Source organism: Pogona vitticeps, chromosome 4 (assembly GCF_051106095.1).
Source record: "Pogona vitticeps strain Pit_001003342236 chromosome 4, PviZW2.1, whole genome shotgun sequence".
In the NCBI taxonomy this organism is placed as follows: domain Eukaryota; kingdom Metazoa; phylum Chordata; class Lepidosauria; order Squamata; family Agamidae; genus Pogona; species Pogona vitticeps.
This window is the reverse complement of record NC_135786.1, coordinates 187,285,346-187,357,434: the sequence shown is the minus strand read 5'-3', so window position 1 is coordinate 187,357,434 and position 72,089 is coordinate 187,285,346. Positions and strand designations below refer to the sequence as shown.

At 39.7% G+C, this 72,089-nt stretch overlaps 2 long non-coding RNA genes across 2 annotated transcripts in view; one reads left to right on the top strand and one right to left on the bottom strand.

Annotated features, from left to right (window-relative positions):
• Nucleotides 1-41,408: 41,408 nt before the first annotated feature.
• Nucleotides 41,409-64,471, bottom strand: LOC144588975 (uncharacterized). The gene is made up of 2 exons (XR_013544771.1): nucleotides 49,954-64,471; nucleotides 41,409-49,727 (listed from the first exon to the last, which is right to left on the bottom strand). It is a non-coding gene; the product is annotated as an uncharacterized LOC144588975 (long non-coding RNA).
• Nucleotides 64,472-69,985: 5,514 nt separating this feature from the next.
• Nucleotides 69,986-72,089, top strand: part of LOC110074917 (uncharacterized) — a 2,895-nt gene continuing 791 nt past the window's right edge. The window contains exons 1-2 of the long non-coding RNA XR_002299870.3: nucleotides 69,986-70,130; nucleotides 71,404-71,562. This is a non-coding gene — a long non-coding RNA (uncharacterized LOC110074917). The remainder of the gene's footprint in view (nucleotides 70,131-71,403; nucleotides 71,563-72,089) is intronic.

Below are 72,089 nucleotides of genomic sequence, written 5' to 3'. Positions count from 1 at the left end.
ATTACTGGGCCAAATGTTATTTGATGAGAACACACCCTTCTGCAATATTAGCACTTAGGTAAGAATGTGCTTTTTATACCATACTTATTATCCACAAGATTGTTATGGTATTATGAATGTAATGTCAGATTGATTTTTATGGCTCCATTACAATATCATTGTCCAAGAGGTTTTTCTCCCTCACATTCCCTCACCCCAATGCTGGTGGATTGAGAAGATTTTCGGGTTGCTTGCAAGAAGACTTCATCTGTGCTCAGCAAGGAAACATCACTGTAGTCTACCAATGATATCATCAGGGGGGAAAGAAACTCCCACCTATGTGGAGTGGTCTAGGGCCAACCAAGCCATTTCGCTGCCTAGAGTGAAGAACACAATTCACCAGACAGATGGTGAACAAGGCCGGCAGCTGAATTCTACTGCATAACCAGTGATGAGAGAGCATTGTCCCCCATGCCTCAGGTAAAGAGGCGAGCTTGAAGTCCCAGGCAAGTCATGGTACTCACAGATTTATTTATATTTTTTTTGGATTACATCCCAGCCAGCATTGCCAATGGCCATTTGGTATTGTTTGTTGATCAATCTTCTATCAACTAGCCATTTGAAATAATTAGTGTCAAAAAACAGTATTTATTACAAGGTACTACATTTCTACCATACATACTGCGCTTATAGTACATACAAAATGAAAATACTGGCCATAGTTACTGTAATTCCATAGTTATTATAATTATAATCTTGACCAAAGTTAGTGGAATTATGAAATAGTTATTATAGTTGTAATTTTTTGTTCTTTAGTCGTTAAGGTTTTAAAAACCTTTTTACAGCCATACAGAACATAATCACTGTAGGTTTTAAGAGCTCCTTTTCATGTGAGGGCCATGATGCATCCCTGGTTGCTTTACATGTACAAAATATACATGTTTCCAAGGGATGGCAATGTTGGCCTCTAGCAGGAAAAACAACACAACTTTTGGGCACCATAAAGAGCTTCTCATTTCTCATTATTTTTTCAATAAAGGTAAGTATCTAGTTTTTAGCTACAAGGTTTCTGGTCTCCCTTTTGCTGCAACAGACTGATACAGCTACTTGCTGTTTATCAATAATTTTTCAGCCCCCATGACAAGCAACAACAAAAAGTAAAATCATTCCTTATAAACATATTTAAAACAATTTAAAACCAATGTTAAAACTGTTGATGCCTTAAAAATAGTTCAGCCACTCTAAAACTACTTTTACAATCAAATTCTGCACAAAATTCTGCACTATATTATCTTGGCTTCCCATAAGAAACTCATCAGGGGTGAACTGCTAGATAGCTCAGTGATTTAGGAATCTGGTTTTTCACTGTGCCCCCTTGACAAGGGTTGGACTTGATGATCCATAGTGTCCCTTCCATCTCTGAAGTTCTAAGATTCTTCTTCTTATTATTATTTAGTAGTAGTAGTAGTAGTAGTAGCAGCAGCAGCAGCAGCAGCAGCAGCAGCAATACAGAACCAGCATGACCTGTCCATAATCATGGGACTGCTACAAACAAAACTTTATCTCACATCCTCAGCAATCTAGCTTCATGTGGCAGCAGGACACACAATAGGCACAGAAGGATTTTGTGCAGGCACATGTGAGAGAAGGCAGGTGTTCAAATATCAGAGCCTCAAGTTATTTAGGGTTACATCACTCAAACCCAGCCCCTTGAAATGAGTGTGAAATTAAACAGAATGAAACTGAACTGGTTCAGGTGACGCACAGTTTCTAAAGCACACACCAGATAGAACTGCAGTTGCATTTTGCACTAGGTGTAATCTGCGAATAATTTTCAAGGACAGTTCCACATACAACACAGTTGTAGTTGTTGTTTAGTCGTTTAGTCGTGTCTGACTCTTTGTGACACCATGGACCAGAGCATGTCAGGCCGTCCTGTCTTCCACTGCCTCCCGGAGTTGGGTTAAATTCATGTTGGTAGCTTCGGTGACACTGTCCAACCATCTCATCCTCTGTTGTCCCCTTCTCCTCTTGCCTTCACACTTTCCTAACATCAGGGTCTTTTCCAGGGAGTCTTCTTTTCTCGAGATGGCCAAAGTACTGGAGCCTCAGCTTCAGGATCTGTCCTTCCAGTGAGCACTCAGGATTGATTTCCTTCAGAATTGATAGGTTTGTTCTCCTTGCAGTCCAGGGGACTCTCAAGAGTCTCCTCCAGCACCACAATTCAAAGGCATCAATTCTTCAGCAGTCAGCCTTCTTAATGGTCCAGCTCTCACTTCTGTACATCACAACAGGAAAAACCATAGCTTTGACTATGCAGACTTTTGTTGGCAAGGTGATGTCTCTGCTTTTTAAGATGCTGTCAAGGATTGTCATCGCTTTCCTCCCAAGAAGCAGGCGTCTTTTAATTTCGTGACTGCTGTCTCCATCTGCAGTGATCACGGAGCCCAAGAAAGTAAAATCTGTCACTGCCCCCATATTGGATAATTAAAGTATGAATTACTGGTCAAAATCTTGTAAAATAATGGTGCAGTTATTATAATTTGCCGGCTACCAGTTGTACGCCCAATTGCATGATGCACCCCACTGCACAATTAAGGATTATGGAGCATGTGACAGACAGCTGGGAAACAGATGCCCATTCCTTGCATGATTGCTGCTATGTGAGCATTTAATGCTATAGGATTTTGGCTGCTGTGGACAAATCCACCTTCCCTTGAGAGGTGCAGTTTGTGTGCCAGAAGGGGCTGGGCAAAGGCACTCCTTCCCATTACACTCACATCATCTCCCAGTAGCAGTGGTGGGTCCCAGATATTTCTTAGTTGTAAATCTGGCCCTTCACAGGAGTGCAATCTTATCCTGAATGGATTGTAATCCCAATCTCACTCTATTTTGTCTGTTGACGAACAGGACTGCCCTCTTATCTATATTAAGGCTCAATTTCGTTTCCTACGTCCAGTCTTTTACTGCACTCAACCACTGATCCAAAACCCAGTTTATCTCCCCCAGTGGCTGCATGTAAATATCAAAAAGCACAGGGGACAGCACTAAGAGTCACACCAGTTAGGCTGCAACTACATGATGAAATACAGCAGGATTTGCTCTGTTTATAAAACAGGCGAATTTGTCGTATTTGTTACTGGTCATATGACACAAAGGCTGATTCAAATCAGTACAGCCGTTTTGTTCCCAAAGTGGCTTCCCCGCCCCCCCCCCCCCCACACACACACTGCAGGGTTTCTAGTTTTTCAAGCTGGAATGATTTGAACAGGCTTTTCCCCATGTGGTTAGTTGTGATACATCCTTGTTAAAATAAGTGGAGCATGGCTGTAGGTGGCATTTTGGTGACATACTGTAAGCAGTTGGGACATGATGCTCATAATGTTCATGTACATATCCCACATTTTGCTCTTTTCCAACTGATCTACAAATTTATTATTATTACTATTATTTAATTTCTTAATTTCTAGATTAGTGTTAGGTCATCCTGGCACCTTTTTGCAGGGTCCTCATTATTGCTATGTCCCATATTTATGCCCCATGAAAAGATTGGCAGAGGCAAGACCAGAGGAAGGAAAGAAAAAAGCATATGTGTGTGGGCCAGAATATGAATTGAATCCAGTGTGAACGGTTAACTCCTGAATAAATCTACAGACACTGTTTGAGCACTGACTGCAATTTCAAATGTAATACAGTCTGTGAATCAAATCATAACAAAGCCAAATTGGAGCAAGTGCAGTTGCGGCATCATTGTTAAGTCAAGCAGTGGGAGGTGAGGTGATCCTAGGTCAGCAAGGAGTTTATGGTTCAGTGGGGACTTCAGCTTGGATCTTCCAAAGCCCTGTCCAATACAAACCATTACACAAGACTTCTTATGGCCATATGTATGCAGTGCACAATGCTAATGAGACCCAGAAGTGAGATGCTTATGGCATAATAATTCCTGGTCATGTAATATTTGTTGCATATTTCATGGAATGTAAAGGCTTGATGAAATTATGTAGTGTGGAGCACTACATCAGTTGAAGAAGCAGCTTTTTCTGTGCCTGTGTTGCTCAAAAGAAAGTTTACCCTCATAATACAAAAGCTCAGACTGTCAAGATCAGAGCCAAATTGTAGCAGAAAATCCTAAAATTGCAAATGCTGTGGATTTAGATTGACCCTAATAATGGCTTTCATTATTTGAATGTAATAAAAATTCAAATGAATGTGGTAATTAGTAAAATCTCTAGTTTAGTGGGAGATTGAAGGGTTTTAGGCTATGTTGTGTGAATGCCAATTGAGACAATAGTGTTTTGATAAATGTGCACTTTAGCATTTGCCAAAAGGCATTAACAGTAGGTATATCACCCTCTGCTGCCAGCTGTGGCTACATAAGATCATTCACAAATTACGGATTTAAGTTTGGAGGATTTGAGATATCTTTTGTAACACCACTTACAAGATGACTTATGAAAACTTACCCTGGAACACTTCCACAAACTATGACCTATTAATGCTAGCAAAGTCTACTACAAGAATGGGCAAAGGGTGGCCTTCCAAATACTGTCATGCTCCACGCTGCTGTCTATGCTGTCTAGGCCTGAGGGGAGAAACAGTCCAATCATATCTGGAGAAAGAAGCATTCCCCACTTCAGCCATCTAAGGCTTTGATAAACATCTTTATTCTGCCTGCCTAAAACTGGAGAAATAAAGTTTGTTAGATGTCTTACAGGACAAAGCTTGTAATTGGTGAGCTTTGGTGAGCTATTGAGTGAAATCCAGTATTGTAAGTTATACCACAGAAGTCCGATATTATGAGACGCAGCAATTTTACAGAAATTTAACTTTTCTGATTACCCCCCCCCCCTTTGACATCCTGAGTATCCTTTGGGGAAGTCGTTGGGGGCTCTTTGATCGAACAAAGGCTTCGGTCTGTGGAAAGTGGAGGAAGTTTTTGACAATTTTCTCACCTCCATGGGCTGGATTGGGCCTCTGGATTCTAGGCTCCATTCCTGTCACACATTTTCTCACTTCACCATAGAGCTGCCCCGTGTTATGCCTAATAATTTATATTACCATATGTAGTAAAGGCTATTTTGCCATATCCAAATATCTTCCCCAATTATCAATTAGAAATGCGTAGGAAATTCTCCTCATTGTGGAGACAAACATTCCAAATGCTCCCTGAATTGTTGTTATGATCCTGAACGTTAACACTTGATAATAAAAAAGTAGACAGAAGCCATTTTTCAGGAACTTCAGTAAAAGAGTGAGCTCTGTGACCACCATCTCACCTATCACATATGGAGAATTAAAACAAAAGGGAAGCAGTATCCATCTGTGGAGATTATTTACACATTCAGAAAACCTAAAAATCTGAGCTCCTGATAATTTGGAGACATTCTACTTGTAGAGACAGCTCTCACTTTTAGACTTGGCCTTCCACATACGTATGACAACTAGGTTGGGACACTGCTAGCTGCTTTCCTCTGCTTACAGGTTAACATGAAGTGTCTTATGGAATGTCGGAACAGGGCTCCTCCCTGTCTTCTCATCTCTTATATTTCACAAAATATAAACTGGAAACTGCAAAAGAATTTGTTCAGGAACACCATAATTAATACCATAACTTTTCCTGGTTTAGAAAGGCTCATACAAAAAAATTATGATAATGCTTGCTTTGGGATTTATTTTTTAAAACTACCTAAATCTGACTGACCGTCTATTGTAGTTGAAAAGAGTATCTCCATTACTTCATGGGCTTCAGGCAAAGTATTAAGGAACATTTTCAAAACCTGAATGTTTCACAAAATTAAACCTTAGTAAATAGTTGTAATTTTTTGTTGTTCTGTTTCTCAGGCTATCATTTTTCTGAAGTACTATTGACCATTATTTGACACAATATTTATAGGAATGACATTTCAGATATTAAGATATTAATCAGAAGCGTGAAAATGTCATTTTCAACTACCTGCCATTAGACCCACATCCAGTAAAAATATCAGAAGATATGAATCTGTTTGAGGCAGAAATCTGATTTATTTGAAATCACAAGCGGTATGATAGGATATGCCTACCTAAGAAGGAAATATAAGTTCATATTTTCCCCATAGTTACTAAAATCATGACGTGTGAAATATTTTCATTCACCAGTTCTATACAGGGGACAATCTCAGTCAAAATGGGGCAGAGAGAGATGGACTTTTATTGTCATGTAGTATGAATTTCCTTAATTTCTTATGACAGGTTACACACCATGATGTATCATCACAGAAAAAGGCATGAGAATGAAAAAGATGTGGTGGAAAAAAATTGTATATCAATAAGCAAATTTTTTATAGATGAGAAATGGGAAATTTAGGAGTCATTCTGCATTAATGTTAAATATCTATTATTAAAACAAAATTCATAAGTATACACTATAGATGAAGGTACCAGAATTTGAATAATCCTAAGTGTGTCCAGGAAACAATTGTGTTTTTATAGAACACTCCTCACATATCTACGATACGGAGAAATAGCACCATAACAAATTCTTGTGGTAAGTAACTTTAAGACTAAAATAACAATAGTAAGATATTATTTATGTCAGAAATATTACTGGAAGACTTACTTGGGTAGAAGAGCAAAGCTGCTATAACTATAGCACAACAGCATAGCAAAGCACAGCATGAAAGGCTGAAGACTAGCCACAGGAGCTTAAAAAGAGACCTATCTATAGTAGAGACTGAACACAATCCAACCTTCCCCAGCATGGCAGCCTCCAGAAGTTTTTGATTACAGCTCCTATCAACTCTAATGATGAATGGTTGAGGAGGATGGTAATTGCAGTGGCATCTGGAGGGCATCATGTTGGGGAAAACTGATAAATCTTAGCACTTCTTACATCTTCAGGAGCTTCTGAATGACTTTTCTGGCCTTCATCTTGGCACAGACTTCCTCTTTGTTTCAAATAGCATATCTTTCTTGTCCCACAATACTTACCCTGTTTCCACAAAAATAAGACCTGACCTGAAAATAAGCCCTAGTATGATTTTTCAGGATGCTCATAATATAAGCCCTACCCCAAAAATAAGCCCCAGAAGTGAAACCCACCCTCCACCATTGTGCAGCAACCAGAAGAAGATGACATGACTGTACGGTATTTGAATAAATGTAGATTGTTGTACATGAAAGAAATAAAACATCATCTGAAAGTAAGTCCTAATGCATTTTGGAGAAAATTTAATATAAGACCCTGTCTTATTTTCGGGGAAACACATTAGGAACACTATTCTGATGACACAAGAAGCACTAACAAGGAACATCAGTAGGGGAAATTCCATCTTGGAAGAAGAGGCAAGTCATGGAATCAGAGAGATGACACCTCACAACAACATTTCCTTGGCAGGCAGCCTTCTGTTGCAATCATGAATTGCCCTTGCTTGAAAGTAAACTCCATGTTCCTAACATCCCTCTGTGTGAACAATGAGGGATCCATGTTTTTTAGGAGAATATTTCGATCTAAGCTGGTTCAACACCATCCTTTTCAATATTTAGCCTGTCTTAAATCCAAATGTTCTACTTCAGTTGGCATGTCATAACAACCCAGGTTATTCACTGGAATTGATTTGTGCCCAATTCAATTTTTCCCTTTCTTCTGAGTATTTCCTATATTAAATACAGTACATTGATTAGCTTGAAAATGTGATTTTGAAGATATGATTGACTCTCTTCCAATCTCATTTGGAAAATGCTATCAACTTATTTTGATTCAGGTAAACCTATGAGACTCTGAGCACCTGCTAAGTGATACCTCTCACAGGGATGAGTTGGTGGGGCCCTAGGCTGAAATCACAGGACATGCTGCAGGTGCAACTGTACAGCTACCTGGGGAGAAACAGCACCTGCTTAAAACATACTTGATTCAAAGCAATATATGTAATTAGGCCCTCATTTGAATGAGCTCAAGTATCAAATCATTGTTTAAAAATAGCACCTCCTTTTGGAGCCATCTTTTTGTGGTGCTGAGCACCCTACTATCTAGATTTAATAATAGAAAAGAGAGGGTTCACAACATCTAAGACAAATATATAATATTTCTTAAAGATTTTCTAGCTCTTTGAATGGTCTTTAACATGTGTTTTCAATAGTTCATCCAATGGACTATAAATGATCTTATTACTGTAGGAGAATATTTAGATGGCACACACAGTATGGCACTTCCAGATCTTTCTTTTTGCATATTTTCTATTTCCCCTTATTCTTTAATGTTATACACATGTACATGTATTTATGTAAATTGTTGATAGCTCTTTTGGCAGGTGTCTAACTAGTTGGGTGCTAGCAATGTCCCATAAATTGCGCATATAACTGTGCTTTAAAAAAATCTTGTTTTGATGTTATGTTATCAATCAAAACTTGTCTTTAATTTGCATTTTCTATTGCTTGCTGCCCTGGATGCCTTTATGGTGGAAAGCTGGGGTAGAAAAAAAATGAATAAATATGGTTAAATCTCCCCAATATTCAGTGGTTACTTACCACATTAACAAATCTTTAGTTCCCATCTCTGTATTCTATCTTATTGTTCTTACTACCTTTCTTCATCAGGTTTACCTTTTAGATGAAGAACGAGATTCTTTAGATGAAGATGAGATTTATATATTTTTCCTGTTAAGTGTCAAAAATTCCCACTTTTAAATATATTTTTAATGAAATTAAAACATAGTCATATTTTCATAAATACGCTTTTCCTTAAAAAGAGGATGAAGTTCCTTTTCTCTGTTTCTGTTCTTTTCTGCTAGAACCCACTGTCTGAAATACTCTTGTGCTGCTACACAATGGGTATGTTGGTATAATTTAGAGGAAGTGAGATCAGCAGCTCAGCTGGGATGGAGGAGTCAATGACAAGGAAATTGTGCTGCAACTCCAGCAGCTGCCTAACCATATCACCAGGGCAGTATCCAGCATAAATATGTAAAACTAGATGGTGGTTTGTTTGAGAAAACCAGTGCAGTGCAGTGCATGTACCAGGACTTCGGATACGTGGGTTCAAATCCCTGCTGAACAATGGAGGGTAACACTGCTTATATATAAAAATCTTCCATTCTTCTACAGATGAATCACAAGAAGGGCTTTTAGTACAGAGGACATCACAAGAATAAACATTTATCTGATGTGCTACAAAGAAATACTGCAAATTAAGCTTTGTCAGCTTTATGTCTAATAATATTTTGCAAAGCTTTTCAGGGTGCATCCTGTGGTCAGATGATTCCATATTTGGTTAGAACCAAAAGTGATTACATAAAATAGAAATGAGTTCTTGCCCACTTTTTAATTGTCAGATCTTTATTAAACAACACTCCCCATTAGCATTGCAAGACCATCAGAATTTTAGAAGTTTGTCTTCTATTCGTCTTTTCTTATGCAATATAGACTACTTGCTTTTTGATCCCCTTTCCATATTTTATTTCCTTGTTTTCAGTAAATATAAAATTACTTGACACTGAATTTGATGTAAAACTCATTCAAATGACATTTCAAAGCATTCTAATCACACATCCATATATTTTATTGCACCTTGACCCTTTTCAACCAATTCAACATCTGCCCAAGGAAAACTTGAATCCTTCTCACAAGTGTCCCTCAGATAATGTCAGCACATGCATAATTTCATGGTCAGAAAGACAGAGATTTTTTTACAACACTGGTGTAATTGCTTTTGTTCTTTTAAAAAGAAGTGAGCATCAGTTCAGTATATTCTGGAGGGGAGATCGGAAAGGAAGAACCAAACAAAAACTGGGCATGTGCTAAAATGGTACCAAAGAGAAGGTTGGGTTTCCTGTTTGTTGATAAACAATAGCAGAAAATACATGCATTTTCATATGCAGTTCACCAAAACTGTACATAAGAGGGCTCCTACTGAAATATGCAAATCTGAAACGTGTGATTAGCAAGGGTGAGACTGTTGAAAACGGCTAAGGCTACCATGTGCAGTATAGGTTGTTTGGGCACTTGCACATTGGAGTCATAGCTAAATGTCATTTGGTCCCAGCTTGCCCAAATTTATCAGAATTGCTCTCATCGCACAGCTGCAACTGTAGAAATTATATGGTACTGGATTCTTTCTTTAATATTTCCATCATTAGCCATAACAATGATCTTATCATCAAGAAGATTGGCAGGATATTAGTACATGTATGGAAAAAGTAAGAAGATGAATGCTTAAGAATATTTAGGAAGGAAGATTTATGTCATGTTATGAAATGAAATTACCGAACAAAAGAAAGAAATAAAGAATTGGGTAAAGCACTTATATTTCATAATTCTTCATTGTGACTTAAAATCCAGATACTGTCAAAGATGACCTGGTTAGCCTGTATTGTACCTAATGTTTGGTATAACAGTAATAAGGTCTTCAGTGAAGAGAAGGTTTGTTGGGGTTAATACTGTATTTATAATTATTGCACCTCATTTACTTTTCATCCAGTTTTGCCACCAACTCTCATAGTCAGGCCACCCAAATTCAATTTTTTAGCTATGCCTAGTCCCCTGATACCAGAGTATATATCGAACACCAAGTTGCCCTTTGCATCCCACCTAATACTATTCAGAAAGGGGATTCGTGGTAAAGAAATTGTCAGTGGCTGGCTTATATATAGGCCAGAAACCAGTTGAGAAAAGCTGTGTGCAGTGGGGCAATCACTGTTCGGCTGTCCCTTGCAAACTGGTCAATCTTATTTCTCAGCCAGGCACAAAGGGAAGCCTGCCAGAAGTGTGGAGGGGAATGTGGGTTTCCCTGGTCACATAAATGAACAGAATTTCTGGCAATTAAATTTTTTTTAAAAAATCTGAATGTTAATTTAAAAAAACTAACCCATTGGATCAATTGCTGAATGGTAGGTTAGTACTTATGTAAATGCCACTGAGTCAACGGGTCTATTCTAGTTGGAGCTAGCAATACAATATTGGCCTATATATAAAGTAGGTATAGTTGAGAAATGCATTGATGTCTTTAAATAACTAACTTATCATCACTATGGCTAGTGCATTTATATACAACTATTTCATATCAATGGTATTTATTTATTTATTTATTTATTTATTTATTTATTTATTTATTTATTTATTTATTTATTTATTTATTTATTTATTGGACTTATATACTTGGAGCTACACTATAACACTATATAATGTGTACATATAGACATACCACATTTCATTGCCATTAAATTCTTTTACTTTCCCCCCACTGACCACATGACATGTATTCATTTATATTGTCAAAAATAAAGGGGTGCTTCAAGAGATACCAAATTCGTTTGAAGGAAGTGGGGAATTGATTGCCACATCTTGGGTGTATCCCAGGTTACTCCCACTTATCTCTCATCACAGGGAAACTGTTTGGTTTCAGAGCTCCAGCCATGAAATTATAATTGTGTAGAGCAGGAAGATGAGGCCACGTTGAGGGATGACCTCCTGTAATATCGAAGTGGCAGGACCAACAAGACCCTGCTGTTCTATTCCACACATTTGCAGCATGTGGACTTCATGTCCTACCAGGACAACAAAAGTCAAATGATAAGTAGATTGGCTTCATTAGCATAGCCTCAGCCCTTACTCTTCAAATTCTCCAACATGGGTCACATTTCTTAGTGTGATACTACAGTGTCACAGAATCCTATAGTGTGGGGCTTTTTAAATACAGAATTTGCTATATGGATACGATCCAAATCTGAAGTTGATACTCCAGATGTTCTCACATCCAGGTTTTACTTAAGCGTAATCCTCCTTCCCTCTGATTCACTTCAGAAAAAGTGAATGAGGTGACCCTTAGTTTGTTCATGGTTGATAACAACTCTCTGTCAGAGAGTCTGTGCAGGCAACCTCTGCAACTAGACAGCTTACTCAGCAGGCACCTCTTCAGCAGGCAGTTAATAGCAGGGGGCTCTCAGCAGCACATTCTCTGCAAGCAGCTTCATAGAAAGCACCTCAAAGTACTATGTTGACATTTCAACTGTTTGCTGGGAAACCATTTCTGGGGCTCCATTATCTGTGCAGCTTTTTATTGCAGCTGTAATGTTTTGGAGAATTTTGCAACTCGAATAACATATTCTGTACTCCCCCCCCCTTCCTAACTGTAGGGTGTCTTTATAACTGTTGATGAAAAGTAAAACAAATGGTCCATAAGCCCATTTGTGGAGGATAATTTGATGTTAGATAAAAAAAAAATTCATTTGAAGGCAAGAACCAGCAGGTGTTGTCTCCTCTCATGCAACTATGCTCCCTGCCTTTGCAGTTGCCGTCGATTGTGGATGACTGTGGAGCCCTCACAGCTGCCACTGCCACCACTATCTGGGGAAAGTTGCAGCAGATTCTGCTGAGTTGTGTGAGAGGTGGTAGTAGATATGGAATCATACCCAGCAGTAGTTGGCCACCATGTTGAATGATAATAATAACTGTGTGCCATCAAGTCAATTCTGATTTATGGTGAACTTTTCCAGGTTTGTGTAGGTAGAAAGTACTCAGAAGTGGTTTTCAGTTCCTTCCTTCTGGGGGCATCCTGGGACTGTGCTGGTTGCCCAAGGCTACAGAGGCTGGCTCTTCACCCTGGAGGCACAGTGCATAATCAAACTCCTTGTCTCTGATTTCACAGTCCGATATTAACTCACTGAGTTATCCACCCAGCAGATATTTAAAAGGCATGTCATACATACAGAATATCAGTTAATTTTTTTTCACAAGTAACTGTATTGGGCTATTCTCAGTAAAAAGGCATCACTAGACTTATAAATACTAGTTAGTACAAGTCTATTGAACTGTCATTTTAAAGAATGTTGCCTATTTTACATTAAATTTCATAAAACAGAGTTGTTGCAGCCTTTCAGAAAACTTCAAGATACTTTCAAAAACATTTCAATGAATACTCAGCATTGTCTTTGGAAATGGAACCATTCATAGTGATCCACTGTTGAACCTGTTTTCATGGATAGATCACCATATGGTTCAAATGTTGTGGTGCATCTTGAGCTTAGGACAAAACCCACATAAAGCTAGTTCTGGATCCTAAAGCTTGTGGAAGTACCGTATTTTTCGCACCAAAAGACGCACTTTCCCCCCACAAAACAGGGGGGTGGAAAGTCTGTGCGTCTTATGGAGCAAAGAAAACAGATTATATTTTCCTGTTTTCTTCTCCTAAAAATTGGTGCGTCTTATGGAAAGGTGCGTCTTATGGAGCGAAAAATACAGTGCATGACTTTGTAGACAACAAATAGACTGGAGGAAATCCCACTTGACTCCTGGAATAAGAATGCCTTGGACAATTGACATAGTGACTCTTAGGAATTCTCTTCACATGCTCAAATTCACCCGTGATCATATTTTAGCAATGAGTGGGGTTACAGAGATGATGATGTGAGGAGCAGTGTGAATAAATATATAGTAAATGACATTATGCTAATCTTATGTAGAAAGCTGTGCTCCCTCAGATTCTGGAATATCTAACTGTAAAAACAATTTCATAATTCTTCTCATTGCAGATCTCACATTTTACCAGCTTCGTTTTAGCTGTACAATCCCAACAATCCTATATAGAGCTAAATCATGGAGTGTGTAGCTCCCTTTCCCTCCAGGCTTTCTTGTTTTTCACCACTAGGGTGTGTTGTAACTATGTTTTTGCTGAATACATTAAGCTAGAGTGCTTCTTCTAGCATCTAGGGCGCTAACATTTCTATTAGGTGGGTGAGGAGCAGCACTGAACCTTCTTCCTACTGATGGTCCTGCCCTTCCCATAGTACCATAATGTATTTAAAAATTAAGATATCCCAGCAAAAGTTGTGTGCAGTACAGATACAAAATCCAACTATGCATTGCATCCTTATATCATTCACTGTTGTGTTTTCCAAAGAAAAGTTTCTCTTTTGAATGCTACAATACACATGCTGAAAAAAAAACACAAAATAAAATGTAGGTGAATCCAGATTTCCCCCTCACATTTGTACACATTCTTGGACAGACTGCTCCATTATAATGCTAGGCATCTTCTCTCTCTCCTTCCTTCCTTGCACAATCACATCTCCCCATCTTCTACCTTCTCACATTATTGTGCCTTATTGAATAAAACTTTGAAAGGGGTGAAAAAAATCCTAAGAATATCAGGCTTAATAATATACATTTAAACAACTATTTGTTACATTTTAATTATTTGTTAGTGTAACATTTTCCAGGGGCTTCAAAGTGTACGGTACAAAGTGCAGGGTTTTTTTTTTTTAGCTTTAAACATTGTGTTTTTAATGATGTAAGCTGTTTTGCATTCCTTTTCAGGAGAAAGGTGGAGCATCAATCAATCAATCAATCAATCAATAAATACATTGTGGGAATGATAGAAAATGTTACAAAATATACATAGAATCCACAGTCTAATACCAGTTCTGGACAAAATCCATGTCCAGGAAAAGGGGCCAGAATGGCAACTGCTCATGAGATTTTCAGATTTAGTTTTCACTATAACTGCGACAATTCTCCAGAAATTCCTCCAGCCAGACTTCTGACACTTTTAGCCAAAAACCCCAAGTCCTCAGAGGACTTCTAACACCTGTACACCTGAGGCCCAGCAAGTTCTTCACTGTAGCCATTGCAGAGAGAAAACATGTGTGGTGCCTGCAAAGCTCCATGGCACCTGCTAGGGGTTGTGAGATTGGTAATGTCTCTGTTCATTAGACTCTGTACATGGGGCTCTCAAATAACTTTCAATCCCACAACAATCACATCTTGGTCCTCTGAGACCTTGTTTCTCCTCCCCCCGGTTTGTTTCTACTGAATGAAAGTTTACAAAGAAAAAAAGCCTAAGAATATATAGTGCTCAAGAATGCATTATGTTAACTACATGAGGATTCATTTCATGAAAAATAGATGTGGTCACACCAACCATCTCTTTCAATGCATCCTGCTTTCTGATCTTACATGTATTCCAACACATGTCTACTTAAAAGTAAGTGCCATTAGATGGGGGCCACTAACAATGCTTCTTGTTTCTTATTTCCAGCTTATAAAGGCATTGTTTTAAAACATATCTTCAAGCCACCTCAAGTCCTACAAGTAAGAAAAGTGGGATATACATGTAGCATATAAATAATAGATGATAAAATGCTTGATATATTGTTATTTACATATTGTTTCAATACCTGTAGGGTTAGTGGTCCCATCAAATTCAATTGCACTAACATCTGAGTAGAGACCACAGCTTAAAAGTGGAGAAAAAAGCATTCTGATGTGTTTAGGTAAAGGTAAAGGTTCCCCTTGACATTTAGTCCAGTCGTGTCTGACTCTAGAGCGTGGTGCTCATCCCTGTTTCCAAGTTGTAGAGCCAGCGTTTTGTCCATAGACAGTTTCCGTGGTCATGTGGCCAGCACAACTAGACATGGAATGCCGTTACCTTCCCACCATGGTGGTACCTATTTATCTACTTGTATTTGCATGCTTTCAAACTGCTAGGTTGGCAGGAGCTGGGACAAGCGACAGGAGTTCACTCCGTCACGTGAATTCGATCTTACAACTGCTGGTCTTCTGACCTTGCAGCACAGAGCCTTCTGCGTTTTAACCCACAGCGCCACCACGTCCCTACTCTGATGTGTTTAGTCTGCATTTAATATATAGGCAGAAGAGCATAGCCAAGTTGCATTGCATGTTTTCAATAAAACTAGCAATGATGAATTTTTTTTATTTTTAAAATAAAAAGTAAAATATGTTACAGTGTAGTGTAATGGATAGAGTGACTGACTAGGACTCTGAAGAACAGGGTTTGAATCCCTAGCTTGGCCATGGAAACTCACTGGGTAGTGGTGGTGGAACTGGTTAAACCTCTCCTTAAATAACTGAGAAAACCCCATTAAGATCACTATAAATCAGTTCTAATTTGAAAGCACAGAAAACACACACAGAGAGAGAAGAGCAGCCAACTGATGGGAAGATTATTGCAATGTAAGGTTTCTATGTTATTAATAGAGAGCAAGACAGATAAAGGGACAAGAAGAATTTAATCATGGGACAGTATATGACTTCACTGCACATAATTGCTCATTGGAATGTAAACACAAGCCTCCTTTGTAGATCTAATAATGGCACTGGAGCTGAAACACTGTAAAAGCAGATAATACAAAGTTTCTTCGAACATCTGTTTTGGGCCTTGGAGCAGACAAGACAGATTAGGTTTTACTAACAGTGTATTGGAAAGGGTTTCTGCTTCTCAGTCCCAAAATGAGCTGGCAATGACTGGTCTTAGAGTACTTCACTATTAAAATATGCAAATGTATTGGTTGCCTTTGAGCAGACATTTTTGTGCAGCTCTGGTAGCTAGTTTTAGAGTTTTGTGTTAAAACTGTGTCAGACAGATGTTGACAAGAAGGGGCTAATCATGTTCAATGATACTAAAGCTCAAGACGTGGGAGAATGATTTATTTTGGAGGGGGTTCACCTGAAAGATAAAGGTTACAACTTTGCTGGATCTGAGTCTCCTTCTGGATTCTCAGCTGGAACCTACAACTAGAAACATCAATTGATATGGCAAGGAAATCCCTTTCTAGAAATAAGAGACCTTGCTCCTACTATGTTTTCTCTAGAAATTCCTTCATTGTCTATTATGTATTGGGCCTGATATGTTGGGTTGTCTGTAACAGAATTTCACAAATGTGGCAAGGGAATAGCAGGGTCCTTAATTCCCTGTGGAGCAAGTATTAGAGGCTGGGCACAAAGCAACTGCAAGTAGCAAGTGAAGGATGTTGCTCAAGCAAATGACTGAAGCCAGTCATGAGGCATAATAGTTCTGCAGTCAAGGAATAGTCTCCAGTTCCACCAGCTCTAAAACGAGGCTGATGCAATGTAAAGAAACATGGTCCTACTGCTGAAGCTTTAGTTGCAATGGAGCTGAGGAGCATCCTGCTGTCCCTTGCTATCTGCTGGTAGCTGCAGGGTGTCCTCTCACACCATAGATTTGGTTCACAAACCTCTTCTTAGTGCCTTGATAAAATGGCTGATTGACCAATGTTTGTTTAACATCACAATGTACCTTTATCACATCTTGAACTATAGGTGAGCAGTGATGTATCTGAAATAACTACAAGAGAACATGAAAACTTTTGCTTTCCTCAGACTCAGATGGCTGAGACATTTTCCTGGAAGTAGGTCCAAATCAATACTACTGTCAAGAGCATTAATGTAGGAGACATGCTGAGAATGACTCCACATATTGACTCAACCAATGTATGGTTCTGAATCCATATTTGCCAGGACAGCATGTTTTAGAGGCCGAGAGGTATAGATACAGAGGGACTGGCATACAGGAAAGGATCTCAGCTTTCTCAGACTTATTGAATCCCTGTAGCAATGCTTTCTTTGAGCTTCTAGCTGGGTGGGCAGAAAAGAAAAGTTGAAAACAGCCAGAGAGGCACTTTTGAGGAAATTTGGATGCAAGGACAATAAAAGGTCCTCCTGCCATACATTTTTCTCTTCACAATTTTTTTCAAGATCCTGCATTTCCACTGCAAGACAGATACAGAGCTGAGAACCCTCAGGTTGTTGTTGTCGTTTTGTCCTGCAACATCATTCTACCCTTACAAATCTCAGGTTAAGTTGTGCAGCACCAGACATGTTACTTTTGATGGATCAAATAAAAAACTCCATATTGTACTGACATTTTAATATGACTTTTACACCTACATTGAAAGGATCATTATGTTAGGAAACAGACAAATGAATCCTTGCAGCAGGCCCTGAAAATTTAATGTAATTACAAATAAAAGGGTGACCTGATTCCATTCCAGAAGATTCTTTGATTCCACATCAGCAGCTACAAAGTGGGAATAAACGTAAACAGTGTATGCCTATTATTTATAGTACTGTAAAACCCTCAGCAGTTGACTAGCATGAACAACTTCACTTATTTTTGTTTGTGCTTTCAGGAGTGTTAGGCAATGCTTATTACTGTCAGTGGTGTTTTTTGCCCTTGTGGTTTAGCCATTAGCAACTTGAACTTAGAAGCTGAGGGCCCTGGTTTCCCATTTCTTTAACACTGATATAGGAGTTATTAAGAAAAGGACAGAGAGGAGAGCAAGGGATGCAGGCAGTTTCAAGTTTCATTTGTATTCCATGTGTTCCCAACCTAGAGGGAGCTTGCTAGATCTCTCAAGCAAACCATTCTGGAGGCCATCCTCCAGGCTATTCAGAATTATGTCCTGCCTTTCCCCACCCTGGAGAATCTCAGCCGAAATGTGGCATCATTCCAACCACATATTCTTCAGATCCTTCTGTGATATTCCCATCCCACCTTGTTGCATATGGCAGGAAGGGAACTGGAAAGAATTGTATGCCAGCTGACAATATATGGCTTATGTCTATCCGAGGTTGCTTCTTGTACCTGACATATTAATTCTCTGGACTATACTGATGGGATAAAATTGCCAACGAGTGAGCACCGGAGTCTGAAAAAAATAGGTATTCTTGTTTTTAAAGACATTACTCATATCATCATCAACTACAACAACAACAACATCATCATCATCATCATCATCATCACCATCTCCAAGAAAAGGATTTGGACATCAAAGTTACACCTGCATGCATATGTTGCAATTAATGGAAGTTCCATCAGAACTGGTGTAAAACAGATTGACATAAGTACACAAATATTACGAGGCCTCCAGATATACCTACTGATGTCAGCAATGCAGTGGGGAACTGTCTATAGCTATGGCAGCTGCTTTTCCTCCAACTATCTGATGTTTATTCAGTACCTAGAAGACTAGAGCATCATTTTGCCACTGCTCAAATATGGATGGGCTCCAGTATGTCATCAAGTTCATTCTTCCTAAAAAATAACTTCCCAAGTTCTGAAATGTATACAAAATACTACTCAAGATCCTAGCTAAGAGTTTTAGAAGACTCTTCTTCAGCTCTTTATCAGGAGGATCAAATGCCGTCTGAATTGCTATTGTTGTTATTTCAGTTTACACATTTTAAAACATTCAGTATTTTATATTGATATACTGATATATTTTATGTTGTAAGCCGCCCCGAGTAGACATGGTCTAGAGGGGCGGGGTATAAATAAATAAATAAATAAATAAATAAATAAATAAATAAATAAATACATACATACATACATACATACATACATACATACATACATACATACATACATACATACATACATACATACATACATACATAAAACTTCAGTGACTGTCGTCATGAATTTGAAGCTTCTGTAATTCAAATGCTCATTGCAAACTATTGGTGTAGATTACTGATAAACTGCTTTTATTTTTTGACTAATGTGCACAATTATTTGTTTCCTGGAAAGCATATGAAGCTCTCACATCCTTCACTTCTTTCTGTAATCAAATGATAATTTACATAAATAAGAGTGTGCCTGGTTTGAAAACATACAGGAGCCCAGTCATGGGTTTCTTTATTTGGTCCTTCACACTGATATGCCTTGTCAGCACTGACTTCCCAAGGAAGACGGCAACTGGAGCAGCTGTCAGACTCTGTAGTGTTAAGGTTAGGAGATTATCTCCTGTTTCTCACCTTGCACTGGTCTACAAAATCTTGCACAGCGTTTTGTTGTTCCAGGAACTGCTCAAGCATGTAATAAGTTGAGTTCCAATGAATTGGAACCTCCTGTTTTAGGTGATGTTTCGGCATGCTGTTTTGTTTTTGATTTTTTGTTTCTTCCTTCTCCAGCAATAGCTAGGTCAGGAGGGGTTTTTTTTGTCTTCCTTTCCTTTCCTTTTCTGTTTTCTTTTTTTAAAAGCACTTGACAGAACAGCTGAATTGTTCAGCTCTTGTGTGTCATTCCCCATGATATTTGTAGGTGTTGTATTATGAGGCAGAAAGTCAGTGATGAACAAGTTTAAGTCGTACATGAACCATAGTACAAAGATAATCATCTGGTACAGCAGATACAAAATGATGCAGGGGAGGAAAATTGGGGGGGGGGGAGAGCAGAATCCTGGAAGGAAATAGCATTTTCACCAGTTTTAACCAATGGAAGAAGTAAAATGCCTTTCAAATGAATGAAGAGGTCTCTGTTCCTAACAACTGCTGTACATTATAAAGCCCTGTTTGCCAGCTAACAAAGAGTATGACACTTAACCCTGATCTCACTAAAACAAGCAGTTAAATTCCCTGTGTAAAGGAACGCAGTAAGGTTGGAGATGGTTAGAAGATACATTGCCACTAGCTCAGCAAGTTGGTGTGTGAGATAGTTAGGGGACCTTGATTCCCCACTGTGCTTCTTGGGAGAAGAACCAGCCTGTGTAACCTTGGGCAAGCTGCACAGTCCAATGGTAAATCAACTCTGAGTCCTCTAGATCTAGGAAGCATAGGTGACTTGATGACACAACATAATTGAGTGGCAAATAACTTGATTGTTCTTTTATTCTTAAAAATATTTTTTAACCACATGAGCCCTTCTTTCTTCATGCTGTGCTTGTGTAACTGTACAATGCTCCTCTCCCCCACCCCAGTTCAAAGGATTTTGCATGCTATCCCTTGCTGCCTCTAATGATAGAAATATGCCCTCTGAACCTGCAGTACTACTATCTCTTTTCCCTCAAATCCCTCCTTAAACCCATAGTTTGCTCTGATTCTTTAACCACTGTCTTCTTCCCTAGTCAGTAGCATACAAGCTATTAAACTGCCGGCTTGACTTCAGTCTCTCATGGCCTACATTTTTCTTATTAGACCCTTGTAACCCACCAATGGCTGCATCCAGGAGCATGTCACAACTAGAATAGGCCCATTGAATCAATGGACCTTACAGAGAAGTTGACTCACCAAATCCCCATTGATTCAGTGGCATATTCTAGTTGTGGCTTACTGAGCTAAGTAACAAGTCACAACAAGAGTAGGCCCATTGAATCATTGGGGATTTGGTGAGTCAATTGATCCATAAGTTCCATTGATTCAATGGGCATTCCCTACTTCTGACTTACTACTGAATTTCAATCAATGTACGTTACATAAACAGAGATAAGAGTGGATACTCGAGATCTTGTGGCAGCAACATAATCACTCATCACAGGATGAGTGATGCTACTAAGGATCATTGAACTAGAGTATTTCTGGATCAGGCAGACATCCACCTGGCTTAGCGGTTATGCAAGTATCCCAGGAAGAAGTCAACTTGACAGGTGCAATTGGCATGTTTCGCTGATGGACTATAACCTACACACAGTATACAGTATGCCCTGCCTAGGTCTTTCTGATATTTAACTACAATTCAAAAGAAAACAAACAACATGTGAGATAGCCAGAGTTAGAAATGATCCTCTGGCTATATAGGCATTGGTTTCAGAAAAATTAAAAGGACCAAGCCAGGAATGCTTGTTCTAAAGCAATGAGACAGTTCACTGTAACTAAGAAGGCACTGAGGCATGATGGATGATTTCACTGCACAACAGGAACTGTTCCTTCTCCCACATCCCCTGTGACTTCTTCTGGGTCTGGGAGGCCCATAAATAGCTGCATGCTGAGAGTCTCTTGCTGGGCAGCTACTATAGAGATGCCTGTTCTTAGCTGCCTGCAGATACGCACCTTGCTGAGGAGGAGTCCACAGGTAGTCCTCCTGCTGCAAGTTGCACAGAGCTGTAAACTGCAAGTTGCTTGCAATTCAAAAGTTGTTCTTGTTCAAGATTTCTTAAGCCAAACAAAGGGTGTCAGATTTTCTTTGTCACTTTTCCTATGACGCTGTGTGCCAACAATGTTCCATCAGCTATTGTTCTTGAAAAGGGTCTTGCAACTGGAGGATTTAAAAAGTTATTTTTTAAAACAATAGTGATTACAAATGTAGTTTTAAGTATACAGTAATTCATCTTCACTTCTTATTTAGAGTTAATATTAGCTGTTGTTGATCATTCCTGGAACATACCATCATTGATATCAGTTACAAATGTTTATAATTGTTTTCATACAGCATTCTAATAAATGAGCAAATAGTAATGCATGAAGTGGTTCCATCATACCATACATGCAGTTGCCGTACGAAGCAGGCCACATATTCAATAGGAGATTCGGCATCAAGTAATTTAAAAGCAGTAGCAGCTATCAATTTCATTATAAATGTCAGTATGGTGCATCTGAGCTCTAACTCCACTTGGAGGGTAATCCAGGTGTTCAGCAGTCTTTATTTAGCCCTCCTTCCCCTTCTTTAGGGAGAAGGAAGTATCACAGCCAGGAATTCTGAGTGTATATCTCAGCAACAAGACAAAATCCTCACATAATAGGTTAATTAACCAATAGTTGCCATTCCTTAAGCTTATACACAAAATCTGGATGGGTACCCATTAAAATATGTTTAATACTATTGAAGTGTACCACTCCAGAAGCTTTTTAAAAGGCATTTTCTGAAACAAGGATTTGAAATGCTTTTGTTCATAGCAGCTAAGCTTCTGTTTGTCCATAACAATTGAGGTAATGATCTATTATGATGCTTGTTTTTCACACTTATTTCTGCACCTTGCATAAGAAACAATCTGCTAACATTTGAGCAAGCATGAGTACAAGATGTGTTGTTTCTCTTTTTCATTATTAAAAGCATACAGTTTTGCTACAGTTGGTACTGGGAAAAGTGGAGGAAACAATCAGAAATATTATGATTGCTTATGTTAAATTGCTGAAAACTTTCACAGTATTCTCACAATGCCATTCTTTCTTTCCTTTTCCATTTTTTAAAAAAATCATAGGTGTAACAAGCTTGTCATCCTATGGCATTTTGGTTCCCATCCATAGCTTGAGCTTGTTATATCAAATCATAGTTGTAATAGTCAGGATACTTGTCACTAGAGCATCTGTGTCCTAGCTAAGGGTGCTAATAAATATAGGATCATAACAGCTAATGCCTGTGCCTCATCTCTTCCATGGCTTTTGGGAAAGCAGAATCCATGCCATGGCACAGCTAGTTAAGTGGGCTACAAAGCTTGCAGCCATGGAGCTGTCCATGACATTTGGTGAGTGATGCCAGCAGCATTTCAATGAGCAGTTGGGCAGTGGAGGGTGCAACACAGCCTCTGGTGATTATGCATCAGAGGGAGCCACTTTCCCTGCGGCCAGGACAGGCATGGCAGAAATGCTTCCAACTCTATTTTGGCTCTGCAGCCTGGAGCGGAGGTGGCAGCAGCTCTCCCTGTAAGCATTTGGGCTCTGGACCGTGGCACTGTTCTCAGCGTGTAGCTTTAATTTTAAAGAGGAACAGGATGGCAACAGCTTCAAAGAGCTTTAGGCCTCACAAAACAGCCATATCTGGTCAGCTTCAGGGGCATGTTCTGTTCCACTTTTGGAGAACAGAATTCCTCTCATTCTTCAGTCTGACCCCTCTGTTTTCCTTCCTTTGTTGCTTTTTGGAGCTCTGAAAGTCTTCCATATTTTCTTTGCAAGGGAAAGACTTTGTTTTTTAACATTAGGGAGCAGGATCTGAGCTAAAGAGACAGATTTGTGTTCTGATGAACCATTCTGTGATTGTGACTATATTAACAATGACTACGGAACAAAAATATGACAAGATATATGTTCAGTGAAAACTCATTCTGTTTGTAGGAAATGTTTCCAAATCTTAACTCTGCAGGAGCATATATACAGAGCATGTATTCCTTCACTATTATTATTATTATATTGTAGTCATAATCAGCTAAATAAAAATTTAATAGTAAGCAAGCCACGCAAAAATTAGATTATTTATCTATGAAATGTAATTTCCTTAGAAACATTTATAGCAATAAATTTTGACCTCATCTTTAGTTTCATATATGCTTCTTGAGTTAGTAAGAATCTGGATGAGAAGTAGAAATCTCACTGAATGACTGAATCAGAGTCTATGAGGTCAGGACTAACTCAGATGTCTATTAAAAGAATAAGATAAAAGTCTGGAAAGGTTACTTTTTTGGGCTATAGCTTCCATAATCTTACAACTTGCATGGCAAATAATGGTGTAAGCATGGGGATTCTAGGAATTGTCCTTTGAAAAATGGTGAGAAATGCTGTGGTCAACTGCCTTGCATGGAGTGGCATCTGAACATTTTCAGGATGATTTAAATGTTAAAACCTTAAGGATCTTGGGGCAGCACCCTGGGAGCCCTAGGGCAGATCAGAAATCTCTCTCTGAGACAGGAGAACCTACAGTGGACCCTTGACTTACAGATGGCTCGACTTACAGACTTTTCAAGTTACAGACTTCTCTGGCTGCAAAATTTAGGTTCGACTTGCAGCCGGAGAATCAACCTACAGACCAGAAAAAACCCAAAATGGAACAAAAATGGAACAAAAACAGCAGGTTACGGGATTAATCAGTTTTCAATGCATTGTAGGTCAATGGAGACTCGACCTACAGACTTTTCGACCTGCAGCCGTCGTTCTAATACAGATTAATTCCGTAAGTAGAGGGTCCACTGTAAATGGGGGCATCCAGTTTTGAATTGCTTCTTTCTGCCACCATAGAGACTAATGAGCAGAAAAGAAAGAAAGAACAAACAAACAAAATGAAGAAGAACCCGTCAGTAAATGCCACCATTGTCCACCCTACTGGCAAAAACGTGGCAGTGCTTAGAAAATGTTGGGGTACTCTGACCTTGAAATACCTCATCTTTTCTACAGGATTGTCCTGCTTAGTTTGGAGTAAGCCCCACTGAAGTCAATGAGATGTATTCCCAAGAACAATTGTACAAAATGGCCCTCTCAGACATATCAGAATACTTTCACCTTGCCCAGTGTTTTCCATTTTTACTTGTAGCAGCTATCTGGGATTTCAGGCAAAGGTTTTCTCCATCAACCTTTAGCTAGGGGATGCCAGGAATCAAACCCAAGAGCTTCTGTAAGCAGGGAAGGCTTGCCACCATTGAAATATGGTCCTTTTGTTGGACACATGTGGAATGACTCCAGAAACAGCTTGTAATGTTTGCAAGCTGTTACGCATGTGAGTTGGCCTTTCCATGTGAGTTGGCCTGTTGGCAACACAAAGGGTAGTGTTACGCATATGGCAGTTGCTGGGATTGGCATATCTTGACCCAGATGTGGAGGATGTTTTTGCTCCCAGCTTTCAAAAGGCAGTATTGTGTAAGGTGTTATTTGTTCAGATTCTGCTAAACTTCTGCATCCTATATCCCAATGGATGGTCACACACACACAGCACAAGCCATTTGATCATGTCTAGTCATTATCATTAACAGTAAGGGTGATGGAAAAAGAAAGAAAGATGGAAACCTAGGGGTAGACCATGGCTAATCCAGACTGCCAGAAAGATGTCACCATGCACAGAGGTAAAGTTGTAATGGTACTGTATTTGTTTACCAGGATAAGCCATACTTTCATCCCTTAAAAGCAAGATGTCATGTCACTGAAGCGTTGTTGTCATGGTTACTTTGCCAGCTCCCCCAAGTTGCAACACCAGCATCCCAGAGGGACATAATTCTGTTTCATACATATACATGAGTGCTGCAGGTGCTCCAGCACTTTCATTTTTTTAAATGCTAAGCATAAAAAAGTACAAAATTAGTAGAATGAGTAAAGAAACAGTCCTTTGGAACAAAGGGTAGAATGAGAACATTCTTAAACAACAGAAGTAACTTTAGAGTAGTCTCCTTTCCTATTACCTGCATTTAAAAAACCAATGGCAATCAATAAAATTGGAAGGAAATGTTAAGCATCCATATTTAAATAATAATTCAAATGCACATTTTCAATTCTTTTGCTTTTAATAGTTTTCCCTTGGAAAAATTCATTGGCCTGTGAAAAATAGAAATACATAATAGAAACATGGAATTATAAGACCTTTGATCATTTGATTCCCCCATTGCTTTGTGATTGATATTAGTTATATATATTTTAATTTACGATTTGTGTAGAACGTCATGCTTTTGTAAGTATACAGAATGTAATACCGTTCCTCCATATCTTGGGGTTTGACTGCTGAGTCAGAATATTGGTATATAATTTACATCCACTTTCCTCAATCTGGACCTTTCTAGATATTTTCAACCACAATTCCCATTTGTGACCATTGGCTTGATAGGTAGAACTGATGGAGGCTGTAGTCTGTAACGGCCTCCCTCTACCTCACAAAGGGGTATCGCTACGTCACTCTAAATCACTCTTCTTTTCCACTGCCACCAACCATTCCCTCAAATAAGTAGCTTCAGGCCAAAACATGATTCAAAATAAAAACTCAGGTTTATTGGGTACAAATAAAAGGAATGGTAAATCACTTATAATTAAATAATAATTCAATCACTATAATAAAGGCACTAGCATACACAGACTCTCACAATATATCACAGATCTCCTAACTCCTCTCTAAACCCTACCCAAGCCCTATCAAAGCCCTATCAGTCCCTATCTAAAATCTCTCACACACATTCACTCCCATTTATACAACAGCTCCACCCCTTATGTCCCACCCTCCATCACACCATTGGTAGATGACTCACAGTTTTAGCAGTGACGGACAGGTGAGGTCATAGCTGTATGTAACATAGTCCAATACTCCTAGAGGGTGCTAGGTTAGGGAAGGCAGTTGCATGTTGACTGGCAGTGTCTTTCCAGACCTCCAGACAAGTATCTTTTCTAGTCTTGCCAAGAGATACTGGGGTTGGACCTCGGGCCTTTTATCGCCATGCAATTGCTGTGGCACCTCAATGCCACATTCTTCTCAATATTGTATGCAATGTTCTTGGCATATCAGTGTACTTATTAACTGTGAAGTTAGATGCCATCAACTTTGCTAAGAGTTTGGCTACCTCTTAGCAGATAAGCTGTGCGCCAAAATGCACTTTTGGCCCACAAGCCAGTATAGTGCTTGACCACCTACAGCCCCAACCTCTTATGTGGATAGTATTTTCAGCATCTGAAAATTATGAAGACAGCTTCAGAACTTTTGCATCCATCTGTGTTTGCATCATTTCAAGGACTAGACTGCCTAAAGCAGTAGTAGATGGGCAACAGAATCTCACTAAGTTTTATTTTGAACAAGGATGGGAACAAATTTGACTGAGAGGGAAACTGGGTTTCAGAAACATTTCAGGGGGGAGAATAAATTATGAATTATGGATGAATTATGGATTTATACTAGTGAGAAAATTATATAGAAAATGTATACTTTTTGTTAGAATATAATGTAGAAGACGAAAGGGTAAAAACTGATGATTAAATAGGCGCAAAACTTTGGTTACAATATAGATATAGATGAGTGGACTTGAATGTGGAACGAGAATTATATATGGCTCAAACCTGTAAATTTGAGAAAAAATGTTTTAAAGATCTTTCATAGATTATATTATACACCTGTAAAATTAGCAAAAATGGTATAGGGGCTGAGCAACATATGTTGGAAGTGTTCTCAGCAACCAGGAACTTTTTTTCATATGTGGTGGACTTGCAATAAAGCAAAAAAATTTTTGGAGATGGATAAAAGATATTGCACAAGAAATTATATATCAAGAAATAACTTTTAAACCAGAAATGTTTTTATTGAATATAATTCCAGAAATTGTTGATAAAAAAAATTGAATATATGCTGTTGCACATATTCACAGCTGCAAGGCTGATCTGAGCCCAGGGGTGGAAAATGCAGGAAATTCCAAAGAAAGAGGAATTATTTAAAAAATAATTAGATATTGCGGAAATGGATAGTTTATCAGAGACACTATGTGAGAACACAAGAATATATATTAAGGAAAGTTGGAAAATGTTTTATGATTGGTCCCATAAAGAGATATGAATAGAGAATGTATTAGAGATTACTATATCACAGTCAAAGGGATGTGGTGGCGCTGTGGGTTAAGCCTTGTGCTGTAAGGTCAGAAGACCTGCAGTCGTAAGATTGAATCCACACGATGGAGTGAGCCCCTGTCGCTTGTCCCAGCTCCCGCCAACCTAGCGATTTGAAAACATGCAAAATGCAAAATGCAAGTAGATAAATAGGTCCCACCTCAGTGGGAAGGTAACGGTGTTCCGTGTCTAGTCGTGCTGGCCACGTGACCACGGAAGATTGTCTTCGGACAAACGCTGGCTCTATGGCTTGGAAACGGGGATGAGCACCACCCCCTAGAGTCGAACACGACTGGACAAAAATTGTCAGGGGGAACCTTTACCTTTACCTGTATCACAGTCATGAAGGCAAGAGCTTTTTAGATATTGTATGAAAGCAAATATCCGCCTGTTTATATGTTTTTGTTTTCTTTAGCTGTTAATCCCTTTCCCCCCTTGTTGCTTTATAGTTGTTTTTGTACTAGTTAATAATAAAAAAATTGTTTAAAAAATTTCAGAGGCCACAATTCAGCATACTTTCCTTAAATCCTTTGTTTAGGAGATATCCGAAGCTTCTGGAATGATGAGAAAAAACATTTAAAAACCAGGAAATTATCAAAGTGGAGGGAAGAAACGTAAATGTAAGGCTTCACTATATAACAATATTCTGCAATTAGATAATGGCTCCCTTACCAACAAAAGTCTACAAATGAAACATAATGGAGCAGAGATGATGGCTTGTCATGTCAACCCCAGTCAGCCTTGCAGGTAGCTTTTCCAGATTGTTGCTAGGTGTGGTGCAGTGGCAGCTAATGCCCACTGCCATTGGGCAAAAGTGGTTACACACATACACAGACAGATGAGCAACCATTCACATATACACACTGGCATACATACCACTGGTAGGGCAGAAGGCAGGAGAAGAATGGCTGGAGGTATTGAGGGGCATTGACTCACTTAATTGTTTGAATGAACTACCACTTGTATTCAGATCATCTCAGTAATCACCCTTCCGAGCGCTGAGAGAGCAAAGAAGGAAAAAATAAGCAAGCATGGTGTGAAGAGTTGAACAGTTGATAAGCCTGAAAAAGTCATACACCACAGAGGTAGCTTGTGGACTAAATAAAAAGAGGAACCTCCATGCATTTCAAGTTAGCTCCCCACCACCACACCTGATCCATGAACCACTCTCAGCCATAGACATTTGTTGCTGTTATGTGCTGTCAACTTGCCTCCAACTTTTGGTGCTACAATGAATGAATGACCTCCTAAAGGACCTACCTTTCACAGTTCTACTCAGGTGTTTTCTTGTAAAATCAAGGCTTGGTTTCCTTTATTCAGTAAATCTATCTTCTGTTGACTCTAGCTATAAGGATAGAGTAACATATATGCCATTGTGTGGTCTTAGCAGAGAAATTTAGAGTTTTAAACAGAACATTTAATAATGTGGAGTTATAAGGAGAGCCACACTGGATCATAGGCCTATCTAATTTAGTATTATTTCCCTTCAATTACCAATCAGATGGCTGTAGGAAAGCTCCAAGCAATACTATGGTCAAAATCCTCTCGCTTAGTGTAGTAAATCACACTTAAGTAGGCCATTGAATCAACAGGGATTTGTTAAGTCAATTCTTCCATATTCCATAGATTCAAATGGGCCTAGTCTAATGACTAGCACAGTAAGTTAGGTCCATTTGAAACAATGGAACAAAAAGGAGTTGACTCACCAGATCGCCATTAATTTAATGGGCCTGCTTTAGTGTGATTTACTACACCATTGGCCATTTTCTACAGTTTGCACATCTCTGACAGCTAAGCATCTGTGAAGGACTGGATGGAAGGAATGATGTGGCCATAATCATGGGAGAGGAACAGAACTGTATGTATTTGAAACTGAGTTGGAGGGGGAGATATGGCAGGAAGGATGAGCAGCAAAGAGAAACTTGAAATAATCATATGCATTATACATTCTGTAGGATATGAACTACATTTTTTAATTTGCTGTTTTTCAAATCTTGTTTTCCAGTGTCAAAACTATCTTTTTGTGTATTGTTCTTGGACATTCTTACTATTTGTGCTTTGAATCCCATTGGGTATCTCAAAGTGAAATTACAGGAAATCCCCATTTTTGATAAGGAAGCTTTTAAAGCCTTTGATAATCCAGATCCAGTTGCAAAGGCTTGAAAATGCTTCCACCGTGGCCATTGGTTTCATCTGTTTTGACCTTTCTACCACTTAGACATGCACTCTGGTGTGGCTAGAAAGGAAAACTTTGTGGAATTTTAAATGTGTAAATGCATGGCAGATATTCCGCTCACCATCTATGACCACAGAGTACCTTTTGGATGAGATGCAGTTTTTATTATCCCTGGTCAGACAGTCTCTCTCTCTCTCTCTCTCTCTCTCCATTTTCTTCAACCCTGCCAACCGATACCTTTTCAGCCTCTGGAAAGTGAGGCTCTAATAATTTGGCTGGGTGTACCAAGCAATTAATTCTTGGATGTATCCATACACGGTAGTTCCTCTCTTTAAACTGAGCTATCTTGTTTTTCAGTGGAGTGAGTCCTGCAATGATAACCTGAGAAAGAACTGAGGGCTATGTAGGCATATCATGCAGTAATATTTTCTGTTAACTCCAATACTAAGAGCATAGCAAAAAACATAAAATATATATGTGTATATGAATTTTTCATCATTTTTAATAAAGTGCAGTAATTAGTTGAAATACAATGGAACATGTCAGCCTAGACAAACAGAAGATTGCACATTGATGAAGAGAGATCTAATTTTCACTGTACTAATATTTGTTTCTTCATGAACACAGGGCTTTTTAAAAATTCCCTTAGCATGTTATTATGAAATGAAGGCTAAAGCGGATAGCCTTTTGCCTTAAAAAAATAAAAATAAAAATGGAAAAATCATTACTATTCCTTCTATTTGAAAAGGCTTCTGTATCTAACATCTAACTCTGACTTCAAAGAACAATGCTACCAGAACAATTATCATATTCAAAGTCAACTTCAGCTAATCTGAAATCTTTCTATTTGAGAAAAATGCCATGGAACCTATAAATTGCACATTGAAAAACTAAATCATGGTGAATTAAGGCATATTCACAAGATTACTTTTAACATGTAGAGCATGTGGGATCATGTCCATTGCTGATGTCTGCACACTGGGTGTATGCAAGAAGGGATGATATATACACACATATCGTCCTTGGGCGGTGAGGATATCTCACCACCTCATGTGAAGACCTCTGTGTTCATACCTCAGTGTGTATGAGGGGAGAGGAATTGGATGGATGGCTTGGAACATTCAAAGTCTCCTATGCTTCTTTATCACATCGCCTGCTCTTGGAGAGGGAGCCAGTGAAGGTTGGTGATTCCACTGTCAGTAAAATTTTGAATGTATGACCTATCTAAAGTGCTGAATGCTATCCCCAAAAGTGGAAGAGTAGTGCATGAACGGGGTGGCAGAGAGAGAAAGCCAGAGCGCATCCCCCCCTCTTGTCCTTTATTGATTTACAGTATATTTAGATCAACACACTTTGGCTCCCCTCCTTTCTCTAAGATCACTTCCTGTTTCTCCTGTCTCTTTCATCCAAGGTTGACAAAGGGACAGCCCTGAAAACATCTCCAGGGGCTCCTGGAAGCATATTTGGTTATCCTGTTCCACTTGCTTTATTTCCAAATGGATTTTATTGTTTCCTTTTTTACCTTACTGTCACTTTCTTCTCTAATAGTCACATGCACAGCACTAAGCAAGATAACTTCGTAGATGAAATGCCAACTGCCAGATATTGCCAACAGCTCCCACTGTGGCAATAGGAGGAGTGCCTTATTCATCCATTTGTAGTCCAAAACCAACTTTTTCCATGAGTTTCAAATGGTTTTAATTCATGACTAACTTTGCTGGAGCAAGACCCAGGAGTTTTGACCCACAGATTTCCCCCCAGAAAGAGTATGCCAGCTTGCTAAAGAAGTGAGATAAATGCACTCGTGATGGAGACATCTTAATCATGGTTTAGATGTGTATCTCCCCTGTCCCACCCTCTGGACTTCGCTTGGTTACTGGTCCACTTACTCATTTCAGTAAATTGCTTTGACATTAATGAGAAAACAGAGGCAGAGTAACTGGAGCCTGTTTTCACCTTAAGCAATCAGGCAGTTAAGACAGTGCCATGTAAACAGCTTTGCTGCACCTCCGCCATGTTATGAGGTCCAGGGGGATTCTGTTTTTAATCTTGAGAGGGAGTGTGAGGGGTTTGTTTTTCACAGGGGTTTTAGCCTACAGTTAAGTGCATACACCTGCTGAAGTACTGGTAATTAGTAGGTAATTAGTAGCTAATGTTCTTAGAATTTAAAAAGAAAAGCTTACATAAGTAATTACTTACTATTTCTTATAATGTGCTGCTTTTCCTGAGATTTCATATCCCCCGGACCATTTGCCAAGTTCCTAGGTTTCTCAACATACTAAATTGTTTATTAATTACACACGTATATTGCTTTGTAGAAAAAGGCACAGTGCATTAAAACCCAGCAACCAGGAATGAGTTATCTCTTAAATTAAAGCAGAGAATGAATTTAAAATGCTGGGGTTTCCAGTTGGTATCTGTTCTAAAAGAAACATTTTTATTTTTGTTTAGGTAGGGTTGTGTGTGTGTGTGAAATTGCAAATTAATTGACAGGCCCAGCAGGAATGGAAGGGCATAATAACCTAAAACAAGTTTTCTTTAACCAGGCATTCAAGTCTGGAGTAAATAACAGAGTCCACAGCTTCTAAAAACAACACTTTTTAGTGGGACTTATTTTGTAGAAGCTGGCTGGATAACTTAGTGATTTAAGTATTTGGCTGCAAAGCCAGAGGTTGGCAGTTTGATTCCCCACTGTGCTTCCTAGGGGAAGAGCCAGCCCATGTAGTTATGAACAAGTCTCAAGATGGCCCCAGAAGAAAGGAATGGTAAACCGCTTCTGAGTATTTTCTTCATAGAAAGCCATGAAAAAGGGCCTTCATAAGTCAGAATTAATTTGATGACATGCAATTGCTGCTAGTGATGTTATTTTGAAGAATGTCCACAAACTACTTTCCACCTGCTCTTGTGAATTATCTACTGCCCTCACCCTGGCGGACAGAGTTCTTCATGCCACATAGCCTTCCTCAGCCTCTTTATCTAGCCTGCTGCCTCTAGTCTGATGGAAACGCTATCTATTTGCCAGTGGTGAACAAAGACCCAGGTTCCAGTCCAGTCGGCTTCTGCAGGTGAACTGGCACCTTGTCCTTCCCCTCTGGCACCAAAGTCGCTGGAAATCCAGCAAGATAAACAAAATTCAAATGTGTGTAACATTTTAAAGTCCTGGCTTCTAAATGCCTGTTAGAGAGTATCATAATTTATCATGCTGGGGTAGCATTCCAGAAACAGAAATATTTCCCCCCACTTTTGTGTTCATCCCATTTATTTGTCCCGTGATCTTGGATTCAGTTTCTGGATGTGCTGGAAAGACTAGAATAACTGTAATAGTCAACCTGATAAATCCCAGCTAAATATGCTGTCTGCCTAAGGACAATTGTATCATAGCAAAAGATAACTTTGAAAAGTACTTCTTTTAAAGTGGGGAAAAAGGCCTGCAGCATATACTTTCATAGAGGCAAAACATTACCTCCTCTGCTGCATTTCTAACAATCAAGAATGTCAAAAAATTGCAATTTTCCACAATCTTCATGTTGTAGTATTTTGTGTGGAGCACTTAACTAAGTGTGGAATATAAAATAAGTGATACACCAAACAGACAATCAAGCAACAGTGGCTGCCAGTTAAAATACAGTCTTCTTCCTTCCATGCGGATTAACATTATCCAGGATGCTTGTGTAGTACATACAGTATGTGCTGGGGTACCAATCAATTAGATTTTTTGTTTCCATAAGAACTCACCAACATTTGACACTTCCTTGCCAAGCAGTGGGCAAGCAACTTGAAATATTTCTGTTGCAAACACAGTAACTGAATATGCAAGAAAATAATACGAGAGAGGCTTTGTTCATCTACAGTTTCTAGGTTTAGACTTGCCTTCAGGCATTCAACTTGATTTGTGTGGTCATTTTGATTTGTCACATCTTTTTTCTGTTGAGTTCATTGTCTTTAATGGCTGGATGGCAGGCAGGCATGACATAGTCCTCTGCATGCTTAAAATAGCTATACCTCTTGAACACATATTACAAACCAGTGGGAATTCTGTTTGGTTCACTTTTTGGTAAGAACATAACAAATTTTGCAATTTTCCTTAAAAACAAAATTGAAAGAACTAGCAGTTTTTTTTAATTGCATGAAAGAAAGTAACATCAGATTCAGCAGTTTTTTTGCATCTTTAGTTAGGACATGCAAAGTGTGACCTGAACCATAGCTGGCCATGCATGCCAAGATCAAATACAATATATCAACTGAGAGAGTATAAAACAATCTGGCTAACAACAACAACAACAACAACAACAACAACAACTTATTACTATTACTATTACTATTACTATTATTATTATTATTATTATTATTATTATTATTATTATTATTATTATTATTATTATTATTATTATTATTATTATTATTATTATTATTATTTACCACCCATTTAGAACGTGTCTACTCTGCGCAGTTTACATAAAACATAAAAAATAAACTAGAGGTAAAATTTGAATTAATCACAGAGTACAAGATGGAAAAGAAAAAGAGGAAAAAAGGAAAGAAATAGGCCAGGTGATGACTGTAGGGAAGGCCTACTTGTATAGCCATGTCTTTAGGTTGGTCTTGAGGGGGCCAGATGGATCTCTGCAGGTAAATTATTCCAGAGATGAGGGGCCACTGCCGAGAAGGCCCGATTTTTAGTTTTTTTCCCCCTTTGGACCTCTCTTGGAGTTAGGCCCCTCAGCTGCCCGGCCTGACTGGAATGGGTGATATGGGTAGAACAGGGTGGAAGAAGGAGCTCTGCCAGGTATCGAGTGCCTAAACCATTTAGGGCTTTATATATATATAAACACCTTGAAATCGATTCAAAAGCAGATAGGTAACCATTGTAAGGTGGGTAGAGTGGGGGAAATATGATGAAATCTTTTCACCCCTGTTAATAACCTGGCCACCATGTTCTGGACGATCTGTAGCTTCTGCGTCAGTCTCAAAGGAAGCCCCAGGTAGGGAGCGTTAAAGTAGTCTATTCTTGAGACTACAAGCACATAGACCAGCATGGTGAGCACCCCTGCATCTAGATAGTGACGCAGCTGTCACCAAAGCGGGATGATTAACCACTCCTGTAACCTTCAAAGAGTGTAATTCGCTTCCCCCCTCCGCCTCCAATTGTTTTTCCTTTCAAGGGGATCTGGCTGGTGGAAGGAGTCCAGGGGCTATAGAATTCTGGAAGAAGGGCCCTATGAAATGCATGAGTTCCTGCATATCTAATGGGCACAGGCTATCCTAGTTCAAGCATGGTAGGTAAGGGCCCTCCTCTCTCCTTTGCCTTTCCTCTTTCTGTCTCCCTGCTTTGATTCCAGCAAGCAGCTTCAAGGGTGAGCTCCTGGGGGGCATGTTTCGTCAGCAAAGATGTTTTGCCAGAAAGATAACAAGTTAGGTCTTTGAAGTTAAGCTGAACTTACATGCATTTCTATTCATGTAAGCTGTTTGTGAGTAGTAAAAGCTAAACCATGCTTTTTGATCTTTCCAAATACTATGTAAGGGCCCTTTCCCGCTTTTGCTCCAGCTACACAATATTGGATTTAAGCAATCTCATGGGGTAGTATCCAAAAGCCATATCTTTAATACCTAGAAGACAGCAAGGCTACTCATTGTGTAACAAGATTTCTTTTCCTATCTTTTATAAACATGTGTCCATTCTTGAGATCACTCCATTCAGACCTTCAGTTACTAACACTTTTATCAACATTCCTCTAGTGTTGGAATGTGTGGAGCAAATTTTGAAAACTGAGAGGATTCACTTTTCTGCTGCATTATGATTTACGGTCTATTCAGAAACACAATTCTGGATCTTCAATTGAAGGCTTTACATTAATGAATCACAAATTTTATGCTTTATGACATTTGCATATAAGTTATGGATATTATTGTTGTTTAGTCATTTAGTCATGTCCGACTCTTCGTGACACCATGGACAAGAACACGCCAGGCCCTCCTGTCTTCGAATGCCTTCTGGAGATGGGTCAAATTCATGTTGGTAGCTTCGGTGACACTGTCGAACCATCTCATCCTCTGTCATCCCCTTCTCCTCTTGCCTTCACACTTTCCTGACATCAGGGTCTTTTCCAGGGAGTCTTTTCTTCTCATGAGATGGCCAAAGTACTGGAGCCTCAGCTTCAGGATCTGTCCTTCCAGTGGGCGCTCAGGGTTGATTTCCTTCAGAATGGATAGGTTTGTTCTCCTTGCAGTCCAGGGGACTCTCAAGAGCCTTCTTCAGCACCACAATTCAAAAGCATCAATTCTTCAGCGGTCAGCCTTCTTTATGGTCCAGCTCTCACTTCCATACATCACTACAGGAAAACAATAGCTTTGACTATGTGGACTTTTGTTGGCAAAGTGATTTCTCTGCTTTTTAAGATGCTGTCGAGGTTTGACATGGCTTTCCTCCCAAGAAGCAGGAGTCTTTTAATTTCATGGCTGCTGTCACCATCTGCAGTGATCATGGAGCCGAAGAAAGTAAAATCTGTTGCTGCCTCCATATCTTCCCCTTCTATTTGCCATGAGGTGATGGAACCAGTGGCCATGATCTTAGTTTTTTTGATGTCGAGCTTCAGACCATTTTTTGCACTCTACTCTTTCATCCTCATTATGAGGTTCTTTAATTCCTCCTCACTTTCTGCCTTCAGAGTGGTATCATCTGCATATTGGAGGTTGTTGATATTTCTTCTGGCAATCTTAATTCCGGCTTGGGATTCCTCCAGTCTGGCCTTTCGCATTATGTATTCTGCATATATGTTAAATAAGCAGGGGGAACAATATACAGCCTTGTCGTACTCCTTTCCCAATTTTGAACCAATCAGTTGTTCCATATCCAGTTCTAACTGTTGCCTCCTGTCCCTTGTATAGGTTTCTCAGAAAATAGATAAGGTGGTCAGGCACTCCCATTTCTTTAAGGACTTGCCATAGTTTGCTATGGTCCACACAATCAAAGGCATTTCCATTGTCAATGAAGCAGAAGTAGATGTTTTTCTGGAACTCTTTGGCTTTCTCCATAATCTGGCGCATGTTAGCAATTTGGTCTCTAGTTCCTCTGCCCTTCGAAATCCAACTTGTACTTCTGGGAGTTCTCAGTCCACATACTGCTGAAGCCTACCTTGGAGGATTTTGATCATAACCTTGCTAGCATGTGAAATGAGTGCAATTGTAGTTGGAGCATTCTTTGGCACTGCCCTTCTTTGGGATTGGGATGTAGACTGAGATTTTCCAGTCTTCTAGTCACTGTTGAGTTTTCCAAACTTGCTGTCATATTGAATGTAGCATCTTAACAGCATCATCTTTTAAGATTTTTAAGATTTTAAATAGTTCAACTGGAATGCCATCACCTCCACTGGCCTTGTTGTTAGCGAAGCTTTTTAAGGCCCACTTGACTACACTCTTCAGGATGTCTGGATCAAGCTCAGCAACCACAATATCTGGGTTGTCCGGGATATCCAAATCTTTCTGGTATAATTCCTCTGTGTATTTTTGCCACCTCTTCTTGATGTCTTCTGCTTCTGTTAGGTCCCTACCATTTTTGTCCTTTATCATGTCCCTCTTTGCACAAAATGTTCCTTTAATATCTCCAATTTTCCTGAACATATCTCTGGTTTGTCCTTTTCTATTATTTTCCTCTATTTCTTTGCATTGTTCATTTAAGAAGGCCCTCTTTTCTCTCCTTGCTATTCTTTGGAAGTCTGCATTCAATTTTTGTAACTTTGCCTATCTCCCTTGCATTTTGTTCCCCTTCTCTTCTCTGCTATTTCTAAGGCCTCGCTGGACAGCCACTTTGCTTTCTTGCATTTCTTTTTCTTTGGGATGGTTTTTGTTGCTGCCTCCTGTACAGTGTTATGAGCCTCTATCCAAAGTTCTTCAGGCACTCTGTCCACCAAATCTAGTTCCTTAAATCTGTTCTTCACTTCCACTATGTATTCATAAGGGATTTGTTTTAGATTATACCTGACTAGTCCAGTGGTTTTTCCTACTCTCTTCAGTTTAAGCTTGCAATGAGAAGTGATGATCAGAGCCATAATCAGCTCCAGGTCTTGTTTTTGCTGATTGTATAGGACTTCTCCATCTTTGGTTGCAGAGAATCTGATTTCTGTATTGCCCATCTGGTGATTTCCTTGTGTAGAGTCACCTCTTGTGTTGTTGGAAAAGAATGTTTGTGATGACCAACTTGTTCTCTTGTTAAAACTCTATTAGCCTTTGCCCTGCCTTGTTTTGAACTCCAATGCCAATCTTACCAGTTGCTCCTTTTTACCTCTTGACTCCCTGCTTTAGCATTCCAATCCCCTATAATGAGAAGAACATCTTTCTTTGGTGTCAGTTCTAGAAGGTGTTACAAGTCTTCATAAAAATTGGTCAATTTTAGTTGCCTCAGCATTGGTGGTTGGTGTATAAACTTGGATTATTGTGATGTTGAAAAGTCTGCCTTGGATTCGTATTGAAATCATTCTATAATTTTTGAGATTATATCCCATTACAGCTTTTATCACTCTTTTGTTGACTATGAGGGCTACTCCATTCCTTCTATGGGCTTCTTGCCCACAATAGTAGATATGATAATCATTTGAATTGAATTTGCCAATTCCTGTCCATTTTAGTTCCCTGACACCCAGGATGTCAATGTTTATTCTTGCCATCTCCTGTTTGACCACATCCAGCTTCCCAAGGTTCATAGATCTTACATTCCAGGTTCCTATGCAGTATTTCTTTGCAGCATCAGACTTTCCTTTCACTTCCAGGCCCGTCCGCATCTGAGCGTCCTTTCAGGTTTGGCCCAATCCCTTCATTAGCTCCGGAGCTACTTGTACTTGTCCTCCACTCTTCCTCAGTAGCATGTTGGACACCTTCCCATCTTCCAGCATCATATTTTTTAGCCTTTTGTTTCTGTTCATGGGGTATTCTTGGCAAAGATACTGGAGTGGCATTGCCAATTCCTACTCCAGGTGGATTCCTTTTAGTCGGAACCCTCCACTATGATCTGTCCATCTTGAGTGTCCCTACACTGCATAGCCCATATCTTCTCTGAGTTACTCAAGCCCCTTCGCCACAACAAAGCAGCAATCCATTAAGCGAAGTTATGGATATAGCCAAATATTGTCAGAGGACCACCGTGAGATCTGTAAAGCTGGCAGGCCTTTTTAGTTCTGGTCTTTGTCCCATGGCATTCTCTCTAGGAAAATATGCAGTTGGCTCCATCTGTTTTCATTTTTGAAAGTTTTTTCAAAATTATTTTCTTTAAAACCAAAAATGTTTTTGAAAATTATTCATATTACTTCTGTTACCAATGAAATAGAATAGAATAGAATTAAGTTCTTATTTCTGATTTATGAATGTTTTAATATTGTTTAAGGGTTGCCTAAAGCAGTCCAGTGTTGGGACATCTCCCATGCCATCTGTTGCAGTAGTAAGACCGGTGATTTCCCCTGAACTACATTGTCCCTGGAAGGTGACCACACTACCCCCTATGAAGTTGCCAACCCTACCAGAGTCTCTGGTGGATGTGGTGGAGAAGAAGTCAGCAGAAGGTTCTTGCCCAGAAAGGTCACAAAGGAGGAAGGGCAAGACCCAGAGCCTGAAGGATTAAGAAAGGAGGAAGGAAATTTGGAAGTTTTAAAAGGAGATGAAGAAGACAGCAAGGGAGAGGATTGGTGGTTATGGGTCAAAGAAGAAGATGAGAAGAAGAAAAAAGGGAGAAACCTGGGTGGACACATTGGAGCCAGGCATGTCTGGTTGATGTTAACTACCTGCTGTACTATGCCTGATAAAATTAGTAGAAGCTATAACTGGATTATACATATTTGATAAGATTAGTAAAAGCTATAACTGGCTTAGGTATGCTAGGTCAAACATGCTTGGCCAGCAAACATTCCTTGACTTGCGCAGTTAGCCATCAATAGTCTCCTGTCTCTACATGACGGAAAAAGTATAAGCTACTTCTCCATATTATGTAATTGTGTGGATACTGTATGCCAGTTGGTAGCTTTTAGGCAGCATTTCACTATTACTGATAAGAAAGAGTATGAAGTTTCTGGAACTCTGTTGCAAGTTTGTGCTTCCTTTGTCTCTATACTGGGTTGTACCTTTGCTGGTAAAATAAAGTTTAATTTTGCTCAACCTCACTCACTTCTTTGTTGCTTCTACCTTCACTGTGAGAATGATCCTCCAGTGTTAATTTTGCTACAACAGACATCCTCTGTTACCCATGGTGGAGGACAGTGATGAGAACAATTCTGAACTCTTAAAGACTTACATGGGAAGAGTAAAGTATCCACTCCCAATCTTTGGATTTGAGAACTGCCCCATAGTGGACTAACTGAAGAGGGTAACTGGAGGCTTTGTGTTGTTAGAGTAGTCAATAGTTATTTCATTGATCTGTTCATTAAAGCTGAGTTGCCGCCTAGAGTGGTCTTAATCGACTAGATAGGCGGGATATAAATAAATAAATAAATAAATAAATAAATAAATAAATAAATAAATAAATAAATAAATAAATAAATATCTTGATTCCAACCCTTAAATACCCAGACTAGTGGATCCCTTAAAGGGGGCCCCTTTCCATGGAGGATTTTGGGGCATGTTATACTAATACAGAATAGGATGTTTTAATGTTGCAGCAGCCTTGGTAAAACTGCTCTGCTGAAAGTTACCTAAGAAATGTATTAAATAAATAGCTAATAATTAGTTGTCTTGATAGAAATCCACATAAACATTCCATCTGAGTGGAAAGTTTCCCTCTCTCACTCTGGGTGGCAAGCTAAGGAACCAATAGTTCGTTGTTTGTGAAACTCATTTTATTAATTCCGTAAAAAAGCTTCTGAACCAGATACAGATTACATATGGCTGTTTTTCTAATTTGCACAAACCCAGTGGCCACTATAAATATGACTATAGCCAACAGATATTTTTCACTGCTCAAATATCTATACTAAAAATGCAAACGGTCTTCACATTGTTTTTAACTGCCCTGTCTTTCCCTCAGGGCAGCTTGGGAGCCGAATTTGTCAGGGTGCTGACAGTTTATGTGCCAGAGATCACAGAACTACAGTTCCCAAGGTTTCCTGGTAATGGAAGCACAGCCATAAAAGCAACCATTGGCTTTTGACTCTTCTGATAACACAAAGTGTTGTTACAGTATAAATGCTTAAGGCAGTTCCTGGTGTAGCAGCATAAATCAAGGGGATGTTGAGTGGCGTCCTGTTGATTTAAGAAGAGGTGCAGAGGCTTAGCTTAAAGTAGCAGGAAGCCTCACAATTTTTTTTAAAAACAAAAGTAAAAGTAAGAATAATTGAGGATCCTGTAAAATATTTCAATTTTTTATTGATTGTAGGCAATTATCCCTTAATTGCATATTTAAATGAGATATTAGGAGGTTTAACTAAGCCTTGCCTCTTAATTGCTGCTGCACACTAGGTGTCACAGATTGTGTTTATTTCATATGTTAATTAAAGAGAATTGGGTATTTTATTTTATTGACTAGCAGGCTCTCAAAGGCTGTATTGTTTAGGACAACGGATGTCTCAGTAGTCTATAGCATGCCGGGTGTTAATCTATTCATTAGAGAGGTTTGTGGCATGAAATAGAAGGTGCATGCTGACTGTGTGTTCGCAGAATGTACGCTTTGTTCTGGTAGGAAGGGTATACTCACCTGGATCTTTCTGAGGCCCGAGCTATATGGCACATATGGTTGCTCATTTGCTTTCCCTAATACTTTTTTTAAATTGAAAAACAATCAGAAAAATATCATTAAAATGGAATTGTAGCAGGGTGAGTGAGATGTCTAGCCCTTTGAGCTCATCCACACACCTTAAAGTTCCTCTCTAAGAGGGGGCTAGTCGCCCATTGATTTGGATGAGTTCAGCAGATCCACATGGCATTACATCAGATTTAAATAACTCCATATCTCTTCTGCTTCCATAATTGTTGCCTCATTTGGGAAGCAGGTATATTTTGAAGTCTGGCTGGTTTCAGATCTCCATCTGATTCCTTGACTCGAGTCATTGTGAGCCCGTCGGTGGCGTGTACAATTGGAATTGTCCTGACATCCGCTGTGATGTGATGTGTAGGAGTGTTGTCCTCAACACGCAGGATGGCTAATTTAAGCTGGGTCTCTAAACAGGATGGGGGAGACACACAAACACACAGAAGGATTATTCTATGACCAAATCAGGCAAAAAAAGGGAAGGGAATGAAACAGGGAGTAGAGAGTGGGCAGAGAATGAGAAGGGCAGGAGGAAGGGAGGGGACATGGAAACTTAGTTCTGAACAGAGTGATATTCAAGGAAAATATGAGCCAACAGTGTGATCCAGAAGGGGGGGAAAGGGAATACTATATCAAGATGAACAAATAGAAGTATAGTGGCCCGATCAAGGGGAATAGTATCACTCTATTATGCTTTGGTCATACCTTAGAGTACTTTGATCAGTTGTAGGCGCTGCAATTTAAGGAAGCCAAGAAGCTAGAATGCATCCAGAGGAGGGCAACCAAAATTGTTTGGAAACCCGACCCTACAAGGGAAGGCTGAGAGAATGTGGCATGTTTAGCCTGGAGAAGAGAAGGCTGACAGGTGATATGATAGCCAACTTGAAGTATCTGAGGGGCCATCACATGGAAGATGAGACAGTCTTGTTTTTTGTAGCTCAAGAGATTAGGGGCAGAAATAATCAATTAAAGTTACAAGAAAGGAGTTTTTTTTCTGAATATGAGGTAGAACTTCTGAACAATGAAGCCATTCGACAATGGAATTTACTGCCTCAGACGGTGGTGGATTCGCCTTCTCTAGAGATTTATAAGTAGAGATTGAAAGGCCACCTATCACAAATGCTTTCAAGGAGCTGGACTTAACTGTCGCTGGGGTTCCTTTCCAACTCAACAATTCTATAATGTTATTATTCTAGCAGTACTGCCTACCTCTGTCATAAGAAATAATGGCTGAAATTCTGTTGCACATTTTTGCATGGACTGTGGAGATGATGTCATCATAAGCAGCAAATCACTGTTTATTTCATTGTGTAAAAATCACAAATTCCTTGGGACGGGAGGAAGAAGTCTTTAATTACCAAAAAGTCTCACCTTTCTGGTAACCTAATTCAATAGTAATGATTAGAGATGGGCATGAACTGGAAAACTGGCTACCCATGAACAACGACAACCAGAAAAATGAACTGGGTTGTGATTTGTTTTTCTGGCTTGTGCCTGGGGGGAGGGGAACCTACTATCTCTGCCCACTCTGACATCCACTTGCCCTCCTCTCAGTGCCCCCAGCACCTCCTTACCTGGTCCTGCCACCTCCAATACTGCTGCCACTGCATCCTCTACTGCCACCACCATCGTCAGAGACAGTGCCATGACTCCTGGAAGGGAAGCTGGACTGCTGTCTCTGAAGATGACAGTAATGGCAGCGGAAGAGGAGGAGATAGCTGGCTCAGTCAGGGAGGCAAGGGAGCAGTGGGAAGGGACTGGGCAGACATTGGTTTTGCCGAAGCAAAACAAAGTACTGAGCGGAAGATATTCAGTGGTTTGTTCCATTTCAGCAAAACAGGTTGTATGAACTGAACCACAAACCAGCCCAGTTTGTGTTTTTTTCTGGTTTGTAGTTCAATTTGTGTCCATCTCTAGTAGTGATACTCTGGAAGCAAAGAATTCTTCCTCCTGTCCAAAGTCTCCCAAGGCTTCCATGTGATGAAAGGAATTAAAATGGGACAAAAGGAGAAAGTCTTTCAGTAAAACTGAAAATCTTTAAGTCCTGCAGTAATTGTGTTACCCTGTTGGTGACATCATCAACTTTCTGCAGCCATAGCTATGCCAACATAATTTCAACCACAGTGTTATAGCAATGAGATACCATTTTAACTGTCATGGATCATACAGCTTGCCAAGGTTCATAGCTCTTACATTCCAGGTTCCTATGTCGTATTTTTCTTTGCAGCATTGGACTTTCCTTTCACTTCCAGGCGCATCTGCAGCTGAGCGTCCTTTTGGCTGTGGACCAACCATTTCATTAGCTCTGGAGCTACTTGTACTTGTCCTCTGCTCTTCTTCAGTAGCAGGTTGGATGCCTTCCAACCTGAGGGTCTCATCTTCCAGCATCATATCTTTTAGCCTTTTGTTTCTGTCCATGGAGTTTTCTTGACAAAGATACTGGAGTGGCTTGCCAGTTCCTCCTCCAGGTGGATCACATTTAGTCAGAACTCTTCACTATGACTTGTCCATCTTGGGTGTCCCTGCATGGCATAGCCCATAGCTTCTCTGAATCACTCAAGCCCCTTTGCCACGATAAGGGATAATATAGATATTAAAGGGCATCAAATTGCTATAATTGTATAATATAGATATACCTGTTGTCTAAGTCAAATAAAAGTAAAAATGTTGACTTATAGACATGAATGGTTGCTGCAGGATGTTAGAGAGAGCGAAAGTTCCATTACAGATGTGAAGAATTATGTTTTTAGAGTATAATGACTTTTACCAAGATAATTTTAAAAAACAAAATGTGTGTATGTGTGTGTGTGTGCACGCACGCGCACCCCCACGCACACAAATGTGCACAGTTCTCATTTCCAGTTACAACACTTTCCCAACAAAGAAGGAAGGGGTCATTTTGCAGCATGGGTTGTGAACTAAAGTCTTGTTCTGGACCATGCAAAAGCTACAGCTTAAGTTGTCCAGTATCTCCCTCCAAAGTATAAGCAGTAATTGGTCAAGGGACTTGGTTTGTTGGGTTTTTCCATGTGGTGAATCTGGATCTGCTTCTTTAACTTGAAGGGGGTAAAAATCTGTGGAAAACAACGCTCATGCCTTGTTCATTTTTTTAAAAATTGGACTGGTAAAATTCATTGTACTTTGAAGGATAGTTCCAATTTACAGACTCATGAGCTTACAAGTAGAATAAGCCTCCATCCTTATCTTTATGTTACAGCAATGGCACCCACATATGATAAGTCTTTGCTGGCAGAATTTAGAAAAAGTCATTCCAATGCAGTGAATATAAAATAAATACTATCAAGGAAAAAATATTTATTTCTTTGCTCCCATGGAATAGAAAATATTATTGAAACTGTTGGACGTCTCAGAGGTCTATTCATGCTAAAATCTATTTCTGCAGTCAAAATATATTTTGCTTTTTTTTAAAAAAATGTGACTGAGATTTCTAACCATAAAGAAAGTCATTTTGTCCAGGCAAGAACTAGCATGTGGTTTGAGGTGAACAGAGATTTCTCGCCTGAAAATTATAGTAATTATGGGTATTTGTAAACAGCCATTTTTGCACTTTAGAGGACTAATCGCATGGTCAACAGCTGGAAGTTACTCTATGCAGATTTGAACCTGAAACATAATAGAACTCACCCTTTGCTTGCCTTTTCACAAAGAAAGAAATTATAGAATGAACAAGACTTGCCAAATGCAGCCTTTCATCCTCTTCTGTTCCCTGAACTATTAACATGAATATAGTAAGTTTTTAAAAGAAAGATGAAGGGAAAGCAAACAATGTTGGGAAATCTGAAGAACAACTCCATGTATCTCATCACAGATTCCAGTGTAGATATTTTCCAACTATCAGTCTGCCTGCAATGCACTCATTTTGTTTTCCTTCTGAATGCTGTATTTTTCATGCTTTGTCCTGGTTCTTATTATATGCTTTTAAAGTAATTTATAAAGCTGTTACAGCACCATGAGAGCCAGCATGGTTAAAAAAAAAAGTAGACTGAGTAGATTCAGAAGACCCGAGTTCAAATCCCTGCTTGGCCATGGAAACTCACTGCTAGGTTGCCATGATAAATCACTCACTGAACATCTCACATACCATAAAAACTCTATTAGGGTTGCTGCAACGTGGCTGTGACTTGAGAACAAATAACAAACACACAAAGGGCCAAGATAATCTAAAATATCCAACCAATGTATTATCACCATCAAAACTGTCTGGGAAATATAATATTTGGAGAAACATTTGTCTTTTCCTCACAAATATGCACACTTGGTTCAATCATCTGCAAAATAATGATGTTTGGCTCAAGGCCACCAAATACAGAGCAATAGTGTATGCAGGGCACATTTAGGGGGCATATGTACAGGGCCACGCCTGGCAGATCTGCAGACTAAATTGACAGAAAAGCAACTCTTGATGAACACACTGATTCAGGCACGGCATATGATTTTTCCAAAGAGGTCCTTCCCCACAAAATCATTAAATCCTCATTCGTCCAGTATCAGGGCCCTCTCAATGCTCGGTTGGAGCATTCTGACATTGGAGTGCTACCACTGTCCTGTGCACTGCCAGGCTTCTGCTGGAGGGCTGAAATTGCAGAAAGTCCCCCTACATTTCTTTCCTCTTTATTTTTTTTTTCACAATTTCCTTCCATTGCAAGCAACAGGAGGGAAATACTTTGGACCAACCTCAGAACTTGCTAAGTCTTTTCTTCTATTGGGATTGTGGTGGAAGATGAGGAGAGATTTGGATCCAGTTTATCTACAGTATATCACAGAAGTGAGTACATCCCCTCACATTTCATAAATATTTTAGTATATCTTTTCATGTGACAACACTGAAGAAATGGCTCTTGGCTACAATGTAAAGCAATGAGTCTACAGCTTGTATAACAGTGTAAATGTGCTGCCCCCTCAAAATAACGCAACACACAGCCATTGATGTCTAAACCACTGGCAACAAAAGTGAGTACACCCCTAAGTGATAATGTCCAAATTGGGCCCAAATAGCCATTTTCCCTCCCTGATGTCATGAGACCCATTACTGTCACAATCCTCAGGTGTGAGGGGGGAGCAGGTGTTATTGCTCTCACTCTCTCAGACTGGTCACTGGAAGTTCCACATGGCAACTCATGGTAATGAACTATCTGAGGATCTGAAAAAATGAATTGTTGCTCTATATAAAGCTGGCCTAGACTATATGACGATTTCCAAACCCCTGAAACTGAGCTGCAACATGGTGGCCAAGACCATACAGCGGTTTAACAGGACAGGTTTCACTCAGAACAGGCCTCACCATGGTCGACCAAAGAAGTTAAATGCTCGTACTCAGCATCATATCCAGAGGCTGGCTTTAGGAAATAGACATATGAGTGCTGCCAGCATTGCTGCAGAGGTTGAAGTGGTGGGGAGTCAGCCTGTCAGTGCTCAGACCATATACCGCACACTGTATCAAATTAGTCTTCAGGGCTGTCGTCCCAGAAGGAAGCCTCTTCTAAAGATGATGCACAAGGATGCCCGCATACAGTTTGCTGCAGACAAGCAGACTAAGGACATGGATTTCTGGAACCATGTCCTGTGGTCTGATGAGACCAAAATAAATTTATTTGGTTCAGATAGTGTCAAGTGTGTGTGGTGGCAACCAGGTGAGGAGTACAAAGACAAATGTGTTGTGCCTATGGTCAAGCATGGTGGTGGGAGAGTCTGGGGCTGTATGAGTGCTGCCAGCACTGGAGAGCTATAGTTCATTGAGGGAACCATGAATGCCAATACAGGTATGTACTGTGACATACTGAAGTAGAGCATGATCCTTTCCCTTTGAAGACTGGGCTGCAGGACAGTATTCCAACATGAGAATGACCCCAAACACACCTCCAAAACAACTACTGTCTTGCTAAAGAAGCTGAGGGTAAAGGTGATGGACTGGCCAAGCATGTCTCCAGACCTAAACCCTATTGAGAATCTGTGGGGCATCCTGAAACAGAACGTGGAGATGTGCAAGGTCTCTAACATCCACCAGCTCAGTGATGTCATGGAGGAGTGGAAGAGGACTCCAGTGGCAACCTGTGAAGCTCTGGTGAACTCTATGCCCAAGAGGATTAAGGCAGTGCTAGAAAATAATGGTGGCCACACAAAATATTGACACTTGGTGACCAATTTGGACATTATCATTTTGGGGTGTACTCACTTTTGTTGCCAGAGGTTTAGACATTAATGGCTGCGTGTTGTGTTATTTTGAGGGGACAGCACATTTACACTGTTATACAAGCTGTAGACTCATTGCTTTACATTGTAGCCAAGAGTCATTTCTTCAATGCTGTCACATGAAACGATATACTAAAATATTTATGAAATGTGAGGGGATGCACTCCTGTGATATACTGTAGCGCCTCACCCAGTTCGCTCATGTCAAATCCCCAACTCACCCATTTCCCCTGCTGTTTGATGCTAGAGAGGTAACAGAAGTGGATAAATCTATTGAGGCGACAGTTAAAGGGATCCAAGATCAGATCTCCATTTCTGAAGAGGAGTGTCTCCAAACTCAGAGGGAAATATCTGGTAACATCCTGCTCTGAGGCCATAAATTGCAGCCTAAATCTAAAGTCTGAAGTCCAGCTGTATCACTTGCACTGGTTTGTTTGGACCTACAAACTGACCTAAAACAAATGTGCCATTTAGGATGCCTTTTTGTAACCCGCCTTCCTAACTTATGAGAAAAATACTGTAAGTTTAATCTTATTTAAAGATTTTTCTTTCTGGGGATTAGAATTTATTCCCCTTTTGTCTGTCACAGTACACATAGGATTATTTCTCTTTATCACCTCTGCAGGTTTTTCAGATTTTTCTCTCTCAGAAAGAATAGGGAATACAGAAAGGAAAATGGGTAGGGGAAATTTTGATACTTGAAAATTTTTGTGATATATAACTGCGTAGAACAATTACAGCAAGCAAAAACAGAGAAACATACAGTAAGACAGAACTGTACAGTACTATAATTATGATGTTTGAACATGCTTCTCCCTTTTTTGTTTTCAACTTCTTAGTTATAATTACTGCAGAATAACTCTTCTAGAGCATATCACACATTTCAATACATAGTATTGCCAATGTTTAGAGTTTGCAATTTCACTGTTAGTTTCCCATTCTATCGAATCTACTGTTAAGAGAATAAAATTATGGACAGCTGTGTGCCTACATTCTCTGTAACCCCTGACAACTTCCACCCTTTTCTCCTTGCTGTTTCCTGGTGCTTCCTCCTGCTTTCTTGTTTCATTTCACCACAGCCCACACTATCAGATTGCTACCATGCTGTGTTCAGCCACACCTCCAATTCTTACCCTTGGTATTCTGTAGCTTTCTACTCCATGCCTTCCAATCTGCTCTTATTCTTAGGTTTCTCAGTCTGTCTGTATCCTTAGGAATTTCATCACAAGACCCCCTCCTGCTGTCATTCTTTCACTCCACTTCCCCACTCTCTTTCTCTCTTAGCTTCACCATAAGGCAACCACATTGTACTTCACTGCCTCCTTCATTAGCTCGCCCAGACTCATCTTTTTTTTTATCACTCTTTCCTTTAATGTTACTCTCCAAGTATCTGCAGGTGGGGAATGGTGGAGCAAAGATGGCCAATGCAAAGGAAACCAAAGGCAACAGTAGGTGGTACCAAGTGATTCTGGCTTTGTACCTTTCCTCCTCCATTCCTGCGGTAACATTGCAGTGCAGCTCCTTAACATTTAACCTCTAAGCATATTGGGGAGTAGGCTCTTACAGTGGTCCTGTAGGCTTCCACATTGCCATACTTGACATTGACAGCACAGTTCTCAAGTCGCAGCTGTCTAGAGGTGTGTCTGAAATATGGGAGAGCAGGACTGCTGATGACAGGACATGGGGAAGATCTCTCATTCATAGGGTCATCACAGGTTGGAGGCGACTTGATGGCACATAACAACAGCTGTAATAAAATATGATGCACCTTCCTTTGAGGTAAAAAAATATTTTCTGGGTTTTAATGAAGGTCTGTGTTGTTGGCATACTCTTGATTATTTGTAACAGATTCCTGAATTTCTGTGGTTTCTACAGTTGAAAAGAAACAACATACATTAGGCTGTTGAACTGAGTCATCTACCTTATGCTATTAAGATATGTCCAATAGTCTTCAGTCAGCTGGACCACAGTATCTTTCCCACTAAGCTGCTTTGTTTGCACAGGCAAGAGGACTAAAACACGATGCGTATTACTCTGTGAAGGTGAGCATTTGCCCACAGAATGAAATCTGGACAAGAAGAAGGAGCTACCTCACCTTGATGGATTATGCAGTATTGATCGTCCACAGAAGGAGCAATTATCTCAGACAAGCTTCTTGCTGATATGAAAGCCACCAGGAATTCCAGTCCAATAGAGAGGATGAAAGGTATTTCTCGGAGGAGTCCAAATGATTTTATCACCTGATCCTGAAGTATGGAATGTAGACAATCCTTGGTGGAAGGGAAAAAAAAACAGAACTCTAGTAACAGACATTGAATTGCCATGGAATTTGAAGTAATTTGCCAGGGAAAAGACAGTGCTTGTCTTCTTTTGCTTCATTGTTTGAAGCAGCCCAAATAGATAGAGGATGCATGTGTTTTTGTGGGAATAGTTGTTGTACTGGACAAGGAACTTCATGTTTTCTGCAGAAAAATAAACAAAACAGCATCTGTAGTGCAGATGTTCTGGAAGGCTAGCATTTTCATGTGGTTTTTATGGTAACACATCTACCAGGTGTCTGATATGCACAGAGACACACCACCAGAGAAATTTTTGAGCGCATAAGGAATGTGGGTGAGACTGAACTACTATATATATATATCAACCCGGCAAATATTTGCTAGCATATTCTATTGAACTTGCTATCAATGTTATATTTAACTTTCCATCAGATATCTTTAAAAATACTGAAAAAAATTCAAAAAATATTTATACGGAAGCAACATCCTTGATCAATCATGGACTATTTATGAAAATATGTATCAAACATATGCAAGCACCCTTTCCCTAGCTGCCACAATTTTTAAAAACATGTATGAATTTTGGTTATTTTCTCTTAAGTATGTCTGAATATTTGTTGCCTGGTTTATTGTCCTCTACTCCCTTAATCTCTTCTCAGATCATCCCAACAGACTCCCTTAGTTACTCTACTTCTCAATATGTTTCTCTCTTAGGCATTACTGATCTTTCATAGCCCATTGATAGTAGTTCTCTTCATGTAACTGCTGCAGCCATCTCTGATAACTTCTCTTCACCTTTGTGTTTTATAGATTTTAGAAGTAAAACATAATAACTATTATAATAGTTAATTTAAAATGTTAAATGTAAAGCAATGTTAAACTATTGTATTGTTTTACATTTTTCTTGTATCTCATCTTGATCTCTAGTAATATAAAGAAAGATATAAATTTAACATAAATTCTCATCAGGCTTGTTTTTGGATTAATTTTTATTCATGTGGGTTCTGTGGTTTTCAGTTTCTTGTTCCTGTTATTGTCAACTGCATAGAGTAGTGCTTGTCACTAAGTAAGGTGATAAATAAATAAATAAATAAATAAATAAATAAATAAATAAATAAATAAATAAATAAATAAATAAATGATCCTTTGGGATCTAGAACATCATCCTTCGACTGCTAAGTTGGAGATAACTTTAGTATGCCATTTTATTTATTCTTTTTTAAAAGTGACTTTCCAAGCTCTTCTTAATGATCACCTGAGGTTATAAAAACCTTTGTTGTTGTTGTTTTTTAGATATAATCCCAAAGCCATGTCTCCTGAGGTACTACAAAAGCAAAGCAACATTTCTTATATATCTTTTAATTATTTTATGCCATTCTTACCACTAGTCTGCCACAAATGGCTTTGGACTAAGCCTGTAGTCTGAGACCTGTATCCCTGAGGTTGTGCTCAGTTTTCAGGAAATGTTTGAAAACATATAGGTAAGATAGGTACTTATGTTGCATGGTGTTTGCATTTAGGGGAACACTTGAACAGCTTACAGAGGCAGAAACAATGAGGAAGACTGGAAACAAGCCACAAGATTTAGGATCTAAGTTATATGTGATACACCTTCTTTTACTGTTTAATGTTTATTAATTTTGAATTTTAGTTGTTGATCAACTTAATTTACTGTAGTTGATTTTTTGATATTTTGTTCTGTTGTTTATTTTATTTTATGATGTCATATCAATTTGTTGTGCTAGCATTTTATGATTATTAACTGTCTTTTGTTCTCTGTTATACACTGCCCAGTGTGGCCTCAAATGACATGATACAAAAGCGCAATCAATCAATCAATCAATCAATCAATCAATCAATCAATCAATCAATCAATGGGCTAACAGATTACAAAGTAATTATTATCATATCCTAAAATATTGTAGCTAGAGACTACTTAGCTACATTGAAGAGTTATATATATATTGATTATATAAATAATGAAGCATTATTATGAAATAAATAGAAAAGTATTTTAGTGGGGAAAAGATGTATATGATATGAAGCAACCTAATTTGTAAACCACAGGTCTGAGAAAACATTTTAAATCTATTAAGTGTTCAGCTGAGTTACCAAGCAATTTATTCAGACCACAACTAAGGGACCTGGCATTAACTTTTCCTGCTCCCTCTTTTTAAACCCTTTCTTTTATACAGCTAGTTGAATTATCATGGAAAGCCAGCTTGGTTGGCCCCAGTGACTTGGTCCGAGCAAAGCTGCATGGCAAATGTTCTGACAGCCACTTTTATTGCTGCATCAGTTCAATGTGTGAGCCAGTGGAAAAATTCTGTTTCTGTTTGGCAACTCTTCCGTACCATGACCTCTCTCAAAATGCAAATTGGAGGTCAAAGGGATGGCCCCCATCCAGGAAAGCACTTATTCATACAAAGGCACTTGAAATAATTGAGGCATCCAGTTGGCTCCCACGGACTTTCTTTCTGGCTGGAGAATGAAGTGTGTTGCCCTCATCATCCAGCAATCTAATGGATGCTCCACGATCCACGTGAATATTGCAGCACCATTGGGATCAGTTAGCCATTGGTGAGAGGCCTGGTGCATTTACACAAGCTCCATGTCCTATCCATTTTTGCTCATTCCTGTCTATCCTTTTATCCCATAAACATGTGATAGCTATAGAATTAGTTACCATTTTTAAGAGGTGATATACTTAAGATTCTAAGACGATCCTAAGGAATGTGCCAAAACTCCAGGGACCATGATTAACTTACAGTTCACCTATGCAGCAGTAGTCCAGTTGTTCTTGGACTGCAACTTCCAGAAACCTTGGCCAGCAATGCCAGTGGTGAAGGCTTCTGGGAATCACAGTCCAGGAACACCTGGGTTGGGAAGCACTGACCTATTGGAATGAACAAGTAACTTAATGTTTACTTCCACATTTTGTTGGGATGAGTGATTCAGCTTTGCATATACAGATAGGTATAAATGTCCTTGCTACAGTTTTAGGTCCACCTTGACACTACTGCAGCACTGTGGTACTTTAATATAACATGTGTGAGTTAATATTAGAGGCCACTTTCAGCTTCTGGAGTTGACATCAGTTACAATATGGATGCCACTCCCCAAATCCTCATATACACAGCAATGCGGCCTGTGCAATCTCATCATCTTACCCCAATGACATACAAGGATCAGCACTGAATCAGTTCTACACAACCATGTGCAGAATGAGTGTGTAAGGGGCCAGTTCTTACCCTCAAAAGGAGCATATTGTTCACTTCTGAAATGCAGCTGGGAAATTATGTTTTTGAATATTCCTTTCTATTAAAAAATAGAGCACATGCAGAAATCTGAACAGTGTGGAAAGGCTAAATTATTTCCATGGCTGGTCTGTATATAAGGGGGGCTACCTCACCCCAACATTTCTGGGGCCACTCTGTGCTTGGTCACAAGCTTCTCAGGGTTACTTTCTTTCTGATCTAAGGACTTTGACTAAGAGGGAAGCAATCAAACGTGCAGTCCACCGTCACCTGTAGAAAAGCGACACCATATGCTGCTTCTAAATATTTGAATCCGGAGATTCTCTTGATTTCAAATTATACGAATAGCAAGTCAATTATAGTGTAGTTTTAAAAAAAGGTTAATAATTACAATACCATTTGCCATATGGTGGCTTCTTTTAAAATATTGACCTCTCTTGGCGCTAACCACATAAAGAGTTCCCAGTCACAAAAAGATCTAAGACCCGTGAGAGTCAAAATAGACAGAATGTTAAATGGCTTTTTCCATTTAATGTACAGTGCTTAAAAATGAAAATTATATCAACAAGGGGGAGGGGGGAGAATTATTGGGATTCTAGCTTTTTCTTCCATGCTGTGGTTTTGAGAACTATCTCCTCTCTGAAGCCTGTATTTACACTGGGGGTCTGTGACAATAGAGTTGCTTGTTGATTCCTCCCCATGCACAGGCTAGAGTACTGTCTGTCTTTAGCTATGCCGCAAAGAAGGAAAGGTTAATTTCCCCCTGCACAGCTGCTGCAGTCTTGCTAATGATTAGCCCCTCACCACCCCTAGGTTGATACTATTTGTATTTTTCAAACCTGCACCATTAATGCAACAATTTTAAATTTTTTATATGAAGTGAGAGTTGACTCTCCCACCAGACAAGATGAAATCCTTGTCTCAGGCAGTAAACAGACAGGGAGAAAGGCTAGGCCCAATACCTCCCATCCACTAACTGGAGGGCTTCTGGCTACCTGCACCTGCTCCCTCAGGTATCAATATCATCAGTGAGACTCTGTGACCCACATTGAGGAAGTACATCTCAGAGCAAGCTACATATACTTCAGTGAATGCAGATCCCCCAAACGGTGGAGCGCTAAAAGACATGTGCAGATGGGGTTTAGCTCCCTTCAGCCTCCCATTCATCAGGAAAACAGTTTGAATGTGGCTCTGTGAGCCTAACCTGGTAATTCTTGTGTTGCTTTCCCTTTTTTTCTGTAGGCAGGCATGTTTTGGAACTTGCGAATATGAGGCATGTAATAGGAAAAAGAGCCAGCCATGTTAAATTTAAATAATGTTCCAAAGAAATGTGTCCTGAAGGAATTCTGCAGATACAAGAAAAATGATGTATAAAATTAGTTCATTTTAAAAATACGTTATTGGGCAATTTTGCTCAGCTCTGCTAAGGATCTCAGAAATTTTTGGATTTACACTGCAATTGCTGATGGTATCTATCTTCGGAAGTACTACTCAGCAAAGCATTCTGAATAGCTGGCTATATTACGTTTGGCCTGAAATAGATAGGGGGATTTAAATTTTTATAGAACCTTGTCTCTTTGCCACTAAATCCCACAAAAAAATAAAATAAAATGTTCATTCCAAATGTTAAATATAATTCAGAGTTTCAATTAAAGTGCTGTATTGAGTACATGTAGTCAGCAGTTTATTCAATGAGGCATTAATATTAACACTGCCATTTAATCAACCTATTTTATAGAAAAATGCAGGGGCTTTTACATAAAAAATTCCTATTTCTTTTTTTGATATTTTGGGGTGGGGAAACATCTAGAACAAATGAACATTGCTTTAGAATAGAAAAGAATCAATTAATGTTTCAGTACCTTTAAGAGATACACTTTGAATGAATTACTCTTCCATCAGTGCGGTAGATTTGTTCATTTCCTGCTGACTGTAGAAAAAAATACTACTGTGCTTTACACTTGTTTGTTTAACTCTCTTTTATAGTATATTATAATGACAGGCAATTATAAAAATGTTATTTTACTATCAAGTGTTCTGGTAGTCACAAGGGGTTCTGTCCCAGCAGCTAATGTTATCCTTGAGAACTCTGAGAAGCAATATATATGGTAAAATTGGCAGTACAATCTTATGACCAGCCTCTACCTAGGTTTGCCACTTCTCAAATATCCTTCCTTTTAAAAAGGCTTGTCTTCAGCCATATAGCAGCCCAAACAGTTTGATACATTATCTTCATTATTACAGTACAACATATCAACTGGTAAACGGAATTCAACTTAAGTTTTTCATAAGTTACAGCCCAAATGCTAAGATGTCACCTCCCTCTCCAGATACAATTGAACTTATCTTTTCTTCTCTTCAGCTCTTCTTGCCTCCACCTCCTGCAGGGTCTCCCAGATAAACTCAGTTCCTGCATCCCTCTAGCCAATCATCTTATTTCTCCTATTACTGGCCAAAATTGGCTAGGGTTCCATCACACAAGCCTTCTGCCATTCTGTGCCCTTCATGTTTTGGACTGCAGCTTCCATAATCCCCAGGCAACATAACCTCCAGGTTTGGAAAGGCTGTAGTAGGTAATAAGAAAAGTAAATTCTTCTTAGTGCCCTATCTCTGGATGAAATACATCATCTATCACTTTGTTATAGACTAGCCAGAATCCTTTGCTTTTGACATAAAGTTTACCTAACTTCTTTTGGCAAACATTTGCTAACTGACAATGTGCTAGGGAACATCTCAGTTACAAGCCTGGTCCTCTGCCTGATTGTGCAATCAAAATGCACACCAGAACTTTTTAAAGTTAGCCACAATTAGGCACAGCAAGTTACACAAACTTTTCACCAATACCAATAGGATGCTGCCCATTCAACTCACATTACCTTCCTTATAACATAAGTTTTCTGGGTGCTCACAAATAAACAGAACAGAAGTGGTAAATCACAATTAAAATGTGTGCTAAAAGACTTCTACAGATACCAAAAATATAATGTATAGGATTAAACTGGAAAATTAGAGACTGAGACTATAAAATGAATAGAAGCATGTGCTGCAGAGACCATTAAAATGGTGCAGGCAAGCCTCTCTAGGAAAGTTCTTTCACAACCAGAGTAATGCTACTGAAAAATCCCTGTCCCTAGTGGTTAGGCACCTCTTTTTATCAGGCACCTAGAGCAGAGGCTCTGAGGAAGATCATATTTTTCAAGTAGGTACTTGTGGGGAAATACAGTCTTTGGAGTTGGGTTCCTCTAATTTTTGCTGGTGCACGGAGAAAAGTGTTGCATTGTGACAACAGGTTTTGAATGGAAATTGTCTCTGGAGCTGTTAATTCAAGGGATAAATGCTGAAGTCAAGGTTTTCTTAGGAGTTACCCTTAAAGTTCATGGGAGGAAAATATTGTGTCTGTTACAATGAGTATTTATTAACATTTGTTGTAATGTGCTGTTAAGTCACTCCAATGTATAGTCATCTAATAGGGTTTTTTGACATATTCAAGATATTCAGGGAATGATTCACCACTGCTACCCACTGTCTGAGTTTCCATGGCCAAGCAGAATCTGAACCCAGATTTTCTGGATCTGCAGGAAAGGTACACATCTAATTCTGCTGGAAAGTGTTGCTTTGCAGGGAGCAATCTCCCTTAAAGCAACCCTTCAATCTGTCAGAGAATTGCTTCAGCCTAGCCCAAGAAAGTAATAGCTCCGCACCAAAAATGCCCAGCTTGAGCATGGGTCAGGTTGGGCTGAAGTGCAATTCCCTGCACTTTGTATAATCACTTGGAAACAGGTAGCACTGGACCACTCTATAAATGGTCCAAAATGCAATTTAATTTTCTCTGCGATCACACCCCTAATCTGATAATCCTCTGCACCATGGGTGCCTCTCATGGGTGCCTAATATTGAGTCATATTAAGACTGCAAATATTTTGGCATTGTCTGTCTTGACTGGTATCCATTCTCTAAGGTTTAGAGGCTAGGTAATTGTTAGTCCCGACTAGAACGAAAGGTACTGGTTTAATCAACGCTTACATAAGTCCCTATCATTCAGTTGATCTACTCTAGTCTGGATTAATCATTGGATTTAGCCCTCAAACTCCAAGGATTTTCCCATCTCTACCTGGAGATGACAGATTGTATACAGGACCATGTTTTAGATTATCTTGCTAATATATCTTTGCAGATGGATTATATTTACGTAATTCCTTGTGTAAACAGATACTAGCAAAAGCACTGATGTAATTATTCTGAACCTGAAGGCCGAACTACATGACAGGACTTTTTTTTTCCTTTGAAAAAAGCCCCAACACAACAATTTGTTTACAGAAATGGTGTGTGACGGAGGCAATACAGAATGTTAAATACCTTTTCTGCTCTTTTTCCCAATCTAAATCATTCCTGGCTCCATTGTTTGTTGAGGGTTGTGAGCTGGCTTGTATATTTTTCACCCATGGGGCCAATCACAGCTCCAACTCACCAAGCAGGGAAGAGTTAAGCGCTTCCAGTTCCACTGCTGGAGTCGATTTCAGGCCATTCTGCAAATACTTTCAAGTAAAAACAATAATGTCAGGAGACTCCGTCATGGACCTTCAGTGAAAAACGGAGTTTGGTCCTGAGGGTAGATCACCATAGGCACTTTTTTTTGGCTTCTTTCTCACACCAGTTTCCCACATATATTTGGGAAATCTTTTCTGACAACTCCCAGGACCTTGATATATTCCATCCACCTGGGTTTTTATACACTGCGTTGCTTGTCAGCTGTGAGGAATTAATTTCTCCAGCTTTGTTGCTGCCGTATGCATTAAGGGCCAACCATCCAAGGAACAATTTCCCCACAACTCCCATATTTGAGACCATGGGTAAAAAACTAGATTGCAAGAATCTGTAACATCAAGATTATAGCAGTAACAGGAGTAAGTACAGCTAACTGCTCTTGCTTGCATCTTCTTTCATTACAGGATTGCAGAGGTGTGCCCACTTAAGCATTTCCTCCCCAACTCCAGCAGATTACCCTTGGTATGCCCAGTGTCACACTGCTTCTGAATTTGGTTGTACAATTGGTTGCATGATCAGTTGTGCAACAGGGACCTGCTAGAGCGGGGAAATGCTTATGCAATAGCCTAATAGGACACCAGTCTGTGTGTTTTGTCTTTGCTTGTATGTTGATGCTTTCTAAAGCTGTCTTAACTTTGTTTCATTATACACTACGGCAAATGTTTATGACATTGTCTTAAGATGTATCAATATTGCTTTGCTTATATGTAAGATGCTTTTTGGAGATACTTACCTGAAAAAAATAATATGCAAGTACTTCAACACATAATGCATACATGCATACTTTCCTGGCATCATGTTACTTCCCTAACTTCTCTTTTCTATATTAAAACAACATCATCCTAGTATTCACCTCTTTTTCTTCTTTGCTCATATAGCAAACCTCTCCAAAGTTTGTGCATGTATTCTTTCTTTCTCTACTTTAAAATAAAACTCCTTTCTGTTCTGTATTACAGAGTCTGAGAGTAGGGATTGATGCCTTATGCTGTTTACTTCAGGTACAGTGGTGAAATGAGTGCACATGAATGTTTTTTTGCCACCGAACTGACAATCACTAGTCTGGATTGCATCCAGGCAAGAACAGATCAGGTTGTGTGCTTCCTCACTTCATGTCTGTAATGCTTCAGGGAGGATGACAATTGACCCACTTGGCCTGTTTCTGCTTCCTCAAGTCTATCAGGGTGGCCAGTTCTTCAGGAAACCCTTCTAGCATTAAGTCATCAGCAAGTGATTGCTTGGTGTGAATTACCGAAGGAGGATGAATATCAGCCTTCCCAACTGAGCATGCCATGCAGACATGCACTAATGATGTACTGTACGTTTTCAGAAGGTTTCTACAGGGACACTCTTTTGAGCCCTGATTTTTATGTAAGGGTTGAAGATCTCTCCTGTTAGTAGACATTCTTCTTCCCTGACCAATCCTCAGTTTGCAGCCTTCGTTGGCTGCATGTGGAGAAACGAAGTTTGCAAGCAGGATATAGGTCTGAACATTTTAATGGGCTTCACTGGTGTGCCACTGAAGGAGCTCTTGCATATGCAATGAGGGATCAAAGGACTTAATGCAAGTGTAGTCTGCTTTTTTCTTCTATGCTCTGAGGAAGACAGCCGTTCCTTGGTGATGTTTACTAGCTTTCATTATCTCAGCCCGAAGCTCTCTGGGGCACACTCCGGTCTCTCAATGTGTCCTCGTTTAACGGCTCTCCTTACCTTTTGCTGCTTGTATTCCGCTAACCAAGTGATGGCAGAGATGTGAATAGCCAGCCTTAAATCATTCTGTTTTTCCCAAGTTCCTCTGCAGTTTTTTGATGGAACATATGGCAATGTTATGTCTATTTGAAAAAGCCTTTGCATCATATGTTTATACAACTGCTCAATGTCCCCAGACAAAAATTCCTTTCTTGTTATTGCCCATTTGCTGACTAAAGGAATTATCTTCTTCATGTATTCTGGTACTTTACCTTCCTACCTTACATGTTTAATTATGTAGCCCTCAGTCCATAACACACGTGATTAATTCACTATGTAGTGCTATACTATCGGTAATTTTTGTAAACCAATCCTGTTCCTGATGCATTTGCTGATTTTCCTGTTTATTTAGGTGCATGTAGAAAACTAGCAAGTCCATTATACTTTTTAAAAGTCTCAGATCTTAACATTAAGACCCATCATATTTTCCCTGCCTACTTTAATTATAAACCCATTTATCCTCTCACTTTACTTTTTGTTCCCTTTTCCATTTGCATTTAGTCCTCTTTTCTGTTAACCCTCAGTAGCCCTGTTCAAGTCCTGTAGAATTGAATAAATGCATGTGAAGGAAGATAACACTAGAAATACACCCTCTCTTCTACCACCTGATGCCTGTGGAAGGTGCTGTTCCAAACAAGAAAGCTTCCTGTGTCGTTTGAGGTTCTCCTTACCACTTGGAAGGCTGGGAAATCAGTATTTTCTGTTGTGGATAGAGGAGAGAGACACATTTTCAGCAAGTCACTCTCCACAAGAGGAGAACAGTCGAAGAGGAAACAAAGAACATAGTCAATTTAAAAAGAGAGAGAAAAACCCTGTGGGAGGGGGAGAACACACTAGAAGAGAAGAATCACAAAGTGGAGACAGAAAGAGAACTCTGCATGATACTGTAGCTCTGTTCTGGGTGAGAAAGAGAAGGGAAAAAAACTAGGCAGCAGCTTGTCAGCAAAGCATTGGGTCATGTATTTCTGGTCTGTCTCTAGGCAGTGGTGACCTATGATTTGTGGATTCCTCCTTGCACCAAACTGATAATGTGAAAGACAATGTGTGCATACCTGTACAAAGGGAAATTGTCTTGCACCCAGTTTTGTCATGTGACACATATATTTGCCTCCTCTATTAATTTTTAGTTCCTTTCCCTTGTGTTTCTTCCTTTTTCCCTTGCCTTTACTCACATACTCTTTATGGGTATCCAGTTAAATATTGTTTAACACCTTAAGAACTTTAAAAGATGAACAATTGCTCTAAGTTATGGAGGAGGTAGAGGGCAAGTAAGGGGACCATGGTAGAGATGCATACTTGTATGAGTATGCATGGTATGAGTGAACAGACATTGTTCTCCTACTTCCAGAACCCAGGGTCATCCTGAATTCTAAAACAGAGTTCAGAGAATGAATCTGTTGAGTGGCAGAAATGAACTTCCTCTGGCATTAAACTCTGGCTCCACAATCAAAGCAAGATGAAAACTGACTATGTCTTCAAGAGGGGCCAGAAAAAATATTAGAAAGCCACAGAAATCATCACTGTACTAATCAGGACAAAGGAAACTTCATATGGATTGTGGGGGAAATATTTACAACATCAGCAGAGTCAGATAAATTATTGAAAAAAAACTATATAAACTATGTTCCACCTGGAAGAGTCCTATGTTTGCAGGTAGGATCTACTTCAAAGCATTTGAGAAGCACTGACCATCACTCACTATTACAGTAGTTATGATGCCTGGGGTAAATTGAAGTTGTAGCACAGTAACATCTAGAGAGATTCCATTCACTCTAGAGAGACACATATTTTCCATTTCCATAGGAGTGGAAGATCTCCAGTACACCTTTATGGAGCAGGTTGGATTGTCCCATATGCATTGCTGGAGAACATCTGTGACTAAAATTCTTAAAGAACATTGTATTTGCTATCGTAAGAAGACATTAGTAGTGTATGAGGTTGGTGTGCTGTGATATGCTTTGGTTTTGAAAAGTATTGTATACCTGGGTTATTGGGGTTTGTATTTTGTTAGTGGGACGTGGTGGCGCTGTGGGCTAAACCGCAGAAGCCTGTGCTGTGCAGGGTCAGAAGACCAAGCAGTCGTAAGATCGAATCCACGCGACGGAGTGAGTGCCAGTCGCTCGTCCCAGCTCCCGCCAACCTAGCGGTTCGAAAGCATGCAAATGCGAGTAGATTAATAGGAATCACCTCGGTGGGAAGGTAACAGCGTTCTGTGTCTAAATCGCACTGGCCATGTGACCACGGAAGATTGTCTTCGGACAAAACGCTGGCTCTATGGCTTGGAAACAGGGATGAGCACCGCCCCCTAGAGTCGAACACGACTGGACAAAAATTGTCAAGGGGAACCTTTACCTTTACTTTGTATTTTGTTAGGTTCCCTTGATTAACTAGTTAAGTAAGTGTAGACAATTTCTGGCCAGAAATAGAACCTGACTGGTAGAAATTGTGACTTACTATGAGTGTGAAGAGTTAAGAACAAAAAAAGAGATGGTGCAAAGTAGATAAATATGCATGAGGAATCAGGGAAAGTTGTATATAGAAGTTCTCCTTCCATTCACATGGAAATAGCTCCTGCAGCCCTTGTAGTTGCAATCTAGTCAACCACATGTTGGCATTATATCACTACATTTTGATCTGTTTGGTCACAGTATGCACAGGAAATAACCTACTTTTCTCACTCCCCACCCCCTGCTTTTAGCTGGTTGGGAAATAACCTGCTTCTCTTTGCTTGTGGGTGGTCATTAATGCCGGTTTTTTATATACACAAAGTAGGGGTACAGGCACCATGTTTCAGCTCCATGTTTCTCCTTTTCTTCTTTTTTACAATTAATTTTTGGTAAGTGACATAGCACTTAAGTGACACGGCACAATAATGGAAATATTTTTTAAAGTATAAGTACAAAAATATTTTCCCCACTTCAAAATATAATGGAGAGTGCCATCCGCAGTCACAACCATCTCTACATGTAGGAAGAACACATTTCCAATTCCACATTGGAGAGATCTAGGCAATTGCACAGCAAGAAAACCATGTTTATTTGTACCCATTCTAATTGTTCCAAATAAACAGTAGGCCCTAACCCTAAATCAATCTGGAATGGATTGCCCCCATTATGGATGGGCTGCAATGCTCTGACAAGAATGTCATGTACTCACCATTTTTTAGAGTGATCATGACCATTCCAGCAGGAGGCTATACAGCGAGATAAACTCCCAGGTAACCAGCCTTTTAATTTGCTCATCTAGCCTCTTATGACAATGTAAGGATAAAACAGATGAGCATTTTCTATCAAATGTTTAAATGCCAAATGCCAGGAGTGTCTTGGTTGTATACTTATAAAAAAAAATATTTTTTTATTTCTGTGTTATGGTATGTGAATGCTTATATGATAAATATTTTTTTAGAGAAATAAAGTATAAAATAAATAAACTAGTCCTTACCTGCTGGCCCTTACAGCTACATTGCTGGCATCTTATACACATGGAACATCAGTTAAAATTAAATTATTTGAATTTTTGGATGCACAGCTCAAAAAGAACAGAAAGACATTCCTGCTTATTTCCACTGAAAATATATTTTCATGTTGCGCTTTTATCAATGACCAATGCATGGAACTTATACAACTTTGCAAGGCTGCCTACTAAAAATGCCTTTATATGTTTTACATAATGTATAGCTTAATCATTTGACCCTAGCAACCTCTTGGAAACAGAAGTATTACATTAGTCAGTCCAATGGAAAAAAAATATTACTGGACCTAGGCAAAATACTTTATATGGAAAGCTAAGCTGTCAACCTGTGGATTCTGCTAACTTAGCAAAAAGAAATAATACAGCCACATTTTTATCGCAGTGCAAAACTAGCTAAAAGCACATATTTTGGGTTTTTTTTTTTAAAAAAAGATTCAAGTTGGATTTTATCAAGATGGCTACATTACCACTGTCCCACAACAGTAAGACTACTTCTGGTATCTTAGGGATGTGTATCCAAACCAAAGCCATAATTAGTCATTTTGGTGTCTGGGGCTTTGTTGCCCCATTGGTTAAGATTGAGGCATATGAGATCAGCACATACAAAGAGAAGACCAAGGAATGGGGAAGAACAACTTGATCTGAGCATTCAATAGCTATGTTGGTTTTTTGCTGAGACCACCTGTTTTGTATTTCCTATGACTTCCTGAAGGTGGTATATGTAGTCAGGATGACCAGATTTGCATCCTTCCAGTAAATACCAATTGGCAGGTATGTTCAAACCACCAGTAAATTTGTATTCTCTCTGAATTTCGATGCTCTGGGTCAAAGCCCCAATTGCTCTAGTTTAGTTGCAATGCCTACCTGGACTTCATTAGTCCTATTCAGACATTATACCAGAATCTGAGGAGCACAAAAAGGGATGTGGCAAAAGGAGTGTACATAGAAGCTCTCCCCCATATCCCCGCCCTATCCATATCTTTATGCATTTAATTGGAATCTCTGCAGTAGAGCTTCCAGATGTGTTCACCTGATTGTGCTTCTAGGCTGTGTTGTGTCAAACTTGGAATGATCTGAGAGACATCCTACTAGGGTAATCCTGTAGGGGTGTGACTTAGGTGTACACACCTGCTCCTGCCCAGATTCAGTCATGATGCCTGACTAGGACTACTCTCAGGATGAAAATCTTGATGTAACCACAATTACAATAGACGTCTTAGGGCTTGGACTTGAGGGATTCTAACACTAACTCTGCAACCCAGATGCTCTCTAGTTTTATCATAGTACAATTCCACATCTCTCCTAAAATCTTCTGCAGATTTTTCTTCTGTTTTAATATGGAGCTTCGACACAGAGTCTCTTGGAGACACCCAAGATGGAAGCATTGGCATCAGCTCAATTTGATCCTCACTAGACACTCTAGCCTTCCTAGTATTATGATCACACGTAGCTATCAGGGTGCTGATTGTGATACTAATCACTCCCTGGTGTGCAACAGAGTAAAACTGCGAATAAAGAGATTGTATCATACGAAAAAGGAAGGAAGACCACGTATTGACATCAGCAAGACTTGAAATCAGAGAAAAGTGGAGGAATTTGCTCAAGCCCTTGCGGAAACTCTTCCAGGCCCACCTGGTGCAAATGCACCTGAACGATGGGAACATTTCAAGAATGCTGTTTATAACTCCGCCATGTCCACATTTGGCAAAAAGACGGCAGACTGGTTTGAAGCCAATTCGGAGGAGTTGATGCCAGCCATCGAAGAAAAGAGGAGAGCACTAGCAGCATACAAAGCCTGTCCTAGTGAGTCCAACTTGCATGCTCTTCAAGTGGATCGTAGAAAAGTCCAACAGACTGCCAGGAGATGTTCTAATGATTATTGGCTTCAGCTCTGCTCTCAGATACAAATAGCAGAGGACACAGGTAACATCAAGGGAATGTATGATGGTATCAAGCAGGCTTTGTGTCCAATACAGAAGAAATCTGCTCCTTTGCAGATGGAATGCTGGGTGCAGCACTACTTTGAGCTATATTCTAGAGAGAATTTAGTAACCGAGGAGGCATTAAATAACATTGAGTGCCTGCCTGTCTTGGAAGAGTTGGACAGCGAACCAACTTTAGCAGAAATAAAAGCGGCCTTGGATTCCCTCGCCTTCGGAAGGCACCTGGGAAGGATAATATCCCTGCTAAAGTGGTGTAAAGAGATCATCATCGCCAAGCTGTATGAAATCTTTGTCTTTGTTTAAGGGAAGGTGGCGTACCACAGGACATGAAGGATGCAAACATCATCACATTGTATAAGAACAAAGGAGACGGGTGACTCCAATAACTACTGTGACATCTCTCTTCTCAGCATTGTAGGGAAGCCTCTTGTGCAAGTTGTGCTGAAGAGGCTCCAGGTGCTTGCAGACAGAGTCTATCCAGAATCACAATTTGGATTTCGAGCTAATAGATCCAGTACTGACATGGTATTCTCCCTCTGATAGCTGCAGGAAAAATGTAGGGAACAACAACAGGCACTCTTTGTGGCCTTCATAGATCTCACAACGGCCTTTGATTTGATTTGCAGGGACAGCCTTTTCAAAATACTTCCCAAGAATGGATGTCCACCTCGACTCCTTTACATCATCGGGGCCTTTCATGAGGAAATGAAGGGCACTGTAGTTTTTAATGGCTCAACATCAGATCCCTTTGATATTTGAAGCAGAGTGAAACCGGGCTGTGTCCTTGCACTGACCCTGTTTGGGATCTTTTTTGCTGTCATGCTGAAGAACGCCTTTGGAACTGCAGCAGAAGGTGTCTATCTCTGGACTAGACCAGATGGAAAGCTGTTTAATCTCTCTAGACTGAGAGCAAAGACCAAAGTCCAGCTGAAATGCATGCAGAACTTCCTCCTCGCTGATGATGTAGCTATTGTTGCCCACTCTGCTGAAGACCTCCAACAGCTCATGAATCATTTTAGCAAGGCCTGCCAAGACTTTGGATTAACAATCAGCCTTAAGAAAACACAAGTCATGGGCCAGGGCATGGACTGACCTCCCTCTATTACCATCTGTACACAAGAATTGGAGGTTGTTCATGACTTTGTGTACCTTGGCTCAACGATCTCTGACACTCTTTCTCTAGATGTCAAGCTGGATAAACGCATTGGCAAAGCAGCTACCATGTTCTCTAGATTCACACAGAGAGTATGGCTTAATAAGAAGCTGACAGCATATACCAAGATCCAGGTCTGTAGAACAGATGAGTCGAATTTGGATTGGACTGGTGTGAGATAGAGCAAGATAATACATGGCAAAGAGGGTGATGCTATACATAGAAGAACACAGCAAGGCTGATCCATCTCCACAGCTGCACTGGAAGAAAATAGATGTATAAAAATTAACATGGCCAGACACAGAACGGAAATCTGCCCTACATGTCAACACATACCTATGCTATAGATTTAGACCATTCATTGTCATGATTTTCCATTTTCTATAAGTGAATATTTAGCTAGAATGTAATTGAAGATAGAAATAATATCATTTTGGGCCCTGCAAGGGCAGGGACAGGACATAGTATGGCATGGCATGGCTTCAAGGCTTCCTTCTCTCCTACCGAAGTTCACCGCTATGGATCCAGAATTGTTGAAAGATTATCAGAAATCTGAGACAGAGTTTTGCTTTATCTTTCTCTTGCCACTCATGCCCCTTCCTTGCACAGAGATGTAAATATTCCAGGTCCAGATTACAATGTGCAATTCCTGAATCCGAGACCTGTAGGCAAAAAAAAGAGAGAAAACTTTCCCTATCTCTACTCCTGCATGCTTCTACTCCAGCTTCTAACAACAGAAAGTTAATAAAAAGCTAACCAGGTATTTTGCTGTTTTACAGCCTGAAGGCGGGGGGGGGGGGGCAATAGAGGACAGCAGGAGAAAAAATTCTTGGAAAAGAAATTCTCATGCAGCATGGCTAGTGTGGTTCTCCTAGCTGGAACTGTGGTTCAGAAAGTAACTATTCTGCTTTCTGAGGAGAAGACATTTTATCACTTTCACAGTGGTAGTGTGTTTATATAGCTCTGTGAATGTACGCAGTGCTTCTCTTATTGCCTGGGATACAATTATAGATTTCCAGATTTGGAATGACAGAATCCAGTGGAACTGGGTCAAGGGAAGCAATCCCCACTACCCGCAGCAGCTATCTAAGGAGCCCTCAAAATGGCTCTGGAAGGCTGGGAAGCCCTCCAGAGCAGAATTTTAGGTGGTGAAGGGTTACAAAGCAGAGGGGAAAGGGAAAAAAAACTCTGAAAATTATATTAGCAAACTGTAGGGTTTAGCCCATTATGTCTGTCTCCAGCACTACAGTTCCCTGAGATTTCATCATGAACTATAATAGTTTTCACAAACTATAATAGTTAAACATATTGGAACATGTTTAATTTTACAGCTAGACAGAGTCTGTATCTACAGTATGGCATGGGTTATCCTAGCTCTTTCTGGAAAATATTCTGGGAAAATTGTGGAAGTGAATGTACTATATACACTATCTGAAAACACATTGGAAATCTCGTACTCTGGGTCTGGGTCTCATGTAGTCATGTAGTCTGTGCCAATGATGATGTATAGGGATAGAATATCATCCCAGGCAACTGGGGGGGGGGGGCAGTGCCCTCATGAAACATTTCCTACAGATACGTAACTTATCAGAGCACCAAGTCCCACTGGAGAAGACACTGTATGCACAGTGATAGCAAAACAATGGTTTTCAAATTATTTAGCTTTCATTTAGAGGTTTTATATAAAATGCCTGTGATGAGGAGACTTGGGAATATCCTATCCTTTTTGTTTATTTCTTTTTACTGTGAAGCACCTTGTGCTTTGCTTTTCTATCTTCACCCCCCTCTCCCTCTCCACCATCCTGCTCCCATAAGTTTTATTAGCAGTTTAGTAATACGAGGGCAAGTGATATATTTGGAACATTTCCCTGGGTATAAGAGGTTCTCTGTTATAAGTCCACACACATCTATTTCCCTGTATCTTATCTCCGTGTTCTATTCAATTTCAGCTCCTAACACCATACAAATACCTAAGTGCCTGAGGAGAAGAATGTGTGTGCAAGCACACTGCAGAGAGAGAGAGAGAGAGAGAGAGAGAGATTGAGAGAGAGAAGCTGAGCCTGGTCTTAAAGACAAATACTGTGAAGGAATTCATTGCCATTCGAAGCCTCTAAATTCTGGTCGACAGCACAGGTTTGCTAATGCTTATCATTAGTTGCCATGAGGTGGATGAAGCATTAAGGCAGAAGACCTGAATTAGTAAAACAGATAACTTGAGTGACCAGCCTTGCATATTGAAGGCTGGTGTCTTTATTTCTCCTTCTGAACAAGAAGAGGTACAAGAACTGCTGGCCATATCTTTAGGAGTGCATCACTTCCACTCATCAAATATACAGTTTGTAGTGGTAAGGATGATAAACCCCCTTCGGTTCTTTCCTAGGCCCACTAGGTGTCACTGTTTTTCCACACCTGCATGTCAGTCATCGGCTCCCTCTGAAGGACAAGCACTGGATGGGCTTTTCTGAGAGGGGCTTGTATTTGTTCTCCAGAACAGTGTTAATTTTCCTTTAGACAAAGGACCTTTACACAGCCTCTTGCTCCCCTAGAAAAACATATCACAACTAAGGAGCATTTCAGTCAGGCTGCTTTGCTGATGCCTGAATGAGGAATCTTGTGCTCCAGGAACTGCTTGCCACAGGCATGGGCATAAGTCGCACAGTATCCAGCAATACCAGGGGCATTTGGATGTAATAAGTGAACATCGGTGGAACAGAACATTTTCAGGCAAGTTTGGCTCTCAGTTTGTCCTGAGAGCCAAGGCCTATGCTGAAAAACATGGGTCTTCTATGCTTGGAACTCATCCATTACTAAATTGATAGGCTATAGGAAATCAGATAATTCCAGTAGTAAAAAGTCCAGGTTCTGGTTCACTTTCTCATTTGTCTAAGCAACTTAAAGTTCTGCTGTGGTGGATCTATGCACACTTCCAGATGCTTCCATTATCCCTTCCCTTGCTTCATAATAATAAGATTAATAATCTTAGAACTGCAGAGCTGAAAGGGATCTTATGGATCATTGAGGCCAGTCTCTGTCAAGGAGGCACAAGGAGAAATCCAACTCCCATCCTCTGAGTTATCCAGAAGCTTTTACCTATGCTGCCTTCCAAATTGATTCTAACTTGCCTTGATCTAGATCGCATAGATTTTCACTTCAAATGAAATGAAAGATGGAGACTTGTTCTCGCCTTTGAAAAGATAAAAGAGGGGGATCGTGGCCTTAAGGAGAAGTAATGATTGTATTCGCGAAGGCTTTCACGGCCGGAATCTAATGGTTGTTGTGGGTTTTTCGGGCTTCTTGGCCGTGTTTCAGAACATGGCCAAGAAGCCCGAAAAACCCACAACAACCAGAAGTAATGATTGTTGTTATGTAATGGGCGTGAAATTGTGACCTGCCTGATATTGTTTGAATTTAACTGGCATCAGTGGTAACTCAACCAGCCTGTGTTGCTGAGACATGAGGGGAATTGTAGTTGAACAGGTTCCCCACCCTTTAATTGTAAGCATTTAATAGGTAAATGCAAAGAATGAGGGCTTTGGGGTAGAACATTCTGCAATCTTCAGTTAACACAAGCCAAAGGTCACTCAGTTGAAAAACAAGGTGAATTTCAAGGCAGTGGGGAGAGAGGAGCCACCCATGGGGCAGATTGTTCCACACACAGTTAATAAGCAACAGAATACTAGGGACTATATTTTTAAGTTGACTCGGTTTTACCATTCCACAGCTGGCATACAAGCAAATGTATACACCTTGGTTTCACACCTGGCATCCTAAATAAAAGGAACCTGTGATTCAACATCAGCTCACATCAAAGCAAGTGAAGCTTGATAGACCATGCTCAGCATCCATCACATCACAGGGAAAGGAGGAAAAAAACCATGGTGAGAAAGGCAGATCATTTGTATCAAAATTAATGAGATTTTCTCTTGAATACTGTGATTGAACAATGTGCTGACTATAAGGGGGGGGGGCGGAAATATGTCTATAGCTTCTCTTCCCTGTCTCCCCCCACCCACATTTCTTCCTTTTAAAACTGCTTGTATAATTGATGATTCCTTCTGTTTGGATATGTATTTGAGCACAACACTCATTTTAATAGTAATTTCTGCTTGCTAAACAATCTTGCCTCCCTCCCTACTGCTACATCTAATGCTGAAAAATCACAAGATCTCCAAACAAGCAATGCTAATTTTGCTGTTAACTTTTTCTCTGACACATCTCTCATTTTCAGAGCAAATATATGTGCTCTTACAAGGCAGTTCTTCTCCTCTTTCTCCCCTCCACCCCACCCCCCAAGGGTGAGAGAGCTATTTCTGAAGCTCCTTCAATCAGAAGCCCTGGCTCTTTACAAAAGCCATCCCCACAGGATATCAGAACTGTGTTTGAAAACATATGTGATAGAGAGAGAAAAAAAAATCAAACCATAAAATGAACCGAGATCACCTTGTAATTGGGCAGAGATGACTTCCTGCTGTGGTTGGTATTTTTTGTTAAATGCCAGCACTTCTGCATTCTCCACCTTTTTGCTGGAAGAGATTGTATACAAAGTCCTTTTGATAACCCAGTAAATCACAGCGAAGTGGATGCTCTCCCTGCCTGGAAAAAAAAAAGGCTGACTTCCTGCAACAGTTTGTTTTACAAAAGTTTTGGGAGAGAGGAGTGGAATTTAAAGGAATGATACTCACCCGCTCCATGTGTTCATCTTAAAATACAGTGCATGGAACAGAACTGGAGGAAAATCTCATACAGTCTAATCACATAATCATGGTTCCAGCTGGCCCGGCTGCACCTATGACTTTAAACCAAAAACTGACATTGCTGATAGTTAGCAGCCAAGGCCTTTCCTCTCATTTTATCTCCACCACAGGAAAAGCTTTGTCTTCTCATTTTCAGCATATATCATCCTACTGTTAAAGGCTCAGGATCCAGTCTAGTTAAGAAGGTGAAAACCCCTAAATGTTATCTTTTCATTTCCAATATAGGAAAGCAAACACATAATTTAATAACAGATGCTTCGACCAAGGGAAAGTCAACAGAGAACTTGCAACGTAATCCAACAGAATATTATTATTGTTATGATTGCATGTGGTTGAAAGATTCAAAGCCGGGGGGGGGGTGTGCATTCCTATACATTTAAATCTCCCATTGTGTTAGGAGAGACAGAAGCCACATTGTCCTTCTCATCCAGCGAAGCAGGACCACGCAAGGGGGTTTGCGGCTTGGAGAAGAGCAGCAAATGCCATCTTCCTAAATGAAACAGTATCCGTAACACCAAAGAATATTGGCATCAGAGGTGAAAAATTCCACAAGCAAGTGAGTGAAACACAAAAATAATATGTTAAGTTACCAACAACATGGCTTCCCTTTCATGACACCCAAAGTCAAGTTCCTAAAGTGGCCACCATTCTCTGCCTAATGACAGGGCTTGCCCTGCAAGGCAGGAATGGGAAGGAGAAGGTGTGGTTGCTTTACATCTTGCTGTATCAGCTCTCCAGTTTTCAATCTCTAAATCTGGCAAGCTTCTAGGAAAACTATAACCTGATAAACGCCATTGGACTCCAAATCCCTTCACCTTTAACCACCATATTTTGGTAGTCCCAGGATTTCTGGGGAGTCATGGGCTCCCCATCCCTGCTGTATTTGGACAATGATATCATTTAAACAGCTTTGTGCAGTATTTCTTTTTTAAATCTCTGTGGCTGTACTTTCAATGAAATGCTGGAAGAATCAATAGTTTGTTTTCTAAGAATCAAGAAATGGGAGATGGGAATGCATGCAAGTATTGTTTGTGAAGAATGGCTGTGAAATGTCAGCCACCCATTCTTCTGCATAGTGATTGC